Below are 72,089 nucleotides of genomic sequence, written 5' to 3' on the forward strand. Positions count from 1 at the left end.
AACTAGAACAAAATACTTGACCAAACTTTGACTTGACCAAGTTTTAATTAAGCTCCTCTCTCCTCAGATCACCCTGAATTTTGGCCCACCATCAGCCTGAGTCAGCATCTGAATGATACTTAGGCCAGCCCCTCCTAAGTATCAGCTGGCCTCAAGGACACACAGTGGCTGAGCCCCTGTTCCCACAAGGTTCCTTCTAACCTTGTTACTCCTCCTTATTATATGAAAGCCCATTTCTGGCTGGCCTTAGAGACACTTGCCAATCTCATGCCTTGGTTCTCCGTTGCCACAGTCCTCCTCCCATTCTTTCTATAATCCGTTTGAGTAGAGACTATCCTTATCTAAGCCTGGATTCAAACTAATAGAATAGTGCCTTCTTGTTCTGGGAAGGCTTGACTTTGAATATTGAAATTTTCGACTTGCAAGGTGATGTTGTGGGACCCTTCCACTGTGACCTGATGAGTGTGACAGATCCACCCCCTAGTGCTGAGTTCCAGACAGATGGCCACATGAACGCTGTGGCCAGGAATTCCACACTTACCGGGGCCCACTACCATGCCAGGAACTCTTTTACAAGAGAAAGACTTCCCTGCTGCAAATGGCATGGACTAGCTCCAATACCCAGAGCCTGTGTTGTAACTTTTCCACTGCATCTGTGCCCAATGCTGACGTTCTCAACTCCATTGGGTCTGCAGATTTTATAGACCAAGGAGCAGGGAAGAAGCCACTGCAGAATGGATCTGCCACAGAGCCTTTCCGCCTCAGGACACAAGGATAGCTGACCAGGTTCTGAGTCACCTGGTATAGAATATGGAGTGTCACCTCCAGATCCTAAAGGGCCCATCCAGGTGATCAGCTTCCTTATTTGTGATAGGAGATGCAGGATGCAACAACAATTTGCCTCTTACTTTGTAGGGAATGTTCCAGCATTCCCACTGACCTCTGGATCCCTAAAAACATTACATAAGTGGTAGGTCCCTGAATCTCCTCAGAGTTTATCCTCCTCTACTCACTCTCTGGAATGCATGTGTTTTCCCAAGACCTCCACTGCTTCTTGCTTGGTTTGCATGATCAGCATGATATCTCCAAAGAAAGGATTAGCATGGAGTTCTGTAGATGGACAAGATGTTTTGGTCTCTCATTTTATAGAACCAAAGAGTGTAAACACAATCCTAGGGAAAACTGTCACTAAGTATTATTCTTTCTACATGAATTCTAATAGGTCTTTTGTTCTGATTAGAAGGGGAAAGGACATATTCTCCAATTCATTGCTGCATACAATGTGCCCAGAGCCTGTATACATTGACTCCAACAACAGTGCATCTGGAGCTGCAGCTGCTATCAGGGCAGCCACTTGATTGAGCTTGTGGTGGTCTCCAGTCCTCTTTCAGGATCCATCCTGCTGTTGAGAAGGCTACACTGAAGAATTGAAAGGAAACATGATAAGGACCCCCACCACTCCACACCCTGCCACAAGCTTAAGGTCTTCCCGAATGGCACTCACCTCTGCAACCCAACTCCAGCCCCCTGAAAACATGCAATGTTGTTATTGATTTCTTATCTGGGTGATTGAAGGCAGTTTTTGCAGCTTCCACATGACCCTCCTACTTTACAGGTTAAGGGCCCAATGTGGGGGCTACTCCAATGATAGATCACATCAATCCAATTATACATTCAGGGACCAGGGAAAGGAATATGGGGTGTGTCTGAAAATTTCAGCTAGACTCAGCCAGGACTCTAGTTTTAATGTAGCCACATAAGCTCCTACTCTAACAGGGGGCCATGATGATGGTTTAGGTCTTTAGGTATCAATGTCAGCTTAGACATTAGATATTAGACTCATATCCAATATTCTTCAAAACGTTTAGGTCAGGATCAGCAATGTTTTAAATAAAGTATAAGATGCTGAATATTTTAGGCTTCACAAACTATAAGATCTTGGCTTCTATTATTGAATCTGCAATTGTAGTATGAAAGCAGCCATAAACAATAGGTAATGAATAGACCTTACTGTGTTCCCATAAAACTTTATTTGCAAAAACAAGTGCCTGGCTTGATTTAGCTCAGTCTGTAGTTTGGTGAACCCTGTTCTAGGTATTTGCTTTCTCTTAATTCATAGTTGCCCAAGTAAATGTCCCTAGGTGCTCTTTGAAGAAGTATGTATGTACAGCATGTGCCAGAATACCACAGTGTTTCAGGGTTCTTCCTTCTAGGAAGACAAATACTTCTTTAGTCACTGTCTTCTAGAGATAAACATACAAAGACATCATAAGAAAACAAAACTACAGAGTAATATCCCTTATGAATATAAATGCAAAAGTCCCATAACTATGCTATAAAATTGAATACAGCAGCATATTAAAAGCATTATATGGCATGACCAGTTGAGACTTATAACCAGATTCAAAAGTAGTTTGCTATATGAAAATCAATCAATGTAATGTACCACATTAATAAGAATGAAGGGTGAGGCCGGGTGCAGTTGTTCTTGCCTGTAACCCCAGAACTTTGGGAGGCTGAGGTAGGTAGATCACAAGATCAGGAGTACAAGAATGGCCTGGCCAAGATGGTGAAACCCTGTCTCTACTAAAAATACAAAAATTAGCTGGGCATGGTGGCAGGTGCCTATAATTCCTGCTACTCAGGAGGCTGAGGCAGAGAATTGTTTGAACCCAGGACGTGGAGGTTGCAGTGAGCTGAGGTCACACCACTGCACTCCAGCCTGGGTAACAGAGTGAGACTCCATCTCAAAAGAAAATGAAGGGTGAAAAAAACTACATGATCATCTCAATTAATGCAAAAAATACATAAGAGAATGAGAATACTTTTATAATAAAAACCATTTACATAGTAGAAATAAGATATTCAACAAGTATAAATACAAAGAGAACCACACCAGGCATATTATGCTCAAACTGTCTAACATCATACACAAAGAAAAAATGTTTTTATTGGTATTTTAATTTCATTTTAACTGACAAAATGTTATATACTTACTGAATACAACATTGTGTTTTCAAATATGTATACACTGTGGAATTGCTCAATTGAGCTATTTAACATATGGATTACCTCACATACTTACATTTGTGGTAAGAACATTTAAAAATGTCAGTGATTTTCAAGGCTACAAAACATTGTTATTAACTATAGTAACTATGTTGTACGATAGAACTCTTGAATGTATTCCTCCTAGCTAACTGCACAGAATCTCAAAAATGATAAAAGAAAATTGATTTGCCACACACAGAGAGCTTCTATAAGACTTTAACCCAACTTCCTGTAGAAACTTTTTTGGCTAGATGGGAGTAGAATCATATATTCCAAATGTTGGAAGAGAAAAATTGTTACCAAGAATACTGTATCCAGCAAAACTGACCTTCAAAACTGAAGAAAAAAATAAGATTTTGCCAGAGAAACAAAAGTTGAGGGAGTTCATTGCCACTAGATGTACTCTAAAAGAAATACAAAGGAAACCTTTCAAGTTGAAATGAAAAGAATGGTAGACAGCGTCACAAAGCCATATAAAAATATAAGGTACTCTGGTAAACATAAAAACATGAACAAATACAGTAATCTGTAGTATTTTCATTTTGATACATAGAATTCCAATGATGAAAACATTTTTTAAAATTACAAATCTAAATTACTGAATTTACAATATATAAAGGTGTACTTTGTGACATCAATAACACTAAGTGGAGGGGAGCATCTGTAAAGACATAGAGTTTGTATGCATCTAAAACGTAAGTTGTTATCGGTTTGAAACAGAATGCTATAACTTTGATATCTTGTTCTATAATTGTAATTATAACCACAAAGAAAATATCTATAGACTTATTTTATATCTAAAGACACACATAGACTGAAAGTGAAAGGATGGAAAAATTTTACATTCAAAGGGTAACCAAAAGAACAATTGGCTACGTTAATATCAAACAAAATAGACTTTAAATAAAAATTATTACCAAAGACAAAGAAGGTCTTTACATAATGGTAAAAGTGTTAATTCACCAAGAAGATAAAACAATCATCGATTTTTCTGCACCAAACCTCAGATTTCCTATTGTATAAGGCAAACATTGACAGAATTGAAGGGAGATATCTATAGCAAATGAACAATAGTAGGAGACTTCAATATCCCACTTTTAATACTGGGTAAAACCACAAGACAAAAGGAAATAAGAAAGCAGGAGACTTTAATAACCCTATACCAATAAGACCTAACAGACATACATAGAACACTTCACACAATGGAACATGCATTCTTCTCAAGTGAACATAAAACCTGCCCCCAATAATTCAACATAGGTTCTTTCTATTTTCCCTAAGTGTCGGCCAGTCTGATAAATAAAGAGAAAGAGTACAAAGAGAGGAATTTTACAGCTGGGCCTCCGGGGGTGACATCACATATCAGTAGGACTGTGATGTCCACCTGAGCCGCAAAACCAGCAAGTTTTTATTAGGGATTTTAAAAGGGGAGGGGGTGTAGGAACAGGGAGTAGGTCACAAAGATCACATGCTTCAAAGGGCAAAAGGGAGAACAAAGATCACATGCTTCTGAGGAAACAGGGCAAGAACAAAACAAAGATCACAAGGCAAAGGGCAAAATTAGAATTACTGATGAGGGTCTGTGTTCAGCTGTGCACGTATTGTCTTGATAAACATCTTAAACAACAGAAAACAGAGTTTGAGAGCAGAGAACCGGTCTGAACTCAAATTTACCAGGGCTGGATTTTTTCCCCACCCTAATAAGCCTGAGGGTACTGCAGGAGACCAAGGCGTATTTCAGTCCTTATCTCAACTGCGTAAGACAGGCACTCCCAGAGTGGTCATTTATAGACCTCCCCCCAGGAATGCAATTCTTTTCCTAAGGTCTTAATATTACATTCCTTGCTAGGAAAAGAATTTAGCGATATCTCTCCTGCTTGCACGTCCATTTATAGGCTCTCTGCAAGAATAAAAATATGGCTCTTTTTGCCCAACCCCGCAGGCAGTGAGACCTTATGGTTGTCTTTCCTTGTTCCCTAAAATCGCTGTTATTCCATTCTTTTTCAAGGTGCACTGCTTTCATATTGTTCAAACACATGTTTCACAATCAGATTTCATATTGTTCAAACACACATGTTTTACAATCAATTTGTACAGTTAACGCAATCATCACAGGGTCCTGAGGTGATGTACATCCTCAGCTTACGAAGATAATAAGATTAAGAGATTAAAGTAAGACAGGCATAAGAAATTATAAGAGTATTATTAGAGAAGTGATAAATGTCCATGAAGTCTTCACAATTTATGTTCCTCTGCCACGGCTCCACCTGATCCCTCCATTCGGGGTCCCTGACTTCCCACAACAAAACATTATACAGGATAGAGCACAGATTAGGCCAGAAAGCAATTCTTAACAAATTCAAGATTTAAATCATACAAAATATAGTTTCCAATCATAGTGGAGTGAAAGAAAAGCAATAAGAGAAAATTAGAAAGACAAAATATGTGGAAATTAAACCACACAATCTTAAACAACCAATGTATCAAATACTGAGTCAAAAAAGAAACTAGAAAATTCTTTGAGATAAATGAAAATAAAAAGACATTACCAAAATTTATGAGATTCCCTGAAAATACTGCTAAGAGGGAAGTTTATAGCCATATGTGCTTATATTTTTTTTTTTTTGAGATGGAGTCTCACTCTGTTGCCCAAGCTGGAGTGCAGTGGCATGATCTCAGCTCACTGCAAGCTCCACCTCCCAGGTTCATGCCATTCTCCTGCCTCAGCCTCCCGAGTAGCTGGGACTACAGGTGCCCACCACCACACCCAGCTAATTTTTTTGTATTTTTTAGTAGAGACAGGGTTTCACCATGTTAGCCAGGATGGTCTCGATCTCCTGACCTCGTGATCTGCCCACCTCAGCCTCCCAAAGTGCTAGGATTACAGGCATGAGCCACCGCACCCAGCCAGACTTATATTTTTTAAAAAACAATCTCAAATTTACAACCTAACTGTGAAGAGGGAATTAATGAATTTTATGAGTATAATGGTCAAAAATTGTGTAATATAGCACCCCCGGGGGGAGGGGAGGCTAGGTTAAGAGAGAATATTAACTGCTTAACCCTCCCCTATGACCAGAGAGGCTTATCTGTGTTCCATCATTTTACATTCCTTGAGGCACGGCAAGTTTTTGCTTCCCTCTATAGCACAGCTGTAAGTCACAAGGTTGATAAGGAATCACTACAAAAGCATGTATTCCCAAGGATGTAAGACAAGTGGTGTAACAAATATAAAAGAGTAATTCACTGCCTTTGTTCTCGCTTCTGCAAGTATGCTCCCTGCAGCATGTAACTCCCACCACAAACTGCTTAAAAGGTGATTGATGCCTTTGTTCAGGGCTCAGCCTTTCTGGACCCTAGTCTGACTGAGCTGGTGATCACCTTAATAATTAAAGGCTCCCCTGAACTCTGCTCAGTCTCTCCCATCTCTGATTTGTCCCATAACATTTTCTGGGGACTCCTCCAGGATTGGAGATGGCAGGTTTTTGTTTCCTTTGCCTGTGGGCTTGAGCCCCAGGATGTGGGAGATTTGGGACCCATGGCGCCACTGGGTGAAGTTACCCAGAAGGAGAACAGCTCTCCCATGTCCTTGGAGCCTTCCCTTGACAGCACAAATAGAACCAACTCGGGAGTTGCAGGACAGTCACAGGAGCAGCGCACAGGCTGACTACTGAACCACGGTAAGGTTGGGACCTAGGCAAGCCCATCCCATAAGGACGGAAGGGGAGCCTGATCACCTCCCAGGATGAGGCGATTAGTCTGACTCTAGAGAGTAATCAATGGGAGGGGCCTGTTGACTCAGAGGAAACTCATGCCCAGATTGCCATTTGACCCAGAAGCAGCAGGGAACGAGTGCAGTGTTAATGTAGCATTCATAAGTCAGGCACAGAACATAAGATGGAAGTTGCACAAATCAGAAGGATTTGAAGGCATGAATATATCTTAGTTAATCCAGGTAGCAATCAATGTTTATGTGAATCAGGATGAAGAGGCTAAGAAGGACGCCAAGCATAGGGCTAAGGAAAAGGCAGAGATTTTAGCCACAGCCTTGGTTGAAAGAGAAGCTGGATTTGCAAGAGGGCATGGACATGGTCACGGACATGATCAGGGTAGAGGACAAGCTAGGTCAGACGAGGAGGCCAGGAGAGGTCAGGAAGGGCAGCCTAGACTAGAGAGAGATCAATTTGGCAGATGCAAGCAAAGAGAGCATTGGAAAAATGAATGTCCAGAGAAGGAAAAAGATAAAGGCAGCAACCAGGGACAAAACAGCTGGATAGGACCTCCTTCTACCACCAGACAGGGTATAGTAGGGGCTGACATAGATCTAATAGGGCTGGAAGAAGCCAACAACTATCTTGAGGACTGAGACAGACCCAGCTCCATTTCACTGGGCCCTGAGGAGACTATGGTCTCAATGGTAGTAAGGGGCTGAAAAATAGACTTTATGGTAGATACTGGCAGTGAACACTCAGTTGTGACTCAGACAATTGGACCATTATCGAAAGACTCTGTGAATATTATCGGAGCCACACGTACCACAGAAAAGATGTGTTTTTTTCAAATCTAGGAGGTGTATGATTGGGAACCAAGAAGTCCAACACAAATTTTTATATTTGCCAAATTTCCCGGTGCCACTATTAGGAAGGGACTTATTACAAAAGTTGCAGGCTCAATTATCTTTCACTCCCAGTGGAGAGATGACCTTAAGCCTAGGACAGGAAGAGGCTATGGTATTAACACTTACAGTTCCAAAAACGGAGGAATGGAGGCTTTACGAAAGCAATTGTCAAGAATGTGGAAAGAGATATACTGTAGCTGAAGGAGAAAAACTATTTACAGATCTGCTCCTTAAATTGCCAGGAGTCTGGGCCGAGGACAACCCCCCCCCCCCCCCGGGCTAGCAGTGAATCTAGCATCTGTGGTAGTAGAGTTACTACATGGAACCTACCCAGTGCAAATTCACCAATATCCTATTCCCATGGAGGTTTATTGGGGAATTGAAAAACATTTTCAAAGGCTCCTTGAATTTGGAATAATAGAAGAATGTGCCTCCTCCTGGAATATGTCCTTGCTGCCAGTGTTAAAACCCTCTGGTGACTACCAACCTGTACAAGATTTAATGGCAGTCAACAAGGTGGCAGCTACACTGCATGCTATTGTACCTAACCTGTATACTATGCTTGGACAAATACCTGCTAGTGCTGTTTGGTTCACATGCCTAGACATAAAAGATGCATTCTTCTGCATTCAGTTAGCCCCTATGAGCTGAGATATCTTTGCTTTTGAGTGGGGACCATCTCAGTATACCTGGACTATACTTCCTCAAGGATTTAAGAATTCCCCTACTATCCTTTGAAGAAGCGCTTGCCTCAGACTTGAAGGCTTTCATGCCATCTAGCGGCCAGTGTATCTTACTGCAGTAAATTGATGATTTATTGTTGGCTACACCCACCAGAAAGGAATGTATTCAAGGAACAGAGAATCTCCTTCGAGTGTTGTGGGAAGCCAGCTATAAAGTATCTAAGAAAAAGGCACAGATCTGTGGCCAAGAAGTCCGGTACTTTGGTTTCCACATTTCCCAAGGGAGGCGTGAGCTTGGGCAAGAGTGAAAAGAGACTGTCTGTAGCACTCCTCAACCAGACACAAGGCAACAAGTACAGGAGTTCCTTAGGGCAGCTGGCTTCTGCCATATATGGATCCCCAACTACTTGCTCCTAGCAAAACCTTTATATGAGGCAACCAAAGGGGGTGAAAAGGTGCCCCTCCTTTGGGGAATAGAACAGGACATGGCCTTCAAGGAAATCAAAAAAGCCTTAATTCAAGCTCTGGCACTTGGGTTGCCAGACTTGACAAAGCCCTCTTGCCTGTATGTTCATGAAAGAAAGGGAATGGCCACAGGAGTCTTGGTGCAAACATTAGGTTCATGGTATTGACCTGTAGCATATCTGTCTAAGCAACTGGACTTGGTGGCCATAGGATGGCCACGCTGTTTCAAGGTGCTGACTGCCACTGCTCTGTTAGCTGAAGATGCTAACAAGGTCACTCTTGGACAGAAGTTGATAATTTGGGTGCCCCACACTGTTGTCACCTTGATGGAACAGAGAGGACACCATTGGCTCTCTAACTCCAGAATGCTGAGATAAAAAGGGTTTCTGTGTGAAAATCCATACATCACCTTACAGACTGTAAACACCCTAAATCTGGCCACACTACTGCCAATGGAATATGCATAGCACTGGAAGCCCCCGTTTTGTGGCCCAGGGTATCACTGCCATGTAGAAACGATAGACAAGGTCTTTTCAAACAACAAAGACCTGAAAGACCAGCCCCTAAAGGACTGTATCAGTAAAGTATTTTACTGATGGAAGTAGCTTCATATCTGAAGGTATCAGAAGGGCTGGATATGCAGTAGTCATACTGAGCTTAGTCACTGAGGCCCGCCCTCTACTGGTAGGAACCACAGTGCAAAAGGCAGAACTAATAGCTCTCATAAGAGCGCTACTTCTAGCAAAAGGGAAGTCAGTGAATAGCTATACTGACTCAAAATACACCTTTGCTACCTTGCATACTCATGGGACCATCTACAAAGAGAAAGGACTATTAACTACTGAAGGAAAATAAATAAAGAAAGAAAAAGAAATAGAGCAGCTCCCAGAGGCAGTATGGGCTCCAAAGAAAGTAGCAGTCATTCATTGTAAAGGACATCAAACAGGAGGAAGTAACAAGCCTACAGGAAACAGGAAAGCAGACAGGGAAGCAAAAAGGGCTGCAATGACAAACATGACAGAAAAAGGAGAGAATTATGTTATGCCCTTATTAGAACCTCCCCTTGCAGAAATGCCTAACTACTAAAGGCATGGTTTGTGCAGGAAAGTGGGGGATATCAAAAAGGAGGCTAGTGGAAGTTTTCAGATGGGAGGCTTGCCATCCCAGAAGCCATCACCCCTCGATTTATAAAGCAACTTCACCAAGGAACACACATGGGGAAGATAGCCTTAGAAACTCTTGTAGTGCGATACTTCTCTGTACCGTGCCTGACTGCCATCGTGTGAGCCGTCTGTGAGCAATGTGTCATATGTGCTCAAAACAACCCCAGACAAGGGCCTACTCAGCCCCCAGGAATTCAAGAGACTGGAGCAGTGCCATCCAAATACCTACTCGTAGACTTTACTGAGCTGCCTCGGGCTGGTGGCTACCAGTACATGTTAGCGTTAGCCTGCACCTTTTCAGGATGGGTTGAAGCATTTCCCACCAGAACAGAGAAGGCTCGAGAAGTAACCAGGATACTATTAAAAGACATTATTCCTAGATTTGGATTGCTACTAACTTTAGGCTCAGATAACGGACCAGCCTTTGTGGCAGAAGTAGTACAGCAGTTAACCCAAATGCTTAAAATTAAATGGAAGCTGCATACAGCCTATCGTCCACAGAGCTCCAGAAAAGTTGAAAGGATGAACCAAACACTGAAACAACTGCTGCAGAAGTTTTGCCAAGAAACTCATTTAAGGTAGGGTCAGGCGTTGCCAATGGTCCTTCTCCGAGTCAGGTGTACCCCCACTAAGTTAACTGAGTATTCACCCTAAGAGATAGTATATGGCTGACCACCCCCACTAATAGCTCAAATAAAAGGAGATTTGAAAGAAATAGGAGAACTAGCCCTAAGGAGACAAATGAAGGCATTGGGTGAAGTAATGCAAGAAGTACAAGGGTGGGTAAGAGAAAGAATACCTGTTAGTCTTACAGACAGAGTACACCCTTTCCAACCTGGAGACTCTGGGTTAAATGCTGGAACTCCACCACCCTTGGGCCCTTATGGGATGGTCCCCATGTTGTGATCATGTCTACCCCTACCACTGTTAAAGTTGCAGGTATCACAACTTGGATTCATCATAGCCAGCTGAAACCTGCAGCCCCTGCCCCAGACAGGTGGACAAGTCAGCAAGATCCAGATAATCCAACTCAACTGGTCTTGCGGAAAGACCAAGGTGCATCAGAGAATGACGACTGCCCTGCTCTGACCACACTGGAGGCTGGTCGGTCCACACACAGCTGAAGCTTGAGGAAACACCAAACCTTGTCCTAGTCACACAACCGGAAGCTGACTAACCTACGCGTGGCTGAAGCTTAAGGAAGCCGGTGCCAGATAAGTAAACGTGGATAGAATTTGTCAGTGTAGTTATTCTTTTGCTTGTACTAATTGTCTTACTGTCATGATACCTTTGCAATTGCTGTCGAACTTGCTGCCCAGAAGGATGCCCATGCATAGTCTAAAACTGATTATACTAATAGTGAAAATGCTAACAGCTGTCCAAAAAGACCAAGATAGTTGCCATCACTGCATGATGGAAGCCTGGTCTGGAAAAAGGCATAACTAAAACTCTGATATACCAGACCTACTAAGAGTGTAGGGGGACTCAGGCAGGAACTTGTGTTTACACAAACCAGCTACTCTGTTTGTGACCTGGGAAATGGGCAACCTCAAATCTGTTATGATCTGGAATTGCTGCCCTATGATTTCTGGTTTGAAATCCAAATAGGGGAACCCTTGTTGCTGTCATATACAAATCCAATAGACACTGGAGTAGGGAAGCTTGTAACCAAAACAAAGATATTTCCATTTTCACACATAGGGCCTGTCTCAATATATTTTGATGCCTACCAGGCTGCACAACTTAGCAAGTTGAATAATCTAGGAGTGGTCTGTAGGGATCTAGGCCAGGAAAGAATCAGTAGCAAAGCTGCTAAGATCATAACGGGAGAAACAGAAAAGGATTGCCTTGACTGTCATAGTCAATGGACTACCCATTGACTACCTAAAGCCAGGAAGAGTGGCTTTGTTGGCCTGCCTGAAAGCAAAAATTGGGTGTACAACCTGAACATGCAACCCCCTCAATCTGACTATACTAAAACCAAATATGCCTTTCTGGACTAAAGGACTAATAGGCTTTGACTGGAAAGGAGCAAAGCGAGGAGTTCCAATTGTAATTATTACAAAAACTCAATGAGCTAAAGTTCAAGTTAGCCCAATGCAGCAATTCAGGTTTTATAAATCCCTTAATAAGCATTTTGACCCCAAAGAATCAAGGATTCAAATTCCACCAATAACAGCAGAAAACCTGTTTGTTCAACTAACTGAAAGTATTGCTACTAATCTTGGGATCACATCATGTTAAGTTTGTGGGGGTACAAATATGGGAGATCAATGGCCCTGGGAGGCCAGAGAATTAATGCCACAAGATAATTTTACTATATCAGAATTTGTTACAAAATTCAAAGCCAACCAGAGTGTTTGGCTATTAAAAACCCCTATCATTGAGAGATATTGCATAGCACGACGGGGAAAAAACTTTCAAACTCAGGTAAGGGATACAACTTGTCTAGGTCAGCAATATTTCAAGGAGTCAGAAAATAAAACTGAGTGGAGGAGTTACACAGATAATTCCTCCATGCCAGATTTCAACCCCCTCTCCCAATTTCCTCTGTTAAATCAGTCATGGTATCAACTGGACATTCCAAATATTTGGAAGGCACCAGCAGGACTATACTGGATCTGTGGGACAAAGGCCTACCAACTGTTGCCTGAAAATTGGACTAGAGCCTGTGTATTAGGAACAATAAGACCATCTTTCTTCTTACTCCCATTAACCCAAGGAGAAGATTTAAGAAAAGACATTGAAATAGGAAATTGGAAAGACAATGAATGGCCTCCTGAGAGGATCATAAAATATTATGGACCAGCTACATGGGCCCAAGATGGGTCACGGGGTTACCATACTCGTATATACATGCTAAACTGAATTATAAGATTACAAGAGGTACTAGAAATTATAATCAATGAGACAGCTCGAGCCCTGGATTTGCTAGCTATACAAGCTACCCAAATGAGGGATGCCATATACCAAAATAGGCTAGGTTAGACTATCTCCTAGCCTCCGAAGGAGGAGTTTGTGGCAAACTAAATCTGACCAACTGTTGTTTACAAATTGATGACAGTGGAAGAGCTATTATGGAAATTACTGCTAAGATGCAAAAACTAGCCCATGTCCCAGTGCAGACCTGGTTTGGATGGAGCCTGAATACACTTTTTGGAGGATGGTTCTCATAGCTTGGAGGCTTTAAAACTCTAATAATTGGTTTTATAGTCATAATTGGAGGATGCCTAACACTGCCTTGTCTTTTACCTCTTCTCATCAGAAGCATCCAGTCCACTATTGAAGCAGTAGTAGACTGAACGACTACCACCAAACTAACAGCACTGAAAAAATACCAATCAGTCCCTCAAGAAGAATATGAGCCTACACCAGAAGAGATAAACGATTGTGGTGCTCTTTATTAATCTGCATTTATGGCAAGCACCAAAGGAGAGAGGAATGAAGGGGGAATTAATAAATTTTATAAGTATAATGGTCAAAATTTTTCTTTTTCTTGAAGGTAGAATGTAATACAGCCCCCTTCCCCCCACCCAGGGGAGGCGGGCCGGGTTAAGAGAGAATATTAACTGCTTATCCCTCCTCTATGACCAGAGAGGCTTATCTGTGTTCCATCATTTTACATTCCTTGAGGCACTGCGAGTTCTTGCTTCCCTCCCTAGCATGGCTGTAAAGTCACAAGGTTGATAAGCAATTGCTACAAAAGCATGTATTACCAAGGATGTAAGACAAATGGTATAACAAATGTAAAAGAGTAATTAACTGCCTTTGTTCTCGCTTCTGCAAGTGTGCTCCCTGCAGCACGTAACTGTCACCACAAACTGCTTAAAAGGTGATTCATCCCTTTGTTCGGGGCTCAGACTTTCTGGACCCTAGTCTGACTGAGTCAGTGATCACCTTAATAATTAAAGGCTCTCCTGAACTCTGCTCAGTCTCTCCCGTCTCTGATTTGTCCCACAACAACTGTACTCCACAAAAAGTTAGGAAAAAAACAAACTAAATAAAGGCTAGCAGAAAGAAAAATAATAATAATTAGAGCAGAGATTAGAAAATTAGCCAACTCTTAGCCAGATGAAATAAGAAAAAGACATAGAAGACTCAAATGACTAAACTCAGAAATGAGGGATGGGGCATTAAAACCAATGCCACCAAATTAATAATATAGAATGCTACGAACAATTATACACAACAAGTTAGAAAATGTGTAAAATCCTAGAAACACATAAGCTACCAAGACTATTTGTTAGCTCTGGACAAGGAACAACCCACAGAGCATTTCTACATATGCACTCTGAAGAGAAAATTTACCTATTACCTTTGACTGGAGCTGTATATTAACTTTGAGAAGAGCTGTATACTAACATTGGAATATAATTGTTCTGAGTGGCTACTTCAAATTTCTGGAACAAGTTTCTATGCCACATACTTTGCATTTATTGACATGAACAACAAACCTTGGCCTTGGTTCTGTATAACATCTTCCTGGAGTCTAGCTGGAGGGGAGGTCCCTTGCACTGGTTTCAGACAGGTCAGGAGGAGTCACAGCCCTAAAGCAGTCCTGGACAGACTCCTAGATCGATAAAGCCAGGCAAGCTCCTTCTCAATGGGGTTTAGCACAGGCTTAAGGCTTTTCCCCTGGGAGCTCAGATGCCACCCTCTGAGGTTGCCTGTCCTGCCATCCAGCATTCTGGGCCTCTGAGCACCTTGGGTGGAATACCCTAGGGGAAAGAGCCCCACTCAAAGCAGTCTGAGCCTGGGGAATGGTAGAAAGGACCTAGACCAGCACAGGGCTCTGGTATTCTCCAAATTTGAAGATACTTCCCATGTTTCAGCATGGCAAATCAATACTAAAGGGTCCTTTGAGCCCCACAATCTAATTCTACTCCCAAATTTGCCAGGTCACTTATCTGGGCACTAAAATTACTTTAAAATCAATGATACAGATAGAATACTCATTCAAACCAAAGTTCTGAATTTAAAGCAAACAAAACATAAATCACTTGAAAACAGAGGTCTTCCTCTCCCCATCCCAGCCAACCCTTCACAGCTCTGTGCTTGAGCAGAGCCTCTTCCACTTCTCCAACCTGGCTGACTTTGGCTTCCATTTTTAGCGGGAGAAGTGCCACCAACAGCATGTGTACCCACAAGTGAGCTACAACTGCTTCTAGTATTTATTTCCAATGTCCCATGTTTATACCTTTTCATATGCTAATTTTATGTTCAGTTTCTATGAGTTTATTCCATTTTTTTCTTAGACAACCAAGAATGGAATTCAAAAGACTTAAATAAATAAATATGCATACAATTTCTATGGCTCAAAAAACTCAATATTGTTGAGATATCAATTCTTTGAAATTGATCTATAGATTCAATGCAATCTCAATTACAAACTAACAAATTGATTCTAAGATTTGTATGAAAACACAATTGCCATACAATAACCAAAATAGTTTTGATGAAGAACGAAGTTGGAAGGATGTCAAGACCTTCTTGTTAGCTTCAGTATTCAAAACCTTGTGCACTCGCATAAAGATAGACATAGGCAATTCACCCTTAACTCCTACCACATGCAAAATAATCAAGAAGAAATACACTAGGGACCAAAATGTAAAAATTAAACCTATAAAACTTATGGAAGTGTAAATAGGAGAAAATCTTCAAGACTTAGGTAAGGCAACAATTTTTTGGAAAAGCATATAAAGTATTAAATATAAAAGAAAATTTTGATAAACTGGAATTCATGAAAATTAAAAACCCTGTTCTTCAAAAGACCTCATTAAGAAAATTAAAAACATGTCACAAAGAGAAAATACTTGCAATAAATATATTGGACCAAAATAATTAAAGAATTCCTACAACTCAATTTTTTGAAGTAGGCAAAGAATGTTAAAAAAAAACTCACAACAAAAGCTATACTAATGACCAATAAAAACAGAAAAAGATGCTCAACATCATTCATCATCAGAAAATGTAAATTGAAAGTACAATAAAATATTACGACACACCTATTAGCCTGGCTAAATGAACTGGTAATACCAAGTGTTGGCAAGAATATGGAGCAACTGAAATTCCCATATTCTGTTTGTGGTTATGTAAAGTGGTATACCCACCCTGAAAAACAGTTCCACCATGTCTTATAAAGTTAAATATACACCTAATATATTTAACTAACAATTTCACTCCTAGGGATTGACCCAATAAAAATAAAAATCTATTTTCACGCAAGAACTTGTACATAAATGTTCATACCACCTTTCTTCAAACATACTACAATTCTAAAGACAACTCAAGTTTCCATCAACATATGAATAAATAAACAAATGGTACTATAACCATAACACAGAGTAGTTCTCAGGAAAAGAAAAAAAAGAATGAAATACACATATACACAAAAAGATGGATGAATCCCAAAGTCCTTATGTACAGTAAAAGAAATTGAACGCATGAATACATACTGTATAGTTCCATTTACAGAAAATTCTACAAGGTATAAAACTAATTTCTATTAACAGAAAATAGATCAACGACTGCCTGGAGTCAAAAGTGGAGAAGAGGATGATAGATTGCAATTAGATACAAGGTTCTAACCTTCACTGCGGGAATGGTTACATAGGTGTACACATTTGTCAAAAATTCATCAAACTATATGTTTAAAATGGGTTCATTCTATTTTATGTCATTTTTACCATAATGAAGCTGATTTCAAAAAACATATGAGTCCATAGTGGTGGCAAAAGAATAAACAACAAAGAAAAATTTATTTACCACTATTGCACTTAACTATTATTTATGTCTAAACATAAGTAATTAAGTAAAAGAATTTTGAGGAATTGCAGTTCTTCTCCAGTTTGTGAGGGAACATTCTTCTTTACATAAGATCTACCTAATACATAGAGAAGAAATAATGGCTTTAGAATATTAACAATTTGCAACTGACAATGAAAATTAGTTCAGGCAGGATCATCAATGAATCTTAAATTAGTTACATAAAACCTGGGGGCAACTATGGTACTGAACTGCCACCATACAGTTTAATTCCAAATAAAATATATACCTTTACAATGAGACATCTGGTGGTCACCTACTTAATCAAATAATCAAAAGTATTATTACTAATAGTGGGACAATGTGATATCTACATCTCTTGGCATGATGCAAAATGAAGTACAAATCATAGTGTAAGAAATCTTCTTGCCAAAAATGTTTTACCTGAAACTAATCAAGATCTAATTTCCATTCCATGGAAAACAGAGGAAACAGAGGAACAGGTTAAACACACTATTAGAAAAACAGACAAATCCAGAATGTGGGGCATACTACACAACACCTGTCTGTTCTGCTACAAAAAATCAATATCATGAAGGAAAAATATAATTCTATGTTATGAGACAAAAATGCAGTCCATGAACCTTAATTGAGAAAAGAGCTTTTAATGACATTATAAGGGAATCTGAAAATAATTAATATAGACTGAGTATCTTATGTTATTAAGAATTCATTATAAATTAGTTGTGATGAGAAACATGTAGAAAACATGGTAGAAGAATGTCATTTTGGGAGAGACAGCATGTTTAGGCATGATGTGTCATAATATATTCTATAATCTACCATCTACTGTGATAGATTAGATAAGATAGATGATAGATAGATAGATACATAGATAGATGAAAGAGAAGCCAATCAAACAAAATGCTTTTAAAAATTTTAATTTTTCAAGTGTTCTTTCTTATATTTCCAAGTTTTCTTTGTGTTTCATATTTCTCATAATAAAAGTTGGAACAAGTATTCCAAATTCTACTACAGGAAATAATTTTGGGACCACTTAGTACCTAAGGAAATGTGTAATAAACAGAATTTTCCTTTTGGCCTCCACAACGTTAATCTAATTGCAATGTGTTCTCATGTTGCTGCTGTTCTTCAAAATATTCTATAACAATATGAAAGTCCAGTTGACTACAATTATTTCTAATGTACCCGAAAGGTACAACGTGGATGCAAGAAATGTTAGACGTGATTCAAAAGGATGGTGATGTAGATAAATTCAAAAGAGCTATTTCTTCAGACAGTAACATTTCTTACACTGAAATATTACTTCCCCATAAAGAAAAACCTGGTGGGTGACATGCAACAAAACTGAAAAGGCTTTAACTTCAAGATACCAAAGTAATGTGCAGTGTCATGAATGGGGACTTCCATGGTAGCCAGAACTAGCCTATTTTATTTTCAAGGTCAACTTGGTCATGGGTTAGGAAGTCAAACCCTAGATGGGGTCCCCAGAGCCTTCTCATGTTCTGGCTGGCGGTCTTCATATCTTCAATAAGCTATTCATTCTATTTATTGATTTTTACTTTCCCAATAAACTGATGGAGAACACCCTTCTCTTTTTTCCTACTTCCTGTGTTTGAATCAGCAGAAGGGCCAGAAATTCATGTTGAGCTCTCATTCAAGGATAGGGGTGATTTCTGAGAAGAGATTGCAGAAAGAAGGACAAGGAGGGTATATATTCTGGACATTTTCAGGATTAATTAAAAGAGCTACGGAGCTCTCCTTGAAGTGTGACAGCCCAGAGAATGAGATGAATTAAGGAAAGATTTACTAAAAAGCTAAAAAGGAAGGGATGCTTTACATGTCCTTGTGGATAGACAGGTATTGTCTCAAATAGAATACAAAACCAAAAAAATAATAATAATAAAATTACTCTTTAGATTAAGGCACAGATATAAATACAAGGATTTCCCAGACATGACAAGAAAAAGTGAAAAATATATACTATTTTCCTAGATTTGGATATAGCTCTTGAAATGTCCTTACCAGAAATGTTAAAAACTCAACCTTCCGGCACATCTAATGCCACCATCCATCTGGAAAGAAAACTGCAAAGTAAAAAGAGCTGGCTTTTCAAGATTCTCTTACATGGATAATATAAATAATATAACTGAAGCCATCTTTCAAAATAACATATATGCTAAGTTTCTTAGACTCGGAGTCCTTAAAATCAAAGATTATATAAATTTGAAGTCTGTAGACTTCCATGTTATCTAATATTCTTTATCCTCTCGTCCTATTTCATGACAATGACTTTGTCAAGTTTTTCAAAATTGAATCTGGGTTGCTACAAATCAGAGTGCATGGACAGTTGGAGTGGAGAGAAAGGCTTTTTAAAAATAAAACCCTGTTGCACAGGGCACAGTGGCTCATGCCTGTAATTCCAGCACTTTCGGAGGCCGAAGCGGGCGGATCACAAGGTCAGGAGATTGAGACAATCCTGGCTGACGTGGTGAAAACCCATCTCTATTAAAAAATACAAAAAACTAGGGCCAGGCATGGTGGCATGTGCCTGTAGTCCCAGCTACTCAGGAGGCTGAGGCAGGACAATCGCTTGAATCAGGGAGGCAGAGGTTGCAGTGAGCCAAGATCGTGCCACTGCACTCCAGCCTGGGTGACAGAGCGAGACGCTGACTCAAATAAATAAATAAATAAATAAATAAATAAATAAATAAATAAATAAAACCCTATTGCTTTGCTCTGCCAAAGTACTAGAAGATACCTCCTAGCCTCAGAAGTGAAAGTATAGGATCTACTCCTCATCAAGGCTTCCACACCTCCATAATCCACTCAGTAGACTAAACTCAAAGCCTGCCTCATTTTTATTTCCCTTCCCTCCGTATCTGATGTTTCACAAAGTCCAGTTCATTCTTTCCATTCTTCTAATCTGTGCACCACACTGCGTCACTACCGCCTGTTCCCAAGTCAGCTCACTGCTCTCTTTTGCCTCCCAATTTGTTGGCCTGCCTCTAGTCCTGCCCCTCATCTCCTCTCTGTAACCTCTAATCTTTCTAAAACATAAATCTCGCTAGTGCATTTCCCTACTGTAAACACTTCCACAAGTGGATGAAGATTCCTCCAAATCCTCTATATGACTTCCATGCCCTTGGGAGTCTGCACCCTGCTGCAGCTCCAGCCCAGTGTCTTCCCATTCCCCGATCCTCACTACAGTCCTCCTGAAATCCTGCAGGTCCTTTCACACACAGAGCATCCCCACACCTTCCCACATGCTACCATATGACTCAAGCATCCACCCATCTTTACCTGCATAATTTCTACTTGTTCTTTGGATCTGTGCATAGAGACTACCTACTAGGAAGCTCCCCCTGAACCCATGGCTGGGTGAGCTTAATGTACACATGTGGGTTTGTGTGTGCATGTGTTTGTTCCATTATCGTGTTCACCACATGGCATTGTAATTTTCTCTATTATTACCTCTCTCTGAGGGACTGTGAGCTCCAGAAAGTCAGGTAGTTGGTCTTGTCCAATTTATCATTCTAAACAGTGTCTGGCACATAGCAGGGGCTTACTTGTCAGCTCTGCACTTGTGGAATAAATGGTCCTGAATTGTCAATCATCATATCACCATTCCCCTCTTCCTAATTTGCCTGAATTCCAAGGGAGAAGCCAAGAGCAACCCAACTATGAAAAAAAATGTGTATCAGCAAAATCACTCTAATCTTTTAGAAACACTGTCAGACATTCCTCAGTGCAAGTCTCATACATACATCCAGGAAGAAGGTCTGGATTTGGTGCCCCAATTTCTGTGACCAGGCCTGACTCTGTCTTGTACTAACCATGAATTAGTGAGAGTCTTTCAAGTTCTCTAAACCTCAGTTACTTATCAATTGAGGAAGAATAGTACCTGTTCTCTCCTTACCCAAGACTAACGTTTATGGGAGTCAAATGAGGTGTATGTACAAAAATGCTTTCTTGCTCCCTAACGTTTCCCCAATTGTGAATCTGGAAAATTTCTTTCAACTCATTGAGATACAGCTGAAACTCACAATTTCATCACCCCTTCCTTAAATGCCCAGGAATGCTTTATCACTTCCTCCATGACTGCTCAGCATATCATATCATACCAATATTGACAGTGTTGTCCTAACATTGTGTTCATCTCCCAGCATCACTCATAACCACTCTGAAGTGGAGTGGGGCACTCTTGTTTGTCTTTGTGCTCCCCATGGCCATCAGGGTTGCAGAGTCAAAGAGAATCCACTTATTTAATATTTTAATTCATAACTAATGTATATAACGCTATGAACTCATAGGAATGTAGTTATCACTGTAGTGGAATACTCTTCTAGAGTATTTCTTCTCAGTCTTATTTTTCTCTCCTTGGCTTGCTTCCCTCTCCTTGATTTCAGATTATCTCTGTGGCCAGAAATGCCAAGGATTGCCTGGTGTCTTACCACTTTCACAGGATGACTTCCTAATTGACTGACCCTCAGGAATTTTGTGAGAAACTGACATTAGGAAAAGGTGAGTGCAAACTGATTTTGTGTTACCATCTTTCAGAAAATTCTAACAATAAGCGCCACTAGAATCTGGAAGAGAAAGGTACAAAAGGCCAACCTGAGTGAGGAGATCCTATCTTGGGGACCTGGGACTGGAGAAGTCAGATAGAAGAGATATTTTTCCAAAATTGAATACAAGTGTAAATTGAGGTCATCTGGGTTATGTCATAAGTGTTGAGACAAAGGTAAAAATCCCCAAATCCTTGATTTGAGTTTCATACAATCAACTTCAAAATAAGAAGAAGAGACATTTCCTATAGAAAGACCTGGCAGTGGGGGGCATGAGATGATTTCCTGCTGGTTTGATCTAGCAGTTATTGGACTACCAGGCTGAGAGGTGTTTCACAAAAGTCATAAACTGCACAGCCACAGAGAGTGCCTTCCTTAGTCAAAGTGCACAATCTTAGACATGCTCATCTCCAGACTGGATTAGAGTTAGCAACCATGGCCCCTCATCCACTTACTAACAAGATCACACATTCCAGAGCACCAGTGAACACAGTTAGGGCCACACTTCTCAAAAAAAGCAATTAACTAGAATTTACCAGGTGTCAAATCAGACTGAAAAGGATCTCAGAAGATTCACAGAATAATAGTATCTCAAGGAAATGGCAATCTTTAGAACAAAAGATTAGATGTTTACGAGGAGTGCTTTAAAATGTAATAACCATCTTCACATATTTTTAAGGGCTTTAATGAAGAAATACAGTATTTCATTAGTGCTACATTGGGCAGAACACAGACAAATGGATGAAAATGACATTGTGTCTGCTCCATTTAATGCATTTCTCTCAAATAATTAGAACTTCCATAAATGAAATTGTTGTGTTGTGATGTTGAGAGCTCTCAGTTTTTGGTCAATCTGAGAGTCCCTAAGCAAGTGTCTGTCAGGGAACTAAGCAAAAGTTCTGTTCTCAGCAGGAAATGGGACCAGGTGACATGTAAAAGCCCTTCCTGGTCTAAGAGTGAGGACAGAGGGCAGAGAACAAAAACAATATATGCCAAAATGTCAGGATAACAATATTTCAGAGTCCCTACTGACAATCCTTTTTGCTTGATTAAACTATTTAAGTCCCAAATTAAGAAGTACTTTGTGTTGCTCCTATGAATTTATTAAGGCCAAACCTAACCACAGCATTCATATTCTCTTGAGAAAAGCAAATGACAAAAATAAAATAAAATCTTCAACACAATTTTGTTAAAAACAGGTACTTGTGGAAAAATCAGATTTCAACATAAATAACAGAAAGTGATTCTCCAAAGATACTGAGTTTATTCGGGAATATGCAGGGAATTTGCAAATCTAGAAGATATGGGCTATGTGGATCCTAAGCATGTCAAAGGAAGTTAAGGCAAGAGGAAGCTTTTAGTTTGTTTTGGAACAAAGATAACATTAGTTATAGGGGCTGTTGCAGGACTTGACACCAGTTCATTAGTGGAGACAGTGTTTTGGGCAAGTGTCCATGTATACCTAGCCAGCTATCCTGTAACTCATGTAGCAAGCCCCAGTTTGAAAAGTCCTTTGCAGAAGTTTTTGTTGCAGACATATGTACATGAAAGTCCTTCATGGAGCCTTTGTGATAGTTCTTATCACAGGAATGTGTGCACAAAGACCCTACCTTCTGAGCCTGATGGCTTTATTTCTATATTTTTATTAGAGCTTAACACAAATGACTCCATTTTAATTCTGGCTACTTTATCATTTTCCCCTTTTGATCAAGATTATTCTTCAAAAGCATCACTGCTCATGCACCTTGTAATTAGGTTTGTCTCCCAATGCTGGGATGGACCTGTTCTGATTGTTGGCCTTGTCCATGTAGGGAGTATGGCCAGCAATTTTGAGTAAGTACCAAAACCCTTTCAGTTGCATTTGAACAAGGAGGTTTTGAAGTGATATCTCTCAGGCTAAGTCTGCCTGGCATTTCTTGTTAAGTTCAACGTCATCAGTTCCAAGGGTATTGGTTATCATTTTGAAGCACTGGTCCAGCCTTACTCTGTTAAGAGTGTTGTTTCTGCAGAGGTTGAACAGGCAACAGGTAGAAAATTTTAAGGAAATAATACAAAACACCAAGAGCATAGCAAATCCAGTCTACACAATGGTTCTGAATCAAGAGCCTTAGCCAAAGAGTAACCAAATAAACAAATTAAAAGGCCACAGGAAATTAGGCGAGGCCTATGGCGGTGATTGAGCCTGTTGTCTTATTTTAGAAAACCGGGTTAACAATTTTATTATTTCATAATTGGGTTAAATTAAAGGAGTGTCATAAAAAGGGACTATTAGGACAATTTAAAGAAAATATTGCTGGGGGTGTAGCCAAAGTTATCCACTAGGTGGACTAAAGGATTTCTTAAGTCATATAAGGAACTAGATTTGGCATGACAGAGCCACAATTTCATCAAGTCACCCACAGAAGCTATGAACAATGCAATTATAACTACGCCATTATCCTGTCAAGTAAAAAAAAAAAAAATTGGCCTTAAAATAGATGAGTCTCATTGTCATACGGAGTCTTGTTCTGCTACCTTGGCAAAAGCTGCCCTCCGTGTGATGCCATCAAATTATCACACTGGTTTGCAGTTTGAATGTCTGTGGTTATGGCATTGGGCAGTTTGGTGAACTTCTGTGTGGCCCATGTTATCAGGAATAAGATTTGTTTTTAAAATTCATTTAGTTTTAGCTTCAAGGGCCTCAAGAATAGAGTGGCTCTTATTAGTTAGTGAGGTGTAGCCAGATATTGGAGGAAACTGGGAGAATTTAGGATCTGGTTCAGGCTACAGGTAGCTAACAAGGACTCAAAAATAATATGCAAGGCTACAATTTAATACCAGTTTTATAGGATTTTTTTTAAGAAATATAACCTTTTTCTCCACAGTTATCCCAACTTTTACCACAGATAATCAGAGTAAGACTAATTTCTTAGTAAAATAAGTTTACTTTTATCAAATTTTACCTAATCCTTTATACTGGTACAGTAAGAATAGTGACTGGCCACATAGAAATGCCAAATTCAAAAACCTCTTGAGGCTAGGAGACCAAACTGAAGCAGACTTCACATTTTGCCTCAGTGCCTACAAACAATTTAACTGTGACATCCTAGTCAAAATCTTGATAATATAACCAATATTTCCAATTGTATCCTGTTATAAAGACAGCAAATTCTTATTGAATTTAAGCAAGCAACTATATTGCCATAAAATAAAAATATTCACAAAAAGTTTCCAAATTTTGAAGGGAAGGAATAGGGAGAAAAAGTAAATGCTTCCAATTTTTTTCACAGAATTATACTTTACCAAATTGCTATAAACTATAGATAGCTTAACAAAGTTTCCTTAAATATGGAAAATAAAATATTTAAGTACAAGAAGACAATGTTTAAAATAAAAGTCATAAAAACATTATCTTCACCATATAGTCAATGTCACGTGAATAATTTTTGCTTTGCGTATTATTAATTAGCAGTTTCATTAACCTACCAGTTTCTTCTAAGAGCTGTGAAATTTTTACTTAGTCCACTGACCTTCAAGTTATTAGAAACTTGTTTATAAGAGAACCTGTTAGAGTCTTTTCCATGAATCTGATTGTAAATGCTTTTAGAAAAAAAATCAAAACGATAACAGTGGGCAACAAAAGTTTAGAATAGTTATGGTAAAAATCTGATTAAATTTCACAGTTGACAAGGAAATTTTAGTAATTTCTATTACATACAACATTTTAAGATAATAACCAAAATTGTGACTGACAGTATCACATTAAGGCTTTGTGTCTGGGGTCATAAATGGAGACCACACCACAGCCACTGCCAGCTGCCAAATAGGTGCAGTGTTCAGCCACTGGCCTGGCATGTCCTATGGCCATGGACTACACTGCAGCCTAGAAGCAAACTGCAGTGACTAACATAACTGAAAATCCCACATGCTGGGACTGGAACATCAAAGGGAAGCAGATCCCACTCCTGCCTGCCAAGGATGTGGTCCTGGGACCACTCACTCTTCACTCTTCACACTGAGACAGTACAGCAGTTATCACCCATCATCCAAACATTTTGCAGGGGCCTGAGGAATCCCTCACCACCCCTATCAGGGATGAAGCCTGCACCCACTATTGGAGGGCCTGAATGCAGGCTTCCCTGATCTGGTTTCATCAAGCTCCACCACCCACTACAAGATGGAGAATAGGACCCAGGCCCTTAAGTGTCCCAGGGCCCAACTCACCACCTGGGACCCCCAAGTACTTCTCCTCGATTAACAAGGTCATTAATAAACCCTACTGCTATAGCCACAGCTGGCTTTTACCTGCGAGTGCCACTTATTGACCTGGAGTTCAACCTGCACAGCCCATTATAACATCTCCTGGCACAAGTGCACAGTGCTCAGGAATAAGACAAGCTTCTTATTATGTCTGCTATCACCATTGGCCATGCCATCCCAGCAACCCAGGAGGTAATGAGCCCACTTACCCACCCACTACACTGCTACTACAATCAACATTTGAGAAAGCCACTGAACCAAGTCTGTTTTATAGCAAAGAAAATCAGAGTTTTAACCACCAAATGCATCCAGAAGCAAAACCAAGTGACCCTACTCAGCATACATCATAGTCACATCCTAAAGTGAAAAAAAAAAATCTGCCCTGTTGAAAGTAAAGTCAAAAATAAGAACAAACTGTTTCTGCAGATGTGAAGAAATCAATGTAATAATACTGGAAGTATGAAAAAGCAAGGTGTTATGACATCTCCAGAGGAATAAGTAATGTCCTAACAATAGATCCTAATTTTTAAAAAATTCAAAATGCCAGATAACAAATTCAAAATATTGATTTTAAAGAAGCTCATGAGAAACAAGAGAAATATAAAAATCAATACAAATAAATCAGAAAATCAATTCAGGATTTAAATGAGCAGTTTACCAAGGAGATGGATAGCTTTAAAAAAAAAAAAACACCTAAACAGAACTTCTGGAAATGAAAAATCCACCACAGGATAATATTGTTCTGATTTTGGCTCCTCCAAATGTCATGTTGAAATGTGATTCCCAGTGTTGGAGGTGACGTATGGTAGGAGGAAGTTGGATCACGTGGGCAGATCTCTCATGAATGGCTTAGCACCATCTCCTTGGTAATAATGAGTTCTTGCTCTGAATTCACACAAAATACAGCTGTTTTAAAGTGGGTGGAACCTCTCCCTTTATCCTCATGCCCCTGCTCTTGCCATATGATATGCCTGCTGCTGCTTTGCCCTCCACCATGTGTAAAAGTTTCCAACGCCCTCACCAGAGGTAGATGCACCATGCTTCCTGTAAAGCCTGCAGAACCGTGAACCAATTAAACCTTTTTTCTTAATAAATTGCCCAGCCTCAGTTATTTCTTGTAACAATGCAAAGGTGGCCTAATACAAAGAAATTACAAATACAATTGAAAACTTCAGCAATAGACTAGACAAAGAAACAGAGAATCTCATAACTTGAAGATAAGTCTTTTGAATAAATCCAGTCATACAAACATAAAGAAAAAGGAATAAACAAGGCTTTTGAGAAGTATGGGACTACATAAAGAACCAAACTTATGAATCATTGGTATTTCCAAGAGGAAAAAAAGCAAAAAGTTTATAAAACGTATTTAAATAAACCATTGATGAAAATTTTGCTAGTTCAGCAAGAGACTTAGACATCCAGACAGAATGAGCCCTAATGAACATTAGGAAAAATACATTGCAAGATGGACCTCACGTGACAGTTATCAGGCTGTCTGAAGTCAACATGGTGGAAAAAATCCTAAAATCAGCAAGAGAAATGCATGCATGTACATACCCCATCAAACTGATAGTGGACTTCTCAGAAGAAACCTGATAAGTCAGAAGAGATTACAATTCTATCATTAAAGTTTTTTTTCAAAAAACTAACAACCACAAATATTATATCCTGCCAGAATAACCTTTACAAACACAGCAGAAATAAAATCTTTTTCAGACAAGAAAATTGCTGGGCAAATTTATTACCATAGACTTACACTACAATAAATCCTCAAAAGTGTTCTAAACATGGAAACAAAAGATTAATATTCACCATCATAAAAATATATGAAAGTATAAAACCCACAGGTCTTATAAAGCAATTACACCAAAAAAAGTAGGAGACAGTAATCAAATGACAACATGGTAGGACTCTACTGAAACACAAAGACAGAGAAAAAAAAGAATTCACCAAACAACTAGATAACAACATTATGACAGAAACAAAACCTCACATATCAATATTCACCTGTATGTAAATGGTCTCAATGCTCCACTTGAAAGAAATAGACTGGTGAAATAGATAAGAAAATATGTTCTAAGTATATGCTGCTTATTTAAAAAACTCACCTTACTGGTAAAGACACTTACAGACTGGAGGATGGAAAAAGATATTTCATGCAAACGGGGACCAAAAGCAAGCAGGAATAGCTATGCTTACATCAGAGAAAACAGACTTTAAATCAAAAACATTTTTTTAAAAAAAGACAGAAAGAAGGTCAAAATAAAATACCTAGGAATATATATATATATATAATATATATGTATGTATATATATGTGTATATATATATGTATTTGTATGTATATATGTATATATATGTATGTATTTGTGTCTGGGGTCACAAATGGAGACCACACCACAGCCACTGCCAGCTGCCAAATAGGTGCAGCGTACATATATATGTGTGTGTGTATTTATGTGTGTGTGTGTGTGTGTGTGTGTGTGTGTGTGTGTGTGTATATATATATATATATATATATATATATATATATATATGTCACCAGGCTGGAGTGCAGTGGCATGATCTTGGCTCACTGCAACCTCTGCCTCCCGGGTTCAAGCAATTCTCCTGCCTCAGCCTCCCGAGTAGCTGGGACTACAGGCACATGCCACCATGCCTGGCTAATTTTTGTGTTTTTTGTACAGACAGGGTTTCACCACGTTGGCCAGGATGGTCTCAATCTCTTGACCTCATGATACACCCACCTCTGCCTCCCAAAGTGCTGGGATTACAGGTGTGAGCCACTGCACCCAGCCTACCTAGGAATATATTTAACCAATATGGTAAAAACCCTCTACAAGGAATACTGCAAAACGCTGATGAAAAAAATTGTAGATGACACAGATAAATGGAAAAACATACCATGCTCATGGATTAGAAAATTAATATTGCTAAAATGACCATACTGCTCAAAGAAATCTACAGATTTAATGCAGTCCCTATTAAAATACCAAAGTCATTTTTCACAGAATTAGAAAAAACAACTCTAAAATTCACGTGGAACAAAAAAGAGCCCAAATAGCAAAAGCAATCCTAAGCAAAAAGAACAAAGTTTGAAGTGTCACACTACCTACTCTGAAATTATACTGCAAGGTATAATTAAAAAAAAAAAACAACAACATGGTACTAGGATAAAAACCAACAATACAACAGAATAGAAAACTCAGAAATAAAGCCTCATATCTATAGCTAACTGATCTTTGACAAAAATCAACAAAAACATACACTGAAGAAAGGATACCCATTTCAATAAATGGTTCTGGGATAATTGTATTGCCATATACAGAAGAATGAAAGTGGACCCCTATTATTCACCGTATACAAAAATCTACTCATGATGTATTAAAGACTTTAAAGTAAGATCTGAAACTGTGAAAACACTAGAGGAAAGCCTAGGAAATTCTCTCTTCTTGCCATTAGTCTAGGCAAAGAATTTCTTACTAAAGCCTCAAAAGCACCAGAAATGAAAACAAAAATAGGCAAATGGGACTTAATTAAACTAAAAGGCTTATGCATAACAAAAGAAATAATCAACAGAGTGGACAGACAACCTGCAGGATGGGAGAAAATATTTGCAAAATATGCATCCAACAAGAGACTAATATCCAGAATCTGTAAGGAACTCAACTCAAAAACAACAAAAAACAAAATAACCCTATTAAAACATGGGCAAATGACATGAATAGACATTTTTCGAAAGTAGACATACAAATGACCAACAAGCATATAAAACAAAAACAACATCACTAATTATCACTGAAATGCAAATTAAAACAATGGGATATCATCTTATACCAATCAGAATGGCTATTATTAAAAAGCCGAAAAATATCAGATATTGCCAAGAATACAGAGGTTCTTAAGTGAAACAATTGAAACAACTCAGAAACAGAAAGTCAAATACCATTTGTTCTCACTATAATTAAGAGCTAAATATTGTGTAGGCATGTACAGAGTGTAGAGTAATAGATGTTGGAGACTTCGAAGGGTGGGAGGGTGGGAAAGGGAGTGAGATGCAAAATTACTTAATGGGTACCATGAATATTATTTGGGCAATGGTTACACTAAAAGCCCAGAGTTCACCACTGTGCAATATACTTATGTAACAAAACTACACCTGTATCCATTAAATTTATACAAATAAAAAATAAAAAAAGAAGAATGTCAGACTTTTATAAATTTCACATAATCTTCACAATAATCACATCAATTACATAGTCATAGAAATATAACTTTAAAGAAGATTTAACATTAAAACAAAAATTATGACTGATGACATATTAAATTTATATGAATTTATACAATTTTTAAAGCACATATTAATAACATACCCATAAATGTAATTGAAAGAAAAAAACTAGCATCACTTATCTTTTGCTTTCCATATAATTCAACATTTCAAATAAACCTTATTTACCTCAGTATCTCTCTTTTATAAAACTTTCAGAAATTCTGAGGTCCTCTGAAATATTCCAATATTAGTTCAAGTTAAAAAAAAAAAAAGAAAAGAAAAAGCCTTAATTTAAAATTTTATGCTGAGGAAGCCTGACAAAGATGTCACAAATTTGAAAGTATTAGATTTAACAAGAACCACAAGTCACTGTGAAACCACAACAATTTATTTAACCAGAGTGATAATCAAAAGCTTTCCAAAGCAATACAGAAAGTCACATGGATGTTTGAAATTTAAAAACCTTAACTCTTTCAAAGCCCAGTCTTTCTAAGTAATCAAAAAAGCTAATGATTGCTTTTGCTTATGGGAAGCAGTTTAGATATCTGAGAAGCCTCAAGAGGCAAGGTCTCCCTCAAGAAATAAAATTACCATTCTAAATGGACAAGACAATGTTTCCAATCTGAAATTATGAAAATTATATGGATTTCAGGAAGAAATAGAAACTGCAAAACAGAAAGAAGATGAACTGAACAAAAGTTCAGATGATGGCTGAAAAATTTAAGAAATACATTTGTGAATTAAAATAAGAAACTTTTGCAATTCTTTATGGTAAGCAGATAAATACTTCAAGAAACCCTTGTTCTAACATAGGGAACAAAAATTTAAGTTCTGTATCAATGGATTTTTAAGTAACTAAGCTCAATCTTTATAAAGACTTACAAACAATTTTCTTCCAATTTGGATCAATTTCCTTGATCACACATATACTTCCTTTTATAAAATTCATTCTTCGCAAATTTTCCACGACATCCTTATGCCTTCTACAACTTCATCCAAATTTCTACAGCTTGCTTAAGTCTTCCATTTTGTCCTACACTTCTTTCTTAAACAACCAGTCATATTTGAAACAAAAAAATCCTTTCTTCCTTATCACTTTAACCTCACATTTCTTCTAATATAAAAAATTCTTATCTTGTTTTTAATGTTCCTTTATCAAAACATGTGTCCTCATGCTTATAACTTTCTTTGTATCTCCCCCTCCTACTTACTGATTCCTTTTTGCATTGTTTCTATGTTTTTCTATATTTACCCTTTGAATAACCTTTAAATAACTCTCAAAATTAGACAAAATTATTTATTTTTTCTCAATAAAAGAACATATTTTATGCATTTACTATAATTTTTCTCATTTAAAATACATCTTAATTTTCTTTTTGTACACTTTGTATAGAAAATTACACACACTGACTAGAATTCCTAACTCTTAGCAACCTTAATTTCTAGGAGAAATCTAGCAAGTAAGCAATTTTGAACTCTGTTATATACCAACAATTAATTAATATACATTTTGTAATTTTTAGAAACGTGTTTTCTCATAAAATAGTACTACAATATAGAACAGGATAAATTTATTAATAGACCCAAATATTTATGTTCCTTTGTAATAAGAAGCCAAAAGTAGACATATTTAAACTCAACATTCAGCAATTTAGGTTTAGTGTTTTTTAATATTTTGGAAATGATCCAGATATTTTATGAATGTCTATTGCTTAATTAAACATAACAGTAAGATCTCAAATTGTATGAAAAGTTTATTCATAAATATTTATTCCCTTTATATTTGCCTAATTTATTATAACAATTAGACAGATTACTTATGAAAATTGAGATATTAGACAAAGCTAGTCATCCTTGTGAGCTATTTTCCTATTAACTGTCTTTACAGCCTATAAATGTGAGAGGTTCACCTAAGGAAGAACCTTCAATATATGAATATTTTGCTGATAACCCAGAAGATAAAGCTGTTTTCATTAAACCAACAGTATCAAATTAATCTTAGTTTTCAAGAAATTACATAAACAAAGATTATAATACTTTTAATCTGGATTTGGAGGTTTATGACCTTAGAGTGTTTTTCAGAGGTAAATAAAATACTGACTGACTAGCAAACCCAGGCAAAAAATGGTAATGGTATGCTAACAATTCTGAAGATATCTTTCTTTTTTTCCTAACAAATTTAAAGCCAGCTTACACATCAAAGATTTGCTAAAATCATGTGAACTTAAAAGGCACTTTGGTTAATTACTATATATTTTAACAGTTCTAAGTATTAATTTATAGAAGTGCTTACTTATTTAAGCCAATCTGAATAGAATTCCTTACAATAGATTACAATCATATTTTTCCACATAGACACAATATACAATATATCTAAACACATAAACATGCATACATACACAAAGACCTTACAACTTTCATTTTAGAACATTAGTTATGAGAGAGTAAAACACAGTAATATAAATTCAACAGTTCATAAAAAGACAGTGAAATTGAAATTACATTGTTGACAAAATGAGACAAGTTGAGGTCATCTGTCCAGATGCTTAAAGCTTTTAACCAATACTTGTGGAGGATACCATTAAGAATTTTTGTTTGTCCTTGATAGGTAGTCTTACGGAGGTTGTGGAACAAATCTAGGGCAAAGTAGTTTATGTAGCATAAGCAAAAGCCTCTTTTATCCTTTTTATTTCCTTTGTTCAGTCTCAAATGAGATTAGGAATTAATTCCTTGGTGTTTATATTTCATTAGAATGCCATAAGAAGAACAGTTTTCAAGCGGGCTTTGCCATGACTTTGTTTCAATTTGTTAGAACAAGCACAGTTGCAGCAGTGAATTTTTATCTTAATACAAAGACTGAACAGATTCAGAGTATGAAGAGAAAAAATGAGATAGAGAGCTTAAAAGCCCCATATGTTATTCTTATATTTACAGTTTTCCTAGAGAGTTCAAATAATGGCCATTTAAACTCTGAATTTTTCTAGATGTAATTTGCTTATCCATTTTTAAATGTGCATAAGGATGGGCCATAATTTAAACTGGCTGGGGTTCCCAAAGAAGGTTGCTCCAATGTGCCTTTACAATTTGAGGTTCCCATTTAAATTCCTAGTAATTTCTCAAAAGCAAAAACACAAACCAAAAAAAAAACCCTGTTGTATGAAAATTCAGAGTATACTCACAAGAAAAATGAAGTTTCCATGTACAAGAAAGGACTTGTCAAAAAAGTCAAAAGGTCTGTTATCATCCCAGGAGAGATGTAAAGTCTTTTATTAAGGTCATCTTATTCAAATCACATCCCCCCAAAAAAGTGATCTTGCTTCTGGCCTCACTTCAAACTCCAAATATGTGAACCTAAATATCAAGCAGAGAGAGAGTCTCCAAATATATTATGTTTTATTCAGAAACATGCAGGTGATTTTCAAATCTGGGACATACAGGCTTTAGGGAATTTAAGCATATCCAAAGCAATTAAGGCAAGGGGAAGACTTCAAAGGCAAAAGAGAAAAGCATTCCATAATTTGTTTTGAAACAAAGAAAATATTTTACAAGAGTTTACTGCAGGAGTTGACACCAGTTTATTAGTGGAGACAGTGTGTCAAGCAAGTTTTCTTGTAAATCTGGCTAGCTGTCCTTTTGACTCATCTAGCAAGCTGAAGTTTGAAAACTCCTTCAGAGAGTCTTTGTGATAGTTATCACAGGTATTGATGTGCCAGGGTCCTACTCCTACTTCTCAGTCTCCCAGCTTTATTTTTCTGCTACATTTTGACACAAGTAACTCCATTTGATTCTGACAACACCCACACAGTAAAAAAAAAAATCCCTAATAAGCATACCTCTCAACTGAATCAAGAGAGAGAACTCTATCTGCACAATTTATCTAGAAACAAATTAGATTAAAGAGGAGAGACAGATGATGACAAGAAAAATTACAAACTTAGATAAGACTCCAAGTGAATGGATTTCCACTATTAATACAGCAAAGTTTTCAGAGAGACAGGGTAGGAGGAGGTGTCAGAAAAAGAAGGATCCAATCTTCCTTCTATGATTCTTCTCAAGGCCTATGTTGTGATGATTCACATTATGTGTCAATCTGGTGGCTTTGTAGTACACAGTTATTTAATCAAACAACAATCTAGCTCTTTTTATTAAGGTATTTTCTTCTTTCTTCAACTTTTTTTTAAATTAGAGGATACATGTGCATATTTGTTACAAAAGTATATTGCATGATATTCAGGTTTGAGGTACTCATGTATCTGTCACCCAGGTAGTGAGCATAGTACCCAACAGATAGTTTTTTCACACTTGCCCTACCTCCTTCCCTCTCTCCTTCTTCAGATATTCCCCAGTGTCTGTTATTCTCATGTTTATGTCCATGTGTACCCAAAGTTTAGCTCCAACTTACAAGTGAAAACTTTGGGTATTTGGTTTTCTGTTTCTGTGTTAGTACACTTAGGATAGTGGTTTCCAGCTGGATCCATGTTGCTGCAAAGAAGATGGTTTCATTCTTTTTATAGCTGTGGGAGACTGGAGTTTTATTGTTACTCAAATCAGTCTCCCCAAGCATTTGAGGCTCAGAGTTTTTAAGGACAACTTGGTGGGTAGGGGAAGCCAGTGAGCTGGCAGTGCTGATTGGTCAGGTCAGAGATGAATACATAAGGAGTAAAAGCTGTCTTTTTGTGCTGAGTCAGTTCCTGGGTGGAGGTCACAAGACCAAATGAACCAGTTTATCAGTCTGGGTGGTGCCAGCTGATCCATCAAGTGCAGGTTCTGCAAAATATCTCAAGCACTGATCTCAGAAACAGTTTAAGGAGAGTCAGAAACTTGGAGCCTCCAGATGCATGACTCCTAAATCATAATTTCTAATCATATGGCTAATTTGTTAATCCTACAAACGCAGTCTAGTCCCCAAGCAAGAAAGAGGTTTGTTTTGGGAAAGGGCTGTTATCATCTTTGTTTTAAACTATAAACTAATTTCCTCCCAAAGATGGTTCAGCCTATGCCTAGAAATGAGCAAGGACAGCTGGAGGTTAGAAGCTAGATGAAGTTAGTCAGGCCAGATCTCTTTCACTGCCTCAGTTATAAATTTGCAATGGCAGTTTCACATGGTGAATTTCATAAAGGTGATTAACAACTACAATCAGTTGACATTAAGTAAAGGATACTACCCTCAATAATGTGGGTGGGCTTCATCCAAATATTTCAAGGACTTTAGAGCAAAAATTGAGGTTTCCCAGGATAGAAGGAATTCTACCTCAAAACCACAACATCAATCTTACCTGAGTTTCTAGAATGCCCTACAGATTTCAAGTGACCCGTGGCCACAATTTCAGGAGCAAGTTCCTTAAAATGAATTATATAAATACATATACAAATGCAAAATAATACACACATACACAGATAGTGAGTGGGTGGATGCCAGCAGGGCAGATAGCCTCAAAGAGGCCACTGGCTCAGTGGAGACAAGGGCTCCACTTGTTGCACATACAGTAAGGAACGTGTCAGAAAAGGGAGAAATATGGAGAGGTTTGAACTAAGAAATAAAGTTAGAGAAATCTAAAAATATATTTCAATTAGCATCTCAAAGGGGAATCGGGAACAATATACAGAGCTCCCAATGCACAGAGCAAAGTGATCATTGTCTCTTACCTTACTGTAGTAAAAGAGCAGTGCTATTGTTACCAAAGCAAAGGGAGAAATTCCCTCACATTTCCTAACCAACTTTAAGGAAAAACAAACAGTATTATAGACTAGGTGATGAGAAAGCAAAAAGCAGCTAGTCCCTAGAGCCTGCTGTAAGAAAGGAGAGAGGATGAGAATGGGGAGTCTATATCAGCCAACAGGGGACCCTAGGGTAAAGGTTCCCCATCAACAATCACCCAATTGCCTCCATCGAGCCAGGTAACAGAACCACCTGAAACACACCCCTCAATCTAGTTGGTGATCCAGAGAGGAGATTTCTTCTAGTATTCCTTAAAGGCATAGCAAGAAAAAAAGATTCATTGATCACCCCTGCTTTGTCAATGCACTGAAAGACTGGTTCACAGGACTAGTGTGCTTTGCAATTAGAGAATTGAGAATCCATAATGAGTAGAGAGCTCTGGGGCCTCAGGTACTGTCAGAGTCCAAAGTAGACCTCAAAGAGGAGTAGGCAGATTAAAGGAATAGGAAACCTCATTTTCCTACACAAAAATGATTTTCTACTATTGAAAAGAAATTGAATGCTGTCAACAAAAACATTTCCTGTACTAACCCTGGGACTCAGAGTGTTGATGACCAACCATACAAAGGTTGTTTCCTTCATGCGATGGCTGATACCTGCCTGCCCTTGCAGGACTTAAAGGGCACGGTTCTGAGAGTTTAGTTGTACAAGCAGGGCTGATGTGTTTTCAGCAAATAATTCTGGCTATATCACACTAAGAATTCGAAAAAGATTGAGAACTCCTTGATGAAAGTTCGTAGAGGGTAGGAACAAAGTTTCTGTGCATTTCTACTTGGAGGGTTTGAGCTACTCTTCATTCTTGAGAGCCATGTGTTGGCTACCAGCAGTTGAGAATCACACAGTTGATAGCTATAGAGTGTCCCATGGCCTCACAGAGAGCTTTTCCCAGTGTAACCGCCAATAAGAATACCACACAGGCACATGCACACACACATGCTGGAATACTTTACTAGTCCTTTTCATGCTTCTGATAAAGACGTAACTGATACTGGGCAATTTACAAAAGAAAGAAGTTTAATGGATTTACAGTTCCACCTGGCTGGAGAAGCCTCACAATCATGGTGGAAGGAACAGAGTAGCAAGTCACGTTTTACATGGATGGCAGCAGGCAAACAGAGAGCACTTATGCAGGGAAACTCCCATTTTTAAAACTATCAGATCTCATGAGACTTGACCACTGTCATGAGAACAGCACAGGAAAGACCTGTCCCCATGATTCAATTACCTCCCACTGGGTCCTTCCCACAACACATGTGAATTCAAAATGAGATTTGGGAGGGGACACAAACAAACCATATTCAGTTGCATACCCATATTTCTAGGTCTCCAGGAGCAAGGCTGAACAGTTTTATAGAGCAAATGAGTGATTATTGTCTGTTAGTTAGATTTGCAAATGGAAAGATAAAAGCATGACTCTGAAATTTAATGTCAGTTTCAGTACCCAGGTATCCATAGCCTGCAGAAATCTGTAATTCCCAAGAATCCTTTTAGCTGTTTGGGGGTTCTGGGAGGGGAAAGGAGGAAATGGGCTTAATCCTCTCCTCACCTAGTACTCTGGTCCCCTCTGACAAGACTAGACCTAGGTACTTTACTGAAGTCTGACAGAGCTGAGCATTAGACTTTGAAACCTTATATTCTCTGTTAGCTAGGAAATTAAGAAGAGCCTCAGTGCCTTCCTGAGAAGCTTTCTCACCTGGGGCACAGAGGAGGATCTCATCTACATATTGTAAAATTTTAACCTGAGACTGAGAGAAATCAGAAAGGTCTTTTGACAGGGTCTGTCCAATCAGGTGTGGGCTGTCTCAGAATCCCTGAGGTGGTCGTACTGTCCACGTTAACTGGGTGGTTTGGTTGGAGGGTTCCTCAGATGCAAACACATATTGGGAATCAGGGTGCAATGGTATGCAGAAAAAAAGCATCCTTCAGTTCCAAAACTGTGAACCATTTAGTTCCCTCAGGTATTCAAGTTAATGGGGTATAGGAGTTGGAAACTACCACATGGATTGGATTTCAGCTTCATTGTCTTGAGTTAGTCTCCATTCCCCATTGGATTTCTGCACCCTTAATATTGGGGTGTTGCAGGGGCTGTTACAAAGCCTGAGGAGGCTATGAGTTGTTAGGTTATTAATAATAGCCTCTAACCCTTTCCTAGCTTCTGGTTTCAAGGGATAATGCTTCTGGTTAGCAAAGAAGATAGAATCTTTAAAGTGGATGCAGACCATATAGCGATTATAGCCCCAGTCAATTTTTCCCTGAGCTGCCCACACTTCTGGATTAATGTTGGTTTCCACCAAAGGCAGACAGACAGTTTGTCCTGGAGCCATAAAGATGGTGGCTCCCATATGGGTTAAAATATCTCTTCCTAGTAAGGGAGTGGGACTTTCAGGCATGATTTAAAAGGCATGTATAAACTGTAGGTGCCCCCAACTGCAGCTAAGGGGTTGAAAAAAGTATTGAGTTGAAGTATTTCCTGAGATGCCCATTATGGTCATGCTGTGGGAGGAGGGATTGGAGAGAACAGAGAGACCAGCTCTGGTGTCCAGAAGGAAGTCTACCTTCCTCCCTTCAACCTCCAGAATCACACAGAGCTCCTGGGTAGTAATGACAGCCTGAGCTGCCGGAGCTGGGGAGTTGAGCCCCGGGACCTGTCAGTCCTGTTGAGCCATTTGTGGGACTGGATGTGGACCTGATGATCTAAATATTTGGGGAGAGTCTGCCTTCCAGAGTTCCCCACCACAGGCTTAACAGGGTCAAGGTGGCTTCCTTTTGCTACCTAGGTAGTCTTTTTTAAAGTGTCTTGGCTTGCTACACTGGTAGCAGTTAGCATGTACACCTCAGGAAACCTGGATTTTATAGGCCTGAAATGCAGCCACTAGAGCCTCTACCCTCTTCTTGTGTTTTCACTCCTTTTTCTGGGCCTCCTCCTGGTCCCTATTGTAATAGACTGAGGTAGCCACCTTCAGGAAGTTTTCTAAGGTGCTGTCTGGTCCTATGGCCTGTTTCTGTAACTTTCTTCTGATATCAAGTGTTGCATGAGTAATAAAGTTTTCCTTTAAAATTACCCAACCCTCAATTGAATCAGGATAGAGAAGTATGCTTTACACTTGATCTTAGCCAAAAGGCTAAGAAGTGATGAGAACTATGTTTTACTAAAGCTTCTTTCAGCCTTTCCAAAAAGGCTAAAGGATTTTCATCTAGCTTTTTGTCTATCATGGAGAGATTAGAGTAGTTAAGAGGTTGGGTTCCGGTCTCTGTAAGCCCTCTAATATGCACGTTTGAAAGTGTTTTCTTTTCCACTCATCTAAGGAATCACTGTGGTGTCAATTCAAGCATTCAAGGGATGCCACCTCTCTTCCTATTGGATATCAGAATTCTGGTTCTTTCTCTTTCTTTTTTGTTTTTTTGAGACAGTCTTGCTCACTCTGTCATACAGGTTGGAGTGCAGTGGTGCGATCTTGACTCACTGCAAGCTCCGCCTCCCAGGTTCACACCATTCTCCTGCCTCAGCCTCCCGAGTAGCTGGGAATACAGGTGCCTGCCACCATACCCAGCTAATTTTTTGTATTTTTACAGGGATTCACTGTGTTAGCCAGGATGGTCTCGATCTCCTGAACTTGTGATCTGCCCACCTCGGCCTCCCAATCTTTCTCATTTTCTTTGCTTCTCGCTTGACTATAGAAGACATGCTTTTTGTCTCTGAACTTTTCTCCTACCTGTAAGGCCACCTGTTTCTTGGCAGCAGTTAAGGTTTGGTTCAGAAGCAACATAACATCTCTCCATGAAAGGTCAAACACTTGGGTTATCCTCAATATATTTATGAGGGTCATTAGAAAACCTACCTAGTTCCCCCTTTATTTGTCTAAGGTCCTGCAATGAAAGGAAATTTGGACCCTAGTGGCACCACATCCATCAGGAATTTCCTGTAGGGGCAACAGCAAAGTCGGGGATTCCATGGGAGGTAGAACTGGAATAGCCAGTGATGTGGCGAGAGGAGGGCCCAGATAGCGGGGACAGTAAGGGCTGGGGAGCCTGGGAACTGCATCTAAGGTTTCCAGAAAGGTTCGTTTCTCAGACTTTGGGGAGTTGTCTACTGTGAGTTTGCCCAATATGACCACCAAGAGGGACAGGTCAATTTTACAACATTGACAAAAATCTGGATTATCTCACAGGGCAGAGAAGGTTTGCCACATAGGGGACCTTGAACCATTTGCCTTCTCATCTGCAGAAAGATCTAATTGTCAGAGAGTATTAAAATTAGCACTTCCCTGAAGAGGCCAGGCCTCCCCATCCCCCGATTGGTAAGATGACTAGGCCTGAGCTCAAAAGAATATGAGGTGCTTTTTCTTCAGATTCTGAGAGTCAAAGGAGTTGTAATGTTTCAGGATGCACTTGAAAGGAGTACAGGCTGGAGATAGTTTGTTACCCGTCTAGAAAAACAGGGGAGAAAAGGCTTCCCTTACTCTCCTTCTTCCTTTTGGAATGACCCAGGGTGGAAAGAAAGATAGAAAAGGGTGTTCCCCTTCTCCTCTTCCCTCCTGTTTCCTCTGGGTCCCAGTGACCATCATAGGTGCTGCCCGTGGATGCAAGCATGACCTTCACCCACAGATCCGAAGGAGCTAGCTGACAGGAGTAGTCATGCTTACCTTCTCTTTGCCTTATCTCTCTGCTATTGATTGATTCCCTGTTGGTCTCCTAGGCCAACTCGACCCAAAAGGCCTCAAAGTTACCACAGGGGACCAGGAGAGATCATGTAGCAGTTGGATTTGCACAAAACCCTTTAATGGAGGGAGTGTTTTAATACTATCCCTGGCTTCCTTTGCTATGGCCATAATGAAATATTGAAATCCCAAAGAATAGGATTGATTGACTTGCAAACATAAATTCCCCTTTTTATATAAATGCCAGCATAGCTGGATGCAGAACAGGTGCCCCAAAAGAACATAAAGATTGAATGGGTGTCCTCCCTCTAATAGGGATAGCACAGAGGCTAAAATCTGTCTTGCCAGGGTGGCTTCCTCCCAGCTGTTGAAAGTGAGATTTCTGCCTACAAATAGGGAACTGGGCCTGATCACTGATAGAGGGACATAAGAGGGAAAGAACATAGGGAATTAGAGGTTTTGGACAAAGGGCCAGTAGGGCAACCCCCACCCCACCCCATGGAGAAAATTCCATTTCAATGGGATTGATGGGAATGGCAGGGACTGAAATGTTAAGTAAAAATTCTGAGCCCCAATTTTTTCCAGGCAGAGGTTAGAAAGAGAGATTTGGGGCCTGATAGGCTGTCCACTCAGTATGCTTCCTATCAGAAAAAAATTAACTTGTCTCATAAAGGAACTGTTTAAATTTATTGCGTAGTGCAGAGCTCTTACATGGAGAAAAAACAACCCAAATGGAAAAGGGATATTCACTCAGAGGGAAATATCCCCCTATGAAGTGCCATGAATGGCTGTCACTGGGGGACAAAAAGGCCCTTGCTAGGTGAAAAATTAGAGTGAAATCTTGAATTCCCCTTTTTCTAGGAAATCACAAAACAATAATTCTTTGAGTTACATTCCTGATTACTAAGGCACCTACTAACTTACCCAACAAGACTATCTCCCCATGCTATAAAAGCTCCCTCAAAATAGCACACAAAGAAGGAATAGGAGACATAATAGCCACGAAAAAGAAAGAAAGAAAATGCAATAGGAAAGTCTGAAGACCTAGTGTCAATACCCTGACAGGCTGTTGGGAGCTGCAGTTAGTCCAGGGGCCTTCAGGTAACACTGAGGTGTGCCCTCAGCCAGATGCCTTCAGCTGCCCCAAGACCTCCTTCAAACCCCACCTGACAGCCAGGTCTTCTGTGAAAGGAAACTGGATTAAAACAGAGCCAACATTCCCAACACCTGGGGGCAATGGGGTATTAACAGAGTCCTCTCCAGCAAGCCTGTCTCCTAAATATTGTAAACCTCACAGCTGCTCTACAAGATTTTAACTGGCTGACAGGGGCCCAGGATTTTCTTTGATCTTGTGGAAAAAATAATGAGGGCAAGAAGCCTTGGAAGTAAAAGTAAAGAGTTTGGAGGTCCACTCCTACTCATCTTTCCAGTGAATCCCAGACAATCCCCCACAAATGACGTAGTCTAGGATCACTGGAGAAGTGTCATCTGAGGTGTCACCTGGAGTTCTTTGTCTTATGACCAAGAAAATTAAACAGCATGGACACCAAGAGCAAAAGTTTAATAAGCAAAGGATAAAAGTTCTGCACAGTGGAAAGGGGGCCTGAAAGGGTTGCCTTTCACAGTTGAATATAAAGGCTTTTATAAACAAGCTAATGGGGTGGGGTGTTTCATCTGCATAGTGTGTTAAAAACTGGTTAGGGGTGGGTGTCTTGTTTGCATAACGGACAAATTTTTGTTATCTCCACCCTGTCCCTCTAGTGTGCATGTGGATCCTTAGCCTGAGTTACTCCATATTGCTTCACTTCCCTTACTGTGCATGCATGTGTCGGGAGATAGAATTTTCCACTGCAGATATTTCTGGTCCTGTGTAACCTTTTTATTTATACAGCTGCAGGTCTGTCTTAGGCAAGCCCCCTTCTGCAAGTTTCCTTATCTGAGCATGCCCAAAAAGGAAAGAAATGTACTCACTGAAGCCCATCTTGTATAGGTGGAGCTCATTGGTTGCACAAGAGACAAAGGCATTGGACCTTGCTTCCTTATTTGGACTTGCAGCTTGATTTCTTCCAGCTGAAGTTGAATTTCTCTTATGTTCTTGTAATTTAAAAGAAATATATAAAATTATTTCAGATGAGTGTATTAGTTCGTTCTAACACTGCTATGAAGAACTACATGAGACTGGACAATTTATGAAGAAAAGAGAGTTAATTGACTCACAGTTCTGCAGGCTGTACAGGAGGCATGGTGTGGAAGGCCTCAGGAAACTTACAATCATGGAAGGCAAAGCAGAAGCAAGCACATCTTCACATGGCAGCAGGAAGGAAAAAGAGCAAAGGGGGAAGTGTTACACACTTTTAAACAATCAGATCTCATGAGAATTCACTCACTATCACCAGCAAAGGGGAAATCCACCCCTGTGACCCAATCTCCTCCTACCAGGTCCCTCCCCCAACATTGGCAATTACAATTTAACATGATATTTGGGTGGGAACACAGAGCCAAACCATATCATTTCACCCCTGGCCCCTCCCAAATCTCATATCCTTCTCACATTTCAAAACGCAATCATGCCTTCCCAATAGTCCTCCAAAGTCTTAACTCATTCCAGCATTAACTCAAAAGTCCAAGTCTGAAGTCTTATCAGAGACAAGGCAAGTCCCTTCTGCCTATGAATGTGTAAAATCAAAAGCAAGTTAGTTACTTCTAAAATACAATGAGGGTACATGCATTGGGTAAATAGACCTTTTCCAAGAGGGGGAAATCAGCCAAAACAAAAGAGCTACAGGTCCCATGCAAGTCTGAAACTCAGCAGACCAGTCATTAAATCTTAAAGCTCCAAAATAATCTCCTTTGACGCCATGTCTCATATCCAGGTCACACTGTTGCAAGGGGTGGTCTCCTAAGGCCTTGGGCAGCCCCAACCCTGTGGCTCTGCAGGACAGCCCCTGAAGCTCCTTCTGGCTGTCACTGGGTGCCTGTGGCTTTTCCAGGCAAGCTGTCAGTGGATATACCATTCTGGGGTCTGGAGGATGGTGGCCCTCTTCTCACATCTCCACTAAGCAGTGCCCCAGTGGGGACTCTGTGTGGGAGCTCCAACCCCACATTTCCCCTCCAAACTACCCTAGTAGAGGTTCTCCATGAAGGTTCGACCCCTGCAGCAGACTTCTGCCTGGACATCCAGGCATTTCCATACATCCTCTGAAATCTAGGTGGAGGTTTCCAAACCTCAACTCTTGATCGCTGCACACCTATAGGCCCAACATCATATGGAAGCCACTAAGGCTTGGGGCTTGCACTCTCTAATGCAATGGTCCAAGCTGTATCTTGGTCCCTTTTCACCAAGGCTGGAGCTAGAGCAGCTGGGACACAGGGTGCCATGTCCTGAGGCTGCACAAATCAGTGGGGTCCTGTGCCTGTCCCACAGAACCATTTTACCCTCCTAGACTCTGGGCCTGTGATGGGAGGGGCTTCTGTGAAAGTCTCTGAAATTACTGGAGACATTTTCCCCATTGTCTTGGCTCCTCTTTACTTATGCAAATTTCTGCAGGCAGCCTGAATTACTCCCTAGAAAATGGGTTTTTCTTTTCTATACCACATGGTCAGGTGGTATGGTCAGGCTGCAAATTTTCCAAACTTTTATGGTCTGCTTCCTTTTTAAATATAAGTGATCATTGCTTATGCAAATGAGCATAAGGTTTTAGAAGCAGCCAGGCCACATCTTGAACATGTTGCTGCTTAGAAATTTCTTCCACCAGATACATTAAATCATCTCTCTCAAGTTCGAAGGTCCACAGATCCCTAGAGCAGCAGGACAATTCCACGGGTCTCATTTGCTCCAGTTGTCAATAAGCTCCTGATCTCTATCTGTGACTACCTCAGCCTGGACTTCATTGCCCATCTCACTAGCAGCATTTTGGTCAAAACCATTCAACAAGTCTCTAGGAAGTTCCAAACTTTCCTTCATCTTCCTGACTTCTTCTCATCCCTCCAAACTTCCAACCTCTGCCCATTACCCAGTTCCAAAGTCACATCCACATTTTCAGTTATCTTCTAGATATCCACATTTTCAGTTATCTACTAGAGAATGCCACCACTTCTCTAGTAGCAACATTTTGTATTGGTCTGTTCTCAAACTGCTATAAAGAACTACCTGAGACTGGGAAATTTATGAAGAAAATAGGTTTAATTGTCTTACTGTTCTGCAGGCTATACAGGAGGCACAGCTGAGGAGGCCTCATGAAACATACAATCTTGGCAGAAGGGCAAAGGGAAAGCAATAAACTTCTTCACGTGATAGGAGGAGAGTGAGAGAGCAAAGAGGGAAGTGCTACACATTTTTAAACAACCAGATCTTGAGAGAACTCACTCATTATCACCAAAACAGAAAGGGAGAAATCCTCCTCCATGATCCAATCACCTCCCACCAGGTCCCTCCACCAACATTGGGAATTACAATTCAACATGAGATTTGGGTGGGGACACAAAGCCAAACCATATCAATGACTTAGAGTTATATCCACATAGAGACTGAATTAACACATGACTGATGACTAAAATCAGCATCTTAAAATTATTATAATTTACAACTCTAAGTGAATATACACAGTTTTCTCCAACCAATAATGTAACAAATGTAGCTCCCTATAACAAAATATTTTAATAAATAAGTTTTCACAACAAATATTTCAAAGCTAATATACTAACTCATAACCTCTCTCCAGATGAAGAAAGAAAAGGCATGTCTAACAAGATCAACTGATACCTTCCATAGGAAAAAGACTTGCGTTCTCTCTAACAAACAGACCTGGACAGAAATTCAACTTTAACATGACAGGACAGAGGGCAAGTGCAGAGATATTCACATTTGTCATAACACTTATATAATCTTTTACCTTTCTCTGTAGTGAGTAATCAAGTTGTTCGGGGTTTGTAAGCTCTAAGCCTCTGTGTCAAGTGACCTGACCTAGCTCATAACAACTGGATTTTAAAAGTGTTGCAAGGCCGGGTGCGGTAGCTCACACCTGTAATCCCAGCACTTTGGGAGGGCAAGCAGGGAGGATCATGAGGTCAGGAGATCAAAACCATTCTGGCTAACACGGTGAAACCTTGTCTCTACTAAAAATACAAAAAATTAGCTGGGTGTGGTGGCACGCGCCTGTAGTCCCAGCTACTCAGGAGTCTGAGGCAGGAGAATCACTTGAACCCAGGAGACAGAGGTTGCAGTGAGCCAAGATCGAGCCACTGCACTCCAGCCTGGGTGATAGAGTGAGACTCTGTCTCAACAACAACAACAACAAACAAACAAACAAACAAACAAAAAACACGTTGCAAAGCTTCTAAAACAGGTATTACATGATATCCTAGGCATAAAAATTTATTCTCACTTCAGGGATTTTTCTCACCCATAATTTAACTGAAGTTAAAGAGAAGTTTTTAAAATAAATTACAGAGGTCGATATCCTCAGCAAACTAACACAGGAACAGAAAACCAAACACCCCATGTCCTCACTTATAAGTGAGAGCTAAATGGTGAAAACACATGGATATATAGAGGGAAGCAACACACACTGGGGCCTTTTGGAGGGTGGAGGGTGGACGGTTGCAAGAGGGACAGGATCAGGAAAAATAAGTAATGGGTACTGGGCCTGGGCGATGAAATAATCTGTACAACAGATCTCCATGATGCAAGTCTACCTATGTAACAAACCTGCCCATGTACCTCTGAACTTAAAATAATAGTTAAAAAATAGCAAAACCATAATTATTATTTTTATCAAATTGCTTAAAACCTTTTTAAAATGAGTAAAATATTCAATTAAATGAAATATTGACATAGCTGAGTCTCTTTATCTGCCAAAAGTCAAAAGCTAGTTTTCTAAAGAAATTTAAAAACATTTTCTCAGATTAACTGATAAATGATAAATCACAAATAAAATATTATCAGGAATGAAAAGAGGGATATACAGCTTCTACAAACAGTAATGGGAAAGAAAATAATATTATAATGAAAGCTGTGCCAGTATTTGAAAATGTAGGCAAAATGAACAAAGTCCAAGAAATCTAACTCAATAAAACTAACTGGAGAACAATTAAAAACCTCATCTTATAATCAGCTATGGAGGTTTCTATTTCCACAGATCCTCCAATACTTTACAATTATGTCAGCCTTTCAACTTTGCCAATAAAAATAACTTAAAAGAATTTGCAGCTTAAAAGTTCTTATTTCAGCGTAACTCAAATTGTAGTTTGGTGGTAAAGTGTAGAGTGGTGTCTGGGAGTCTTGCAAAATGTTGGACTGACAGATGCAAACATATGAGATTTTTAAAATAAATTTTGTGTAAATATTTACTTAAATATAGAATACACAGCGGTGCTGGCTATAAGAAGAGTAAAATCGACAACTAGGTAAGCTCACTAAATGGAAATTTAATTAAGCACCAGATGAGGGGTGCAAGACCAGAAGCTCTGGAGGCTGTCCCCCCATTTCCACACCCACACTGACACCACAGTGTGTTCCACTGCATCTAGCAACTATGACATTCTTTCTATGGAGCACACACACACATGCACACACACACACACATCTACACACAGTGGGACATGGGAGACATCTGGTTTGGTTATAAGCCTTGTGGCTCCTTAAAAGGAACTCTGCCCTCAACCCAATTCTACAGTGGGTTCGGGGAAGACACAGTAGCATGTACCTTGCCCATGGTTCAGTGGTGACAGGCTGGAATTATGCCTGTTCCCTTCTAGGAACTGAGCTGGAATTGGAAGCCCTTTAGTTCAATTAAGGGTCCACTAGGATAATTAAGGTTAATTGCAGAAGAGGAGCAGGGGTCCTCTACTTTGTGGTGGCTGCAGAGAGGGCTGGGACTAGATTGGAACCCAGGGGAAAACATCAGGGTCAAGTGGAGGCAGAACACGGCAGCAGGCGCAAAGTCCTCCCCTGGCATCCTCCTACTGCAGGCCTTAAGCAAGCCTAACACCCCCACTCAGTGCCTTCTGTCAGTTTTAAAAGCTCTGGACAGTCAAAAACATCCTCACCTGCTGTGCTCTTGCTTGCACAGTGTCCTGGACCTGGCACTGAGTTTTCAGGAACCTGTGTTGACTGAGGGCACCTGGACCGTGAGATACCAGGTAAGCCTCGCCAGCTTAGAGTCCCACTCTGGTGCCTGTCCACCACCAGAAGGTGGAAAGGGTGAGAACATTAAATGCTCATTAATCATATATAAAACAATGGCCTAAGGTTTGGGGTCTTAGCCAGGCATGGTGTCAAGTGCTTGTAGTCGCAGCTACTCAGGACGCTAAAGCAGGAGGATTGTTTGAATGCAGGATTTTGAGGCTGCAGTGAGCTATGATCACACCACTGCACTTTATACTGCGTGACAGAGGAAAACTCTGTCTCTAAGAACAAACAAACAAAACAAAACAAAATGCCATGAGGTCTTCAGGCTTTGGGGCTCTAAATTCAATCATTTATTTCACATAGAGTAGAAACTCAGGTAAGGCATGATCTGAACTTCCCATGCACCTTCAGAAGGTGTTCAGTGTTCCTTGCAGAAAAGGTGACATTAAATCAGAAACCTATCCTTGTTGGTGAGTTCTCCTCATGGGCTGAGAGGATGAAGGAGATGCTGAAGGCAGGACTGTACTTTGCAATTCCATTTTGCTGGAGCAGCAGGCTTAGAGCTGCCCCCAGTATGAAGGGGTCTCTCTTCCCCTGGGGACCATGCAAAGCTTTCCAGAGCTTCACCTACAGAGGAACAGGCCGAGATTCAAATCTCAGCCTTGTCACTCATTAGGTGAATGACTTCAGACCTAATTCATTATCTGCAAAACAGGTGCCTACTTTTTGTAGTTACAAGAACTAAAATAGGGATATCTGCAAACTGTTCAGCACAGATTAATCCCTCATGAATCCTTTATAGCTATTGAGTTGTTACTTTATTTAATATACAAATAAAAATGTATGTATTGGTGATGAACAATATGATATTTTAAAGTATGCATGCATTGTGGAATGTCTAGATAGAGCTTATTGACTTATGCATTATCTCACTCAACTTATTTTTGTGGTGAGAACACTTAAACCTACTTACAGCAAATGTTAATAATATATTGTTATTAACTATACTCACTGTGTTGTACAATTACCTCCTGACTAACTGAAACTTTTTATCCTTTCAGCAAATCTCTCAACCCTACCAGCCCTTAGGAACCACCACCCTAATTTCTGCTGCTGTTAGTTCAACATTTTTATCTCCCATATGTGATGTCATGTGGTCTTTTTCTTTCTATACCTGGCTTTTTCCACTTAACATTCATTTGAAAAAGAAATTTCCATTGCTTGGGCATGATATTCCATTGCAAACTCTCATCATCAGGGCAGTTAGTACCCTGAAAGCAGTAAAGGAAGAGATGCCTGCAGAGGTTTCTGGAACTTCTCGCCACCAAGCAGGGCTGCTGTAATTTACAAGGTTCCTTCCACAGAAGCAGGAGGAAACTCCTGAAGGCACCTCCAGACAGGGAACATACTCACAGAGCATTTCAGCATATGAACTTTGAAGAGCAAACTTACCTATTAACTTTGACCAGAGATGCATATTAATGTTGAGCAAAGCTGCATATTAACTCTGGGATGTAACTGTTCTAAATGGCTACTTCGCAATTTGAGAACAAGTTTCCATGCCACATACTTTGTATATATTAAAACAAGCAACAAATCTTGGCCTCAGTTCTGTATAACATCTTCCTGAGAATCCAGCTGAAGAAGAGATTCCTTAGGCTGCCTCCAGACAGGCCAGGAGGGGTCACAGCCCTAGCAGCCCTGGACAGGTGTCAGGAACCAACAAGGCCAGGCAAGCTCTTACTCAATGGGGTTTAGCTCAGGCTTAACACTTACCTTCTGGGAGTTAAGACTCCACTTGCTGGGCTTGCCTGTCCTGCTGTCCAGCAATCTGGGCCTCTGAGCACCTTGAGTGGAGAACCCCAGGGAAGAAAGCCCTACTCAAAGCAGAGGGTGTGTCTGGGAAGGAGTAGAAATTACCCACAGCAGGGCAGGGCTCTGACAAGCTCTTAATTTGTAGATGTACCCCAAACTGCAGAATGGTAGGTCAGTGCTGCAGGAACCTCTTGAGTTTTGCAATCTAATTCTACCCACAATTTGATGGGCCATCGATCCTGACATTAACAAAATTAGGTATAATACTAATTACTGTTTTGAAGTTTAAAACAGGTAAGACAAAAATGCTGGAAAATGAGAAGTATGCAGTTTGGTAATTATTATGACAACTGACAAACCCAGGCTGACCCACACCATTTGTGCATTGTCAGAACAGTCTCCTCATACTGACAGGGGCACTTCCACACTGGCCTCATCCTGGAGGGAACCGAGGCAGGCTGGCATCGCCTCTGACTTGAGGGAAGGAAGCTCGTTATGACGTCACCATTCCGCTCAGGCCCTGAGCTCTGGGGAACACATGGGCACCTCACACCTCCTCCTAGCATGACCTCGGTGATGCTGTCCTTTCCTGCTTCCCTGCCCTTCTCTGCTGGTCCCTGTCAGTGTCCTCACTGGACTCCTGTTCCTCTCCTGAAGCCTCTTCTGCTGATTCCTCAATGAATCCCACCTCATAAAGGCAGTACCCACTTCAGCTTTGGGGACTTCACAGTCAGCCTCTACAGCGCACGACAACTTCCTGAAATCCAGGAACGGCTCTATGCATGTGGGCTTGTCCTGCAGGTCCTACATGGAATCACTTTTAAAACAGAGTTCCTCCTGTCCCCACCCCAGCCCACCCTTCACAGCTGTGTGCCTGAGCAGAGCCTCTCTCACTTCCTCCACCTGGCTGACTCTGGCCCCTGTTTACCAGCTGGAAAAGAATCACTCACAGCAGATGTCCCTGCACATGAGCTACAGCTGCCTCTTGTATTTCTTTCTTTCCAATATGTCATTGGGATACCTTTTTTATACATTTCATTTTACACTCTGTTTTTAAGTGTTTACTTCACTCTTGCCTTAGAGGACTAAGAAAAGAATTAAGGGCAGTGCATAAAAATGAATAGAAAAAAAGTATTTATTATTCAGTATTATTTGCACTGACTTCTGACATGTAGCATTTCTGTTAATAATAAATGTAGTTGTGCCCATAGAAAACTCATATGTCTCACCACATTGCAGTTATAAAATACCATTTAGGGTCTTGACTACTTATAGGTTATAGTAGTTTTCATAGACCTGATGCTAGCTCTTACTGTTTAATAGATTTATGAGAAGCATTTGTATGACTATGTTAAGCACATTTATTTTAAAATATTTTGATACTTATAATTCAACAAATTTCCTTTGAGTTCATATGTAAAATATAAATGATCATATATATATACATACACACACACATATATAAATATGTTTAAAACATTATTCTGATAAAGGAGTGTTAGACTTCACCAGACTACTATAGGGTTCCATGACACACAAAAGTTAAGAACCCTTGTCTTAGAACCCTGCAAATTTGGAATTGATTTTCCTCTGTAAGACAGATCTTACTTTGATTCTTTTCATTCAATGAAATGTTTTGTGATACCAGGCAGTGATGAAACACAGGGCTTTTGCCTTTGTTCCTCATCAACGATAGTCATTGATAAGGTCAACTCCTGCCCATACTTTCACCTATCTCTCCGAAGAGAAGCATCCCTGAAGTCTGAACACCCTTGATCCTGAGCTGCCCTGGCCTACCCGGGAGGGAAGGGGGCACAGGCAGAACGCTGGTGCAAAAATTTTTACAACTTTTTTCTATGGTGGGGATTGATGTGTTCTGACCCCATGAGGTATTTTTCCAGAGCAACATTGTTGGCATATGAAGTCCCAATCACTATTCTCTTTACACAGTGGAAGTGAAGACTTGTCAGAGCATCTCCCAGCAAACAGATGCCTCAAACAAAGATTTTCCAGGGTCCCGTACTCTCTCCTGTGTGGCAGTGGGTGGAATTTGCTCTTTCCCAGAAAAGCACTTAGATGGCTGTGTATAATTTTGGTTCACAACAATTTCCAGTCTATTTCTTCCCTCTGTCCCAGGAGAAAGGGGAAAATAATTACACAGAATGGCAGAGGGTCTTGAGATTCTTCCCTAGGTCTCCCATAACTACCCACTTCCTTCCTAGTTCTTTTCCTGTAACAACTCTTTCCTCTACTCGTTGTATTTGCAAATGTTAATGCAGTGCCTGGCAAGGTGTAGATGTAAGTGAGTACATAAATGGACGGGAAATAAACCCCCAAGAGAGACAAATTGGACTTCTGGCTGTGAGAATTTGGAAATCTAGATTTTTTGCATAATTTCCCATGTTAACACTCAGAAATTCTAGGAAATATATCACAAATCTCTTGTGGATTTGTGGATTTAAGGAATGACTAAAATCAACAGAATAAAGAAAGAGACATCTCAAATTGCCAGTAAAAGGAAAGAACTAAAAACCAGAATGAAAGTGCACAAACTGCTACTGATTGCACCTGGGTAGTGTGTGGGAAGGGGATGAGGGGCTGTTGATTGTGCAATTCCCTAGAGCAGTGTTTCTCCAATTTTAAGGTGCATTGAACCCCTGGGATTTTGCTAAAATCTGGACAGGCCAAAATTCCACATTTCCCAAAACCTCCCGAGGGACACTCTATGAGTCACACAGATCCAGGCTTGGCTGTAGTGAGCAGGTGGACACAGGAGATGAGACCTCACACCCAAGCCATTCAGAGGTTGGAACGAAAACCCCTACATTTTGCTGGAACTCGGAAAAGGCACGCATCCTGAGTGAAAGGGTAGGCAAGGAAAAAAAAATCTTAATAGTGCGAGGAGAAGGCAGGATCTGTACATTCCTCGATGTGTCTCTAATGTGTGTGTGTGTGTGTGTGTTTACTTTCTCAACTTCAAATGTGATGTCATTCCTCTATGATGAAGGTCTGAATGTTCTAAACATCAATCTGTGATTTCCACCCTTTTGATATAAAATCTATGAATTACTCTATTTGCTGCTTCTCTTGCTCCAGGTTGTTTTGCTAGTTGAAGATGTGTTTTGCAGACTCACCTCTTTGCCTCCTCTTGTCTGGTTAAACTTACTATTATCAACAATAACAGTAACACCAACACTCATAGCACTTATTTGGTAAAAGATGACATTTGATTTGTGCAAGCATTGTGCTAACTTTCTTGAATCTTTTTCTCATGTAATTCTTTTAATAATCCTATGAGTAACAATAAATATTAGCTTCATTTACAGATGAGTAAAATTAGCCTTAGATAAATTAAATAGGAAGAACTTCCCTTTTGTGGTTCAAAATGGAAGCAGCTTAGAGGTTACTCATGTTCCCAAAACAAGAAAAACTGGAACTTAAAATTCATAACTCCTCTTAGATTCATCAGAGAATCAAGGTTTCAGAGCAACCTGCTGTACCAAAAACTGGACAAATGTGAACACAGAAAAACACGGGAAGAAGCCCACAGCTAAAGTAAATGCAGGGATAGAACAACTGAAATTATAAGTGATGAATTGCTGGAGACTCAGCGTGTACTAGCTTAAGAGTTGACCATCTCTCCAACTACTTCTCTAAGCATATAGACAGCCCACAGGAGAGCTATGAGTAGATACATTATTTCATTCAAGGAATCTTTACTGAGCACCCACAGGGAGCTAAGCACTGTGTTGGGCACCAGAGAAGAGACATTGCAGAAAAGAAAACAAAAGCTCCTGCCTTTATGCACTTAACATTAACAATAACAGGTTAACTGATAAATATGTTATATCAAGTGGTGATAAACACTGTAGGAAAAAATAAAGCAGAGGAGGCTTATTATTTAGATGAAGTTGCCAGAGAAAGGCTGCCTGGGGAGGGGGGGTGGAATAAAAGATATTTAATCAGAGACTAAAAGAAGTCAGGTTATGGGAAAGCAGAGCGTTCCAGGCACAAGAAGGAGAGATGGGAGCGGGCGGGGTGTCCCAGAACAGCCAGGAGGCCAGTGTGGCTGGAGCAGAGCAAGCAGAGGGGAGCAAGGAGCTCAGCCAGTGCAGGAAGGCATTGACATTGGGCTGGGCACAAGATCTCATGGGCACTGTAAGGACTTTGGCTTTTACTCAGAGTGAGAGTGGAAGTTACCAGAAGGCTTTACCAAAGGAAAGACATACACTGACATATGGAAAGTTGATACTTCTGATTGTTGTATGGAGAGTAACTGTAGGGAGCCAGTGTGAGGCAGGGCAGGAAGTCTTGAGGCAATTTCAGCAGTACAGGGAAAGATGCTGGAGGTTTACTGGGAGGTGACCAGGTGGTTATATGGGAAAATATTCCTTGTTTTTGAGAGGAAAGCTTGTACAAGTGGACTCCTTCAGCATCAGAGACACCTGAGGATTTGACCAGACCACAGGTCAAACTCCTTGCGATACTAAGCTGAAGAAGTACATAGTGTACCAGATCACAGACAGACAAGCGCTCTACTAGGATCACTGTGTACCTGGTGTCACTATCACAATACACTCTTTCTGGCTTCAAGATAGTTTATTGTGTGACTGCTAATTTGTGAGATACAGCTGCACTGAAGAGGAGGATAAATCACTAGGAAAGTGCTAAAGCTAAGCACTCCCAAGCTGGTGATTTCCTGAACTGAGGTGGTGAGCACCACCTCACTCAGTCTCACTTCTCATGGCAGGCATATGCCCAAGCATAATGACTGGGAACATTAGAAGCTTCCCTAAGAAGTCACAAGACCTATGATGCTCTTGCTGTCTATGCTCTGTTTTATGTCCTGTGTTGTTTCTCAAAGCTAAGAAAATTGAGTGTCCAGAAAAGCTACTATTTCTTGTGAATTTGACTCTCAATCGAAACTTGAAGCCCTCTTTGATTGTTGTGCAATTTTATAGGTAGATTTGACAGAGTTTGATGATGGATTGGATGTAAGATGTGAGCAAATACAGGATTTTTGACTCCAAGGTTTTTGGCATCTTTTGTTTATTTTTTAGGAGGGGATAGAGGCTAAATTTCCTGGGTTCTTACATGCTCATTTTTGTTTACATTTGAAATGCAAAGTGGCTGCATATAAAATTCTTCAGCTGTACTTTGTTTCTTTGAAAGTTTTGTAGACATCGCTTCACTTCCTCTGCTCCTAGGTATTAGAATAAGAAAATCTAAAACCAGTCTAGTTTTTCCTCCTCCTAAGAGACTTGTTTGTTTGTTTGTCTGTGATGGAGTCTCCCTCTATTGCCCAGGCTGGAGTGTAATGGCACAATTTCGGCTCACTGCAACCTCCACCTCCCGGGTTCAAGCGATTCTCCTGCCTCAGCCTCCTGAGTCACTGGGATTACAGGCACCCACAACCACGCCTGGCTAATTTTTTGTACTTTTTAGTAGAGGCGGGGTTTCATCATGTTGGCCAGGCTGGTCTTGAATCCCGACCTCAGGTGATCCACCGACCTCAGGTGATCCACCCACCTCAGCCCCCCAAAGTGCTGGGATTACAGGCGTGAGCCACCATGCCTGGCCAAAAGACTTGTTTTCCCTGGCTGGCTCCACTTAGGTTCTTGCATTACTTTTGACATCTAGCGACGTCACCAAGACAGCACTTGGTGGTGTTCTAGCATGCTCCTCTAGGACCCCTGCAGAGAGTGCTGTTTCCATACTGAGCATGGTTTACTTCCTTGATGATGGCATACACTTGCCCATTTCATGGCTGGAACCCCCTCTCCATCTGGATAAAACAAATTCATTCCCCAGGTTTCAGCCCAAACATCATTTCCTCCAGCAACACTACCCTGACTCCTTCCACACCCCGTGTTTTGTGTCCCTGCTTCATGCCTTCCTAACACATCTTGCTTCTATTTCCATGATGCTCCTCTCTCGATGCAATTATTTACTCATTGGCTTTATGAACAGACTATAGATTCTGTGAAGGTGACAGCCAGATGCATTTTGCTCACAGTTCATACCCAATGTCTTTCCTAAGACTAATTTATATCTAGGTTCACATGGTGTAGGTGTTAAAAAATATTTTTTGAATGAAAGAGTGAACTGCCAAAACTATGAAATACATTTAGAGTCTATAGTAATTATTAGGACTGTTGACTTCTACAGGAACTGCTGTAAAATGAATGTCAAAGCACAGAACATTAATGCATTTTGCTGTTGCCCAAAAGAATAGCCATCATTCAAGTGGAGTTCAGCAACAAATCACTTCCCAAGATTTCTCATAAAGGCAGATACACATTGTCCATGATAGGGAAGGAACACTGGTGGGAAAGTTTAAACATCTGCCCAAAGCTGCTTTCAGAGCACCTCCTGCCTGCCAATGAAAGCAACTGGGTAGTACTGCAAAGATGAGACACAGAAAGGAACCCAAACCTTCAGGCCTCTTTGAACATGAAAGGACTGTGCATACATTCTGCATATTGCTGTTTATTCTCAGGTTCACCTAGCCTTACATTTGCCGAAGGAGAGCTATAGTTGTAATGGTATACAAAAAGTGTATTAATTTTGTGTTCCCAACTAGGGAAATTACAAAAAACTGATGCTTTGTACTGCTTCCAAAATGACTAAGCACTGCATATGACACATTCATAGAAAAAAGCCACATTGCACCTTAAAATGAAACCAATGAGTTCATTTTACTGGGTTGTGTTGCCCAAAGTAAATGAAATATTGAGAATTTGCTTGGATTGGGAACAAGTCCACAGGTTCAGAGTGGATCAGGGTGGCCATCTCAACACTGTAGCCATCCACTGCTTTGATATGCACAGGGTCAGAATTTTCCACAGTATGTTTTAAAGAATGCAAATTCTTTGAGAATTCTATTTGAAAAAAAAAAGTTTCACGAGTGGAAAATGCTTCAAACTAGAATGTTCTCTTAGGGACTCAAAATGCTTTCTAATGAATTTAAGACTCTAAGACATTCTGAAGGAAGTAAACCTGTTTCACTGTATATTTCCCAGCAAGTGCTCAAGTTCATGTCACCATGGAATCCCTTCCTCCAAGAACACTAATTAACAAACTACAGAAATGCATTTATCTAGACATTTTGCTAAATGTTTACTATTTCCTCCCATAATTAAGAAATAATTAACATTTATTCAATGTCAACTATAAGAAAGGCATTGAATACTGAGCGTTTACATATTCTTGCAGTTATTATGTCCTTCTTACCCTAAATACTCTTGTTGCTTTTTTTTTGTCTCAATAGTTTCTTTTCTGCCAACTAATATAAGACTGATCCTGAAAGGAATCTTCTTTTTTCTTCCAAATGGAATACAGGACTTCAGTGTAGAGTGAGATTAAATGATCTGGACATACCCCAACTTAATCTCAATTTTCCAGAAGTAGTAGACTTTTATAGATATATGAAAGTTTTTCTTGCTGTAAATCTGTGGCTGGTGTTGAAAAACTGATCCCCAAAATGAACAAATACTATATAGAAGCCTGTTTTTTAATTATTTCTCACTGTAAAAATAAACAAGAAAATTGACGCTAGAAAGCCCCTTAAAACCAATTCTTTGATTTTTCTTCAATACAATGATCTCATTTCTAATTATACAAAATATTATTCTGAAATTTATAAATCAATATATGAGACATTACCATTTTTTTCTACTAACATAAAAGCAATATAGTTATTAGAACATGGATTAGGAAACAGACTATTTGGTGTAAATCTCAGTTCTAACAAATATTCATTGTTTTACATTTATCAAATTACTTAATCTGTAATGACCTCAGCTTTCTCATCTAGAAAACAAAAGAAAATATTACCTATTTTATGTGTTTGCCAGGAGAATTAAGTAAATAATACACGTAAAGTAACTTCTTAGCAGCTTACATATGTTAGCTTTCATTGGCTTTATGTTATTCTAATTAACAGCGATAAGTAGAATGGCAACCCTAACTATGAGCCATAAAACACATTTTTTTATTTTAAATAGGGTTTACAATAACAGTCCCAGATTCCCAATGGCACAGATTGAGAAGAACGCTCACACTTTGGAAAAGAAGTCAAGACTATTGAACATTGTGTAAGTGGGTGGAGTCCCTTTGCCAATATTATCAAAAGAAATGTGGGACAAAATCTATAATTTCCAAGCCAAGCCCAATGACCTTATTCTGGCAACTTACCCAAAGTCAGGTAAGTGTATCAAAATACATTCAAATGCTCTATAATTTAACCTGAAACTATTGGGTAATCTGTATTCATAAATAAAGTATGATTGGGATTAGGGGAGAAACAATTCTTTATTATGCAGATCTGTCCTTAGTATTGCAGGACATTCAGCATCTCTGGCTCCTAAGGCAACAGTTCCCAATAGCAGTCTCTCCTGATGACCAAGACACATTTCTAAATGTCTTGGGAGTAAAGGAGATAATGCCGCCATACCAGAACCAATGCTTAGATAAAATATAAGGTGAATAAATTGAAATAGAGATGACATTTTTCAATATAAACCCTCACTAAAGGTAACTTTCTCCTAAAATAATGCCATATTCCAGGTATTAATCTATTGTCCTAGATATAAAAAATGTGATTGTCCAATTATTCAAGTTCTTGGAAGATATAAATTGAGAATTTTCTGCTCTTAGTTGGGATTAAGTCTCATTCCAAAAAGCCCAAGGACTTGACCTTGATTAAAAATGCCTTAAACTTCTAACAATTCTCTGAAAATTCCTGACATAAATACATCCCAGTAGCAATGTGCACACCTAATGCCCAGAACTTGGTTTCCAAATATCATTTCCTACCAAAAGAAAGCATGGCTGTTAGGAGAACAGATGATCCCAGTCCTGAACAGGGAATGCACAAGGTGAGTCTAAGACATGCTGATTGCTAAGGAGCAAATAAATGCTCAAAAACAAATGGGGGAATGTCAGAGGAACACAACAGCCAGTTTGAAGGACCTCACATTGGCCAAGTTTGGGATTTTTGGAATGTCCAAAAGAATAATGTCTCTAAGTGACTGGTGAAACATTACATTAAAAAATCCTATCTAGCCATGATAGAGAAACTGGATTGGAAGTGTACTCCAGCCATAATCAAACAGAAAACTGCAAAACCTCTATGAAATTATTGTTGTTCAACATTGGAGACCAATTTTCCCAGTTTTTGGCCTGAAGATACTTTCTGAATATGGTATAGCAACAGGAAACTAAAGGAAGTCATGTCAGACTCACTGAGTTCAGGAGCCAGATGTAAGAGTTTTAGGAGCCCAAGACAGCTGCAATTTGCAGGGAGAGTACCAGAGAAAATTAAACTACACAAAGAAGCACCTCCAGATATCTATGCAAGAGAGCCCTTGAGTCTATTGCTAAATAGTAAACTGCACTAGGATAGGACTAGGCTCCGTGAGGTCATGCAAGGAGCTACCAGGAAAGTATCAGCCAAATAATTCCCAGAAATCACACAGCTCTGAGATGCTTTTGTGTTCCAACCAGCCCGTGATGGGCAGAATTTTTATCCCTATGACTTTAGTCCTCTGTTGTCACACCTGTGCTTATTATTATTATTATTATTACTATTATTATTATTATTATTATTAGCGACAAGATCTCACTGTCTGCCCAGGCTGGAGTGTAGTGGCACAATCAACTTAACTCACTGCAGCCTCCTAACTCCTGGTCTCAAGTGATCCCCCAACCTCAGCCTCCCTTTTTTTCCTTTTTTTTTTTTTTTTGTTGTTGTTGTTGGTAGAGATGGGCTTTCACTTTGCTGATCAGCTGGTCTCAAAATCTTGGCTACAAGTAATCCTCCTGCATCGGCCTGCCAAAGTGCTGGGATTATAGGCATGAGCCACCTGGCCTGGCTTGTGTTTATTTTATATTACATGTCCAAGTGATTTGGAGCTATAAATAAAGTTACTAACTAGCTGACATTAAGATAAGGAGAGTATCTTGGATTATCTGAATGAGCCCAGTGGAATCACAGGAGCTCTTAAAAGTAGAAGAGGAATTCAAAGAGATTTGGCAGAGGAGAAAGTCAGGGAAATTCAAACCATGAAGATTGGTGCATGGTTACTGGCCTGATAATGAAGAGAGGCAATATTAAGGAAACAGTGTCTCAGCACTACACCCAAAAGGACCTGAATTCTGTTGACAACTGGGAGCCTGAAAAAAAAAAAAAACCTGAAACCCCATAAAGTCATCTAATTGGAGTACCATAAAAGTGAAGGGATACAAAAATATTTTAACAATTTGTTGCCAAAAGTTTACCAAATTTGAGGAAAACGATGAATTTACAAATCCAAGAGGCTCAAAAAACCTTAATCAGGAGCTACTCACAAACACCAAACCTCACCTGTAATCAAATTGCTAGGAACTAATGGGAAAATATTAAAAGCAGACATAGAAAAAAAAGATACATTGCCTAGGAGGAAACAATGTTAAAAATAACCAAAGCCCTCTTTTCTAAAGCAATGCAAACAAGGAGACAGTAAGTAACACCTTTAATGTGAAAATCTTTTAAAACTGTCAACTTAGGATTCCATATATTAGTAAAAATATACTTTAAAAATGAAGGTCTAACAACAACTTTCGTCAGTTAACCAAAAGCTGAGAGAATATGTTGCCAGCAGATCTGCACTAAAAACAATGTTAAAGGAATCTCCTCAGTGTGATAGAAAATGATAGTAAATGAAAACTTGGATCTGCTACACAAATAAGGAATGTCAGAAATGATAATAATATGTGTAAATAAAATAAATGATTTTCCTCATTTTTAAATTTTGTAAACATAATTAAAGCAAAAATTTTTTAAATGTATTAGAGTTTATGACATATGTAGAAATAAAATGCATGACAAAATAAGACTCAGACCAAAAGTAAATATAAAAATGTACTGTTGCAAAATTCTTACATAATAGAGGAAATAACATATAATATCAATTTCACATAGATGGTGACAAAATAGAGATGTATACTGTAAACCCTAGAGTCCCTGCTGGAAAATTAAACAAAAAGATATTATCAAAAGCCAAATGCAATTCTAAAAAGAAGTCCATTCAAAAGAAGGCAGGAAAAGAGTAAAAAATGAATAAAGATGGGAATATAGAAAACAAATAGCCTGGCAGCAAATTTAAAGCTAGTTATACAGATAAGTATCCTAGAGATAAATTTTCTAAACACTGCAATTAAAATGAACTTTACATATAAAACCATGATAAAGTGCAAGTAAAAGATGGGAAAGATATACCATGCAAATAATAATTATAAGCCAACAGAAATGACTATATAATATTAGAACAAGAATTATTACCAGCGATAAAGATACATATTTCATAATGATAAAAGGGTCAATTTATCTAGATAAAATAATTCTAAATATCTATGTCCCAAATAACCAAGCTTCCAAATACATAAGGCAAAAAAAGTGATAATTTAAAGGAGAAATAAGCAAGTCCACAATTATAATTAGAGATTTTAATACTCTTCACCCAGTAGTTGCTGGAACAATTGGACCAAAAATCATTCAGAATATAGAAGACCTTACTGCTGTTATCAGTCAACTTGACTTAATAATAATTTTAGTTCCCTTTATCCAGCAGCATCAGAATCTACATTCTTTTCAAGTACACATGGAATATTTTTAAATAGACCATAAAATTGGATTTAAAATAAGTTCTCAAATAAATCTAAAAGGACTGAAGTTATGTGCAGCATCTTCTTAGAAGAAAATGATATTAAATTAGAAATTAATAACAAAGTTATCTGAAAATCTACAAATATTTGGGAATTAAACAATATAATTCTAAATATATGACTGTAAAGGAAATTAGAAAACACTGTTAATTAAATGATAATGAAAGAATAATGATCAAGATTTGTGAGAGGCAGCTAAAGCAGTGCTTAAAGAGAAACTTTATAAAATTTTTACTTTATAAATATTTATATGTGTGTGTAGATATATGAAAGATCTAAAACAAATACGCTAAATTTCCAACATAAAAAGCTCAAAAAATTAAAGAAAAACACAAATTGAGAACTTTCTCAACATGATAAGGAACATTTATGAAAAATCTACATCGTTTAATCATTTAAGGGTAGCATAACAAATACAGAAAATACTAAGGCTAAGGCAACTATTTTCTATTTGACCTAATAGGTAAACTTAATAAGGTCACAAGAGAATGTAAAGTCAATAAACAAAAATATCTATTGTCTTTTTAATATTTTAGCAACAATTAGAACATGAAATTTTTTAAATACCATTATGACGAATAGTGTTTATAAACATGAAATATTTAGAAATAAATTTAACAAAAGCCATCCAAGATTTCTACATGAATACACTACTGATAGAAATTTTAAGACTTAAGTAAAGAGGTATACCAATTCTGTGGATCAAAAGACTCATATTGTTAAGATAAGAGTTCCAGAATTGATCTATGGATTCAATGCCATGTGAATCATAAACTGAGACATTGATTCTAAGATTTACATGAAAATGCAATTGACCTGGAGTAGCCAAAGTATTTTTATAAATAAGAATGAAGTTGGGGCCAGGCACAGTGGCCCATGCCTATAATCCCAGCACTTTGGGAGGCTGAAGCAGGTGGATTGCTTGAGCTCAGGAGTTGGAGCCCAGCCTGGGCAACATGGAGAAACCCCATCTCCACTAAAAATACAAAAAAATTAGCCAGTTGTGGTCGTGCATGCCTATGGTCCCAACTTCACTCATATATATATATGGAAAGACTCCATTGCTTGATTTCAAGACCTTCTTCTATTCAGCTTTAGCATTCAAAACAACATGGTCTTGGCATAAGGATAGAAATAGAGAATTGAGTTTTAAATCTTGGAACAAAAGATGGATATGCAACAGAATGGAGATCCCTGAAAGCATAAAATTCACAAGTCTTATAAAACAAAAATACAATGAAGAAAAATGTCACTAGGTAACAATCAACATAATGACTGGAACAATACCTCACATCTCAATATTAATGTTGAATGTAAATGGTCTAAATGCTCCATTTAAAATATACAAATTGGCAAAATGGATAAAAAAATCACAAGCCAAATATCTACTGTCTTCAGGAAAGACACCTAACCACAAGGATTCTTATTGAATCAAGGTAAAGAAATGGGAAAAGATATTTTACACAAATGGAAACCAAAAGCAAGCAGGAGTAGCTATTCTTATATCAGATAAAACAGGCTTTAAAACAACAGAAAAAACGAAGTCAAACTCTGTTAACTATATGATTTTATACCTAGAAAATTCTAAAGATTCCTCCAAAAGACTTCTAGACAAATTGGTGAAGTCTCAGATTACAAAATCAATGTACACATGTCAGTAGCACTGCTATACACCAACAACTATCAAGTTGAGAAACAAATCAAGAACTCAATCCCTTTTACAATAGCTACAAGAAAATAATAAAATACCTAGGAATATATTTAACCAAGCATGTGAAAGATCTCTACAAGGAGAGCTACAAAACACCACCAAAAGAAATCATAGATGATACAATCAAATGGAGATACATCTCATGTTCATGGACTGGAAAAATCAATATCATGAAAAAGACTATATTGCCCAAAGCGATCCACATATTTAATGTAATTCCTGTCAAAATACCAATATCTTTTTTCACAGAATTAGAAAAAAAATCCTAAAATTCATATGGAACCAAAAAAGACCCTGAATAGCCAAAGCAATCTGAACCAAAAAGAATAAGTCTGGAGGCATCACATTACCAGACTTCGAATTATACTACAAAACCATAGTTTTGGCACTAGTATAAAAGTAGATGCATAGACCAATGGAAGAGAATGCAGAGCCCAGAAATAAAACCAAATATTTACAACCAACTGATCTTTGACAAAGCATACAAAAACATAAATTGGGGAAAGGATATCCTATTCAATTAATGGTGCTGGGAAAATTGGATAGCCACATGTGCAAGAATAAAATGATCCCTACCTCCCACCATATATAAAAATTAACTCAAGATGGATTAAGGGCTTAAATCTAAGACCTGAAACCATAAGAATTCTAGAAAAAAACATAGAAAAAAATCTTCTGGATGTTGATCTAGGAAAAGAATTTATCAATAAAACCCCAAAATCAGATGCAACAAAAACAAAAATAAATAAATGAAACCTAATTAAACTGAAAATTTCTGCACAGCAAAAGAAATCATCATTGGAGTAAACAGACAGCTTACAGAACGGGAGCAAATATTTGCAAATTATGTATCTGACAAAGGACTAATATTGAGAATCTACAAGGAACTCAAACAATTCAACAAGAAAAAAAATAAATAATCCCATCTAAAAAGTGGGCAAAAGACATGAATAGACATTTCTCAAAAGAAGACATACAAATGGCCAATAAACATCCAAGAAAATGCTCAACAACACTAATCATCAAGAAAATTCAAGTTAAAACTACAATGAGTTATCATCTTACCCCAGCCAGAATGGCCATTACTAAAAAGTCAAAAACCAATAGATGTTGTGGATGTGATGAAAAAGGAAGGCTTTTGCACTGCTGGTGAGAATGTAAATTAGTACAACCTGTCTGGAAAATACTATGGAAATTTCTCAAAGAACTAAAAGTAGAAGTACCATTTGATCCAGAAGCCCCACTACTGGGTATCTACACCAAGGAAGAGAAGTCACTATATCAAAAAGTCACCTGCACATGTATGTTTACCACAGCACAATTCACAATTGCAAAGCTATGGAACAAACCTAAGTGCCCATCAACTGATGAGTGGATAAAGAAAATGTGATATTCCTCCCAAGACTGAACCAGGAAGAAATGGAATCCCTGAACAGACCAATAATGAGCTCTGAAATTGAGTCAGTAATAAATAGCCCTATCAAGAAAATAAGTCCAAGACCAGATGGATCCACTGTTGAATTATACCAGATGTACAAACAGCTGGTACCATTCCTGCTGAAACTATTCCAAAAAAAAATTGAGAAGGACCAGCTCCTCTTCATCTCATCCTATGAGACTGGCATCATCCTGATGCCAAAACCTGGAACACACACGCAAAAAAACTTCTAGCTAATATCCTTGATGAACATTTATGCAAAAATTCTACAAAAAATACTTGCAAACTGAATTCAACAGCACATCAAAGCGCTTATTTACTAAGATCAAATAGGCTTTATCCCTGGGATGCAACGTTGGTTCAACATAGGCAAATCAATAAATGTGATTCATCACATAAACAGAACTAAAGACAAAAACCACACGATTATCTCAATAGATGCAGAAAAGGCTTTAGATAAAATTCAACCCCGCTTTATGTAAAAAACACTTAATAACCTAGATATGGAAGGAACATACCTCAAAATAGTAAGAGCTATCCATGACAAACCCACAGCCAACATCATACTGAATGGGCAAAAGCTGGAAGCATTCCCCTTGAAAACTGGCAGAAGACATGAATACCCTCTCTCACCACTCCTATTCAACGTAGTATTGGAAGTCATGGCCCAGGCAATCAGGAAAGAGAAAAAAATAAAGGCACTCAAATAGGAAGAAAGGAAGTCAAGCTATTTCTATTTGCAGATGACATGATCCTATACATAGAAAACTCCATAGTTTTAGCCCAAAATCTCCTTAAGCTGATGTACAGCTTCAGCAAAGTCTCAGAATACAAAATTGATGTGCAAAAATCACTAACATTTCCATACACTAACAGTCAATCTGAGAGTCAAATCAAGAATGCAATCCCATTCACAATCACCACAAAGAAAATGCCTAGAAATATAGCTAACTAGGAGGGTGAAAGATCTCAACAAGGAGAACTACAAACCACTGATCAAAGAAATCAGAGATAAGACAAACAAAATGGAAAAACAACCCATACTCATGAATAGGAAGAATCAACATCATCAAAATGGCCATACTAACCAAAGCAATGTATAGATTTAATGCTATTCTTATTAAACTGCATTGGCATTCTTCACAGAACAAGGAAAGAAACTCTGTTAAAATTCATATGGAACCAAACAAAAAAGCCTGAACAGCCAAGGCAATCATAAGCAAAAAGAACAAAGCTGAGGCATCATGATACCTTACTACAAACTATATTAGAGGGCTACAGTAACAAAAGCAGCATGGTACTGGTACAAAAACAGACACATAAACCCATGAAACAGAATAAAGAACCTAGAAATAAGACTGCACACCTACAACTATCTGATCTTTGACAAAGCTGACAAAAAGAAATAGGGAAAGGACTCCCTATTCAATAAATGAGGCTGGGATAACAGGCTAGCCATATGCAGAAGATTGAAACTGGACACTTTCCTTACACCACATACAAAAATCAACTCAAGATAAAATAAAGACTTAAAGCTAAAACCCAAAATTATAAAAGCCCTGGAAGACAACCTAGGCAATACCATTCTGGCAAGGGTTTTATGACACAGACACCAAAAGCAATTGCAACAAAAGCAAACATTGACAAATAAGATTTAATTAAATGTAAAAGCTTCTGCACAGCAAAGGAAACTATCAACAGAGTAAACAGACAACCTACAGAATGGAAGAAAATTTTTGCAAACTATAAATCTGGCAAAAGTCTAATACCAAGCATTTATAAGGAACTTAAACAAATTTACAAGAAAAAACAAACAACCACATTAAAAAGTGGGCAGAGGACTTGAACAGACACTTTTCAAAAGAAGACATACATGTAGCCAACAAGCATATGAAAAAAAAAGTTTAACATCACTGATCATTAGAGAAATGGAAATCAAAACCACAATGAGATGGAATGGCTGGCAAAATGGCTGAATAGAAACAGGTCCCATCTACAGCTCCCAGCAAGATCAATGCAGAAGGTGGGTGATTTCTGCATTTCCAACTGAGGTACCTGGCTCATCTCACTGGGACTGGTTAGACAGTGGGTGCAACCCACAAAGGGCGAGCTGAAGCAAGATGGGGTGTTACCTCACCTGAAAGTGCAAGGGGTCAGGGAACTCCCTCCCCTAGCCAAGGCAAGCCGTGAGTGGCTATGCCCTGAGATTTGTGCATTCTGGTCCAGATATTATGCTTTTCCCATGGTCTTTGCAACCTGCAGATGAAATTTTCTCAGGTTCCTAAGCCACCAGGGCCCTAGGTTCCAAGCAAAAAAACTGGGCAGCTGTTTGGGCAGACACTGAGCTAGCTGCAGGAGTTTTTTTTTTTCATACCCCAGTGGCACCTGGAACACCAGTGAAACAGAACTGTTCACTCTCATGGAAAGGGGGCTGAAGCCAGGAAGCCAAGAGGTCTAGCTCAGCAGATCCCACCCCCACAGAGTCCAGCAAGCTAAGATCCACTGGCTTGAAATTCTCATTCCAAGCACAGCAGTCTGAAGTCAACCTGGGATGCTTGAGCTTGGTGGGGGGAGGGACGTCCACCATTACTGAGGCTTGAGTAGGCAGTTTTTCCCTCACAGTGTCAATGAAGCCACTGGGAAGTTCAAACTGGGCAGAGCCCACCACAGCTTGGCAAAGCTGCTGTGGCAAGACTGCCTCTCCAGATTCCTTCTCTCTGGGCAGGCCATCTCTGAAAGAAAGGCAGCAGCCCCAGTTAGGGGCTTATAGATAAAACTCTCATCTCCCTGGGACAGAGCACCTGGGGGAAGGTGCAGCTGTGGGCACAGCTTCAGAGACTTAAACGTTCCTGCCTGCTGGCTCTGAAGAGAGCAGAAAATCTCCCAGCACAGTGTTCGAGCTCTGCTAAGGGACAGACTGCCTCCTCAAATGGGTCCCTGACCCCTTTGTCTCCTGACTGGGAGACACCTCCCAGCAGGAATTGACAGATACCTCATACAGGAGAGCTCTGGATGGCATCTGGTGGGTGCCCTTCTGGGACAAAGCTTCCAGAGAAGGAAGAGCCAGCAATCTTTGCTGTTCTGCAGCTTCTGCTGGTGATACCCAGGCAAACAGGGTCTGAAGCGGACCTCCAGCAAACTCCAGCAGACCTGCAGCAGAGAGGCCTGACTGTTAGAAGGAAAATGAAGAAACAGAAAGGAATAGTATCAATATCAACAAAAGGCATGTCCACACAGAAGCCCTATTAGAAGGTCATCAATATCAAAGACCAAAAGTAGATAAGTCTATGAAGAGTAGGAAAAACCAGCACAAAAAGGCTGAAAATTCCAAAATCCAGAATGCCTCTTCTCCTTCAAAGGATCACAGCTTCTCTCCAGCAAGGGAACAAAACTGGATGGAGAATGAGTTTGGCAAATTGGCAGAAGTAGGTTTCAGAAAGGGGGTAATAACAAACTCCTCCGAGCTAAAGGAGCATCTTCTAACCCAATGCAAGGAAGCTAAAAACCTTGAAAAAAGGTTCAATGAATTGCTAACTAGAATAACCAGTTTAGAGTCACATGAATGGCCTGATGGAGCTGAAAAACACAGCACAAGAACTTCATGAAGCATACAAAAGTATCAATAGCCGGACCAATCAAACATAAGAAAGGATATCAGAGATCGAAGATCAACTTAACGAAATAAAGCATGAAGACAAGATTTAGAGAAAAAAGAATGAAAAGAAATGAACAAAGCCTCCAAGAAATATGAGACTATGTGAAAAGACCAAACCTACATTTGACTGGTGTACCTAGTAGTGACAGGGAGAATGGAACCAAGTTGGAAAACACCCTTCAAGATATTATCCAGGAGAACTCCCTCAACCTAGCAAGACAAGCCAACATTCAAATTCAGGAAATACAGACAACACCACAAAGATAATCCTCAAGAACAGCAACCTGAAGACATGTAATTGTCAGATTTGCCAAGGTTGAAATGAAGAAAAAAATATTAAGGGCAGCCAGAGAGAAAGGTCAGGTTACCCACAAAGGGAAGCCCATCAGACTAACAGCTGATCTCTCTGCAGAAATCCTACAAGCCAAAGAGAGTGGGGGCCAATAGTCAACATTCTTAAAGTAAAGAATTTTCAACCCAGAATTTTATATCCAGCCAAACTAATCTTCATAAATGAAGGATAAATAAAATCCTTTACAGACAAGGAAATGCTGAGAGATTTTGTCACCACAAGGCCTACCTTACAAGAGTTCCTGAAGGAAGTGCTAAACATGGGAAGAAAAAACCAGTGCCAGCCACTGCAAAAATGTACCAAATTGTAAAGACCATTGACACTATGAAGAAACTGCATCAACTAACATGCAAAATAACCAGCTAGCATCATAATGACAGGATCAAATTCATACAAAACAATATTAACTTTAAATGTAAACAGGGTTAATGCCCGAATTAAAAGACACAGACTGGCAAATTGGATAAAGAGTCAAGACCCATTGGTGTGCTGTATTCAGGAGACCTGTCTCACGTGCAAAGACACACATAGGCTCAAAATAAAGGAATGGAGGTATATTTACCAAGCAAATGGAAAGCAAAAAAACGCAGGGGTTGCTATCCTGGTCTTTGATAAAACAGACTTTAAACCAACAAAGACCAAAAAAGACAAAGAAGGGCATTATAAAATGGTAAAGAGATCAATGCAATGAAAAGAGCTAACTATCCTAAATATATATGCACCCAATATAGGAGCACCCAGATTCATAAAGCAAGTTCTTAGAGACCTACAAAGAGACTTAGACTCCCACACAATAATAGTGGGAGATTTTAACACTCCACTGTCAATATTAGACAGATCAATGAGAAAGAACATTAATAAGGATATTCAGGACTTGAACTCAGCTGTGGACCAAGTGGACCTTATAGACATCTACAGAACTCTCCATCCCAAATCAGCAGAATATACATTCTTCTCAGCACCACATGGCACTTATTCTAAAATCAACCACATAATTGGAAGTAAAACACTCTTCAGCAAAGGCAGAAAAACAGAAATCATAACAGTAACAGTCTCTCAGACCACAGTGCAATCAAATTAGAACTCAGGATTAAGAAACTCACTCAAAACTGCACAACTACATGGAAACTGGACAAGCTGCTCCTGAATGACTGCTGGGTAAAGAAAGATTTTAAAGCAGAAATAAATAAGTTCTTTGAAACCAATGAGACTAAGGACTCAACATACCAGAATCTCTGGGACACAGCTAAAGCAGTGTTTAGAAGGAAACTTATAGCACTAAATGCCCACAGGAAAGATCTAAAATCGACACCCTAACATCACAATTAAAATAATTAGAGAAGGAAGAGCAAACAAGTACAAAAGCTAGCAGAAGACAAGAAAAAACTAAGATCAGAGCAGAACTGAAGGAGATAGAGACATGAAACACCCTTCAAAAAAATCATTTCATCCAGGAGCTGGTTTTTTGAAAAGATTAATAAAATACATAGACCACTAGACAGACTAATAAAGAAGAAAAGATAGAAGAATCAAATAGATGCAATAAAAAATGATAAAGAGGATATCACCACTGATCCCACAGAAATACAAACTACCATCAGAGAATTCTGTAAACACCTCCCTCTACGCAAATAAATTAGAATATCTAGAAGAAATGGATAAATTCCTGGACACATACACCCTCCCAAGTCTAAACCAGGAGGAAGTCAAATGCCTGAATACACCAATAACAAGTTCTGAAATTCAGGCAGTAATTAACAGCATACCAATCAAAAAAAGCCCAAGACCCAATGGATTCACAGCTGAATTCTACCAGAGGTACAAAGAGGAGCTAGTACCATTCCTTCTGAAACTATTCCAAACAACAGAAAAAGAGGGACTCCTCCCTAACTCATTTCATGAGGCCAGCACCATCCTGATACTAAAACTTGGCAGAGACACACACAAAAAAAAATGAAATTTCAGGCCAATATCCCTGATGAACATCAATACAAAAATCTTCAATAAAATACTGGCAAACCAGCAGGACACGGTGGCCTGTAATCCCAGCACTTTGGGAGGCCGAGGTGGGTGGATCACAAAGGCAGGAGATGAAGATCATCCTGGCTAACATGGTGAAATCCTGTCTCCCTAAAACCACAAAAAATTAGCTGGGCATGGTGGCAGGTGCCTGTAGTCCCACCTACTCAGGAGGCTGAAGCAGGAGAATGGCGAGAACCCAGGAGGCAGAGCTTGCAGTGAGCCGAGACTGTGCCACTGCACTCCAGTCTGGATGACAGAAAAAGACTCTGCCTCAAAAAAAAAAAAAAAAAAAAAAAAAAATACAGCAAACCAGATCCAGCAGCACATCAAAAAGCTTATCCACCATGATCAAGTCAGCTGGGATGCAAGGCTGGTTCAACATATGAAAATCAATAAACATAATCTGCCACATAAACAGAACCAATGAGAAAAACCACGTGATTATCTCATAGATACAGAAAAGGCTTTTCATAAAATACAACACCCCTTCATGCTAAAAACTCTCAATAAACTAGGTGTTGATAGAATGTATCTCAAAATAATAAGAGCTATTTATGACAAACCCACAGCCAATATCATACTGAACGGGCAAGAGCTGGAAGCATTTCCTGTGAAACCCAGCATAAGACAAAAATGCCCTCTCTCACCACTCCTATTCAACATACTATTGGAAGTTCTGACCAGGGCAATTAAGCAAGAGAAAGAAATAAAGGGTATTAAAATAGGAAGAGAGGAAATCAAATTGCCTCTGTTTGCAGATGACATGATTTTATATTTAGAAAACCCCATCGTCTCAGCCCCAAATCTCCTTAAGCTGATAAGCAACTTCAGCAAAGTCTCAGGATACAAAATCAATGTGCAAAAATCTCAAGCACTCCTATACATCAATAATAGACAAACAGAGAGCCAAATCATGAGCAAACTCCCATTCACAATTGCTACAAAGAGAATAAAATATCTAGGAATACAACTTACAAGGGATGTGAAGGACCTCTTCAAGGAGAACTACAAACCACTGCTCAAAGAAATAAGAGGGGACACAAACAAATGGAAAAACATTCCATGCTCACGGATAGGAAGAATCAATATCATAAAAATGGCCATACTGCCTAAAGTAATTTATAGATTCAATGCTATCCCCATCAAGCTACCATTGACTTTCTTCACAGAATTAGAAAAAACTACTTTAAATTTCATATGGAACCAAAAGAGAGCTGGTATAGCCAAGACAATCCTAAGCAAAAAGAACAAAGCTGGAGGCATCATGCTACCAGACTTCAAACTATACTGCAAGGCTACAGTAACCAAAACAGCATGGTACTGGTCCCAAAACAGATATACACACCAATGGAACAGAACAGAGGCCTCAGAAATATCACCACACATCTACAACCATCAGATCTTTGAAAAACCTGACAAAAACAAGCAATGGGGAAAGGATTCCCTATTTAATAAATAGTGTTGGAAAACTGGCTAGCCATATGGAGAAAACTGAAACTGGACCCCTTCCTTACACCTTATAAAAAAATTAACTCAAGATGGATTAAAGACTTAAACATTAAGACCTAAAACCATAAAAAAATCTAGAAAAAACCCTAGCCAATACCATTCAGGACATAGGCATGGGCAAAGACTTCATGACTAAAACACCAAAAGCAATGGCAACAAAAGCCAAAATTGACAAATGGCATCTAATTAAACTAAAGAGCTTCTGCACAGCAAAAGAAACCATCATCAGAGTGAACAGGCAACCTACAGAATGGGAGAAAATTTTTGCAATCTATCCGTCAGACAAAGGGCTAATATCCAGAATCTACAAGGAACTTAAACAAATTTACAAGAAAAAACAAACAACCCCATCAAAAAGAGGGTGAAGGATATGAACAGATACTTCTCAAAAGAAGACATTTATGCAACCAGCAAGCATATAGAAAAAAGCTCATTATCACTGGTCATTAGAGAAATGCAAATCAAAACCACAATGAGATACTATCTCACACCAGTTAGAATGACAATCATTAAGAAGTCAGGAAATAACA

The 72,089-nt window shown here is 39.1% G+C and overlaps 2 long non-coding RNA genes across 2 annotated transcripts; both read left to right on the forward strand.

Moving 5' to 3' along the window:
* The first annotated feature begins 6,402 nt into the window (after window positions 1–6,402).
* LOC129030539 (uncharacterized) lies at window positions 6,403–15,183 on the forward strand. The gene is made up of 3 exons (XR_008500695.1): window positions 6,403–6,731; window positions 10,482–10,558; window positions 10,914–15,183. It is a non-coding gene; the product is annotated as an uncharacterized LOC129030539 (long non-coding RNA).
* A 4,246-nt stretch (window positions 15,184–19,429) lies between these two features.
* LOC129030540 (uncharacterized) lies at window positions 19,430–48,895 on the forward strand. Its single transcript, XR_008500696.1, has 3 exons — window positions 19,430–21,290; window positions 47,293–47,362; window positions 48,413–48,895. It is a non-coding gene; the product is annotated as an uncharacterized LOC129030540 (long non-coding RNA).
* Window positions 48,896–72,089: the final 23,194 nt, after the last annotated feature.

The sequence above is a fragment of the Pongo pygmaeus genome, chromosome 12 (genome assembly GCF_028885625.2).
Source record: "Pongo pygmaeus isolate AG05252 chromosome 12, NHGRI_mPonPyg2-v2.0_pri, whole genome shotgun sequence".
NCBI lineage: Eukaryota > Metazoa > Chordata > Mammalia > Primates > Hominidae > Pongo > Pongo pygmaeus.